Source organism: Desmodus rotundus, chromosome 3 (assembly GCF_022682495.2).
Source record: "Desmodus rotundus isolate HL8 chromosome 3, HLdesRot8A.1, whole genome shotgun sequence".
In the NCBI taxonomy this organism is placed as follows: Eukaryota; Metazoa; Chordata; class Mammalia; order Chiroptera; family Phyllostomidae; genus Desmodus; species Desmodus rotundus.
Window position 1 is genome coordinate 188,841,509 of NC_071389.1, and position 63,670 is coordinate 188,905,178.

The 63,670-nt window shown below is 41.9% G+C and overlaps 2 protein-coding genes across 2 annotated transcripts; one reads left to right on the forward strand and one right to left on the reverse strand.

The window, feature by feature from the left end:
• Nucleotides 1-3,044: 3,044 nt before the first annotated feature.
• NOPCHAP1 (NOP protein chaperone 1) lies at nt 3,045-10,231 on the forward strand. Its single transcript, XM_024579395.3, has 4 exons — nt 3,045-3,221; nt 4,617-4,703; nt 8,166-8,302; nt 9,993-10,231. The coding sequence occupies exons 1-4, from the start codon at nt 3,107-3,109 to the stop codon at nt 10,209-10,211; spliced, it is 558 nt and encodes a 185-aa protein (XP_024435163.1). The 5' UTR covers nt 3,045-3,106; the 3' UTR covers nt 10,212-10,231.
• Nucleotides 10,232-15,972: 5,741 nt separating this feature from the next.
• On the reverse strand, nt 15,973-57,794 carry ALDH1L2 (aldehyde dehydrogenase 1 family member L2). The gene is made up of 23 exons (XM_053919803.2): nt 57,774-57,794; nt 53,382-53,526; nt 51,368-51,602; nt 49,815-49,980; nt 48,002-48,103; nt 47,706-47,795; nt 46,353-46,487; nt 44,839-44,964; nt 43,934-44,025; nt 41,805-41,952; nt 35,709-35,828; nt 35,010-35,137; nt 33,083-33,233; nt 31,174-31,244; nt 30,987-31,092; nt 30,671-30,758; nt 30,098-30,191; nt 28,617-28,716; nt 27,846-27,944; nt 25,927-26,092; nt 22,628-22,733; nt 19,978-20,177; nt 15,973-17,419 (listed from the first exon to the last, which is right to left on the reverse strand). The coding sequence occupies exons 1-23, from the start codon at nt 57,792-57,794 to the stop codon at nt 17,364-17,366; spliced, it is 2,745 nt and encodes a 914-aa protein (XP_053775778.1). The 3' UTR covers nt 15,973-17,363.
• Between the last annotated feature and the right edge of the window lie 5,876 nt (nt 57,795-63,670).

The window sequence follows — 63,670 nt, forward strand, 5'->3', positions numbered from 1 at the left end:
TTAAAAGTGAGAAAAACTATGTTTTACATTTATCCTCATATTTTATGGAGCTTTTTTTCTGGTTAACGACATCATTTGCTAGGAGGGAGACTAAATTTTGCCAGCACATCTTTTACTCTATTTGGGCCAGATATGAATGTCTTCATTTCCAAATTATTGTTATAAACCAGAAACACTCCATTAGTTTTGTACTTGGGGGATGCTTCTGATCTCAGTCAGTCAACAACTCACACACAAAAACATTGAGGACATCTCCAGGGGCTAGAATCCAGGTTTACTGAAGCGACCAATTGATTATTGAAACAATTAACAATCATTCATTTGCTCAGCTTGTCTCTGTTCATTCATTAGTTAAGCATGAATTAATCATTAACTATGTGCCCAACTCCAAGTGAGCTACTGACAATACAAAGGAAAAAAAAAGTCCTGGCTGATGCGGCTCAGTGGATTGAGTACAGGCCTGTGAACCAAAGGGTCACTGGTGTGATTCCCAGTCAGGGCATGTTCCTGGGTTGCGGGCCAGGTCCCCAGTAGGGGGCATGTGAGAGGCAACCACACATTGATGTTTCTTCTCTTTCTCCCTCCCTTCCCCTCTGTCTAAAAATAAATAGATAAAATCTTAATAAAAAAAAAAAAAGGCTTGTCCCCTCCCTGGAGGATCCCCAGATGTAGTAGGTTTTAACTAGAAAGAGTGAAAGTAGCTTTTAAAATGTTTTAATCAGTGTTTTCCTCCTCAGTGCCTATGGTCATTTCTCCCATAATTCTTTGTACTCTAAGTTCTATAACTTGGTAATAATTGGAATAATGTCAAATTGTTATTATGACAATAATCATGCGGTTACCATTTTCCTCATATACATTTTAATCATTTCCTCAGGACAGCCTTTAAACCCTCAGGACAACCCCGTGAAGTATGATTATTCTGATTTTACAGAGGAGAAAAAGAGGCTCTGAGAGTGATTTGCCCAAAGTCACAGCTACTAAGTGAGTGATCTGGACTGGATTTAATCCAGGTCTGGCTGACTTTGGACCACCCATTCTGTCAGAAACAAGGAGAAAAATGTTGGACCAAGATTTCTGCTTCTGCTTTGAATCCCACACCAGAAGAATCTGAGAATACTGTGGGTGGTAGAGACATACTTTTGAAAGGAGGAAGAACAGAAACAATCAACAGAGTAAAAAGGCAACCTATGGAATGGGAAACAATGTTTGCTCATCACACAAGGGGGGACCCAACAAAAACTGGAATTATCTTCTGGAGGGCAGGCCCCTTGTAGTACAGGCTTCCCCCACTAGGTGAGTATTCTAGGAACCCATCCGTATCAGTGTACAGCTGGCGTTGTTGTGAGAGGCTGCATTCAGCTATAGTGAATTTTTTTGGAAGACTCTTTCAACAGTTTACCCATTTCATGAAGGATGATTTACAAGTGCACCTGCCCACACAGCGCTGAGTGTTCAGCAGTTTTTGACCAAAAATGGCCTGACCCCTGTGCCCCACCCTCCCTACTCACCTGATCTTGCCCCAAGTGACTTTTTGGTCTCCCTGGATGAAAAAAAGTCCTCAAAGGGAAACATTTTGTGGACGTGGAAAGGGTGAACCAAAAAAACAGAAGAAGCACTAAAAAGGCATCAAAATTGACAAGTTCAAAAACTGTTTTGAGCGACGGAAAAAACGTCTCCATAGGTATATTGCATCAAACGGAGGATACTTTGAAGGCGACTGAAGTTTAAACATGTAAGAATAAATACACAATTTTTTAATAAATAAATTCAATTTTTCTGGTGGGTCCCCCCTTGTATATCTGATAAGGAGTTAATATACAGAATATATAAATTACTAACTCCTACAACTCAACACCAACAAAACAACTTGATTAAAAAATGGGCAACAAATTCAAATACACATTTCTCCAAAGTAGGTATCAGATGACCAATAAACACACGAAAGGAAATAACAGACAACAACAAGTGTTGGTGGGCTGTGGAGAAACTGAAAACCTTATGCACTGCTGTGGGAATACAAGGTGAAGCGACTGCGATGGAAGCCAGGACAGGGGGTCCTAGCAAATTAAAAATAGAATGACTATATATACTAGATACATAATTACTACATATATAACAGAACTACTATATATATATTATATATTATTATATATTCAGTGAATATGTCTATTCACACTGTGGGTATAAACCCAAAAGAACTGAAAACAGGACCTCGAAGATACGTATGCACACTCCTGTTACTGCAGCATTATCTACAAAGCCGGGAAGAGGAAGGAACCCGAATGTCCATCAAGGGATGAATGGATAAAGAAGATATGGTATGTACATAGAATGGAATATTCTTCAGCCTTAAAATGAAGGGGATCTTGTCACATGCTATAATATGGGTAAATTTTGAGGGCATTACACTAAGTGAAATACGTCAGTGACAAAAAGCGATTCTACTTATATGAAGTAACTGAAGTAGTTAAACTCATAGAAGTAGAAATTTAACGGCCGTTGCCAGGGCTGAAGGCAAGGGGCGTGAGGGCATCTCTCAATAATACAGAGTTTCACTTTTTCTCTTTCTTTCTTTGTCTCTTTATTTTTTTAATTTGTTTTTATTGTATTTTTCCATTACCATCTGTCCCCCTTATATCCCGCTCCCCTCTCAGTTTTTCAAGATGAAAATTGTAAAGATCTGTTACATAGCACTTTGAATTTATTGATAGCTAACGTTTCTGAATGCACACTTAATGGTTAAGATTGTGAAATTTGTTTTTTTACCACAATTACAAATAACTTTTTAAGAACGAAGGAGAGGGCAGTCTCGTGGTGCGCTCTTCACACCCGAATTTATTTAGCTTAAAAAAAAAAAAAAGAAAGAAAGGAAAATCAACAAGCCTTCCAATCACAGGGCCTCAAGGCTTGCAACCTGCCTTTTCCCACACTAGCAATGGACTGGAGGATTAGCCAGGTGTCGCCCTCCCTGCAACGGCTCTCGCTCCGCCCCTTTCCCCGCCCACCGCCCAGGCTCCTCCAATCGAGGCCCTGGCCCCGCCCCTGCCCCGTCTCTTTCCTGCATCCGGGCCTGGGCGACCGACTCTGAAGCGTAGCAAGAGGCATGGAGGTCCATGGCGAAACCCAATGCAGCCCGAGCTCTTCCTCGCCCCCCAAGGATGGCTCTGGGGTCTCGGTGTCCAAGGAGCTGCTGACGGCGGGGAACGGCGGCCATGGAGGTGACGGGCGGGTGGCAGCGGCCTGGGGTGCGCACGTGCGGCGTGGGCACACTGCTGGAGCAGCCGGGCGGACCGCAGGTCTTCTGCCCAGGCCCGGCATCCCCGAGTGGAGCTCCCGGGGTGACCGCAGGGCTCTGGCGTACCCGCCGCCGCGTAGATAGCGGTTGGAGGGCCTGCGACGGGCGGCAGGGCCGGGCTAGGTTTTCACATTCCGCGTGGTATTGAGCGTCCACGCTACCAAGCGCAGCAGCAAGACTCCTCCCCTAAGGGGAGGGCCTTAGGGGTCGGCGTCTGGGTCCGAACAGTTGGCTGCTCCCTTAGTAGATAACTGTTAGGCATTACCCTGCCATCGCCACCTCCACCCGTCCATACTCAAAGAATCAGCCCTTAGGGCCGTCCTCTTGAGAGAGACGTGGGTTCAGGGAGTCCACGCGGGATTTCAGACACCATCATAGAGAAATAAAAATCATGAGTTTGAATCCCATCGCTACGAGTGATTAGCTGTGGGACTTTAGGGAAGTTTCTTACGTTTTCAACGCCCCAGTTTTCGTATTTGGAAAAAGGAAGTAGTAGTACTTAGGAATATTTGTGGGAGAATTTAATCTTCACAACAACCCTGTGCAGAAGGTTCTGTTATCTTCATTTTATAGACGAGGAAACGGAGTTACGGTGTAACATGCAGAGAAGTAATTTGCCGGAGATCATGTGGGTGGGAAGGAAGAAAACTGGGATTCGAGTCCAGTCAGTCTGCCTCTAGAGTCCAAGCTCTTTACGTTAATCCAGTGCTAGGCCTAAAGTAGATGGCCACCAGTGATTGTGGAGCTCTGCTTTTTGGGTGAACAGGAGTTTGTTATCAGAGTGAAGAGATTTTGCAGGTATTAGAAACGGGGTGTAAAGCCTTGAGTTGGACTGATTCAGGGAGTGGTGAAGGACGAGACTAAATAGATGGAGTGGGGGCACAAAATTTCTCCAAAGGGTGTTTGGTTTAGGTTGGGAATTTTAAATGAAGGGGAACTAACCAGGCAGGCGTGTTTTACAGTTGAAGAAATGAATACTCGAAGAGGTTGGGTAATTTGCCCAGTATAACATAGCTAGTAACCGATTGTGGCTTCACTTGGCCATTTTACTTAACCATTGTTGTACCCTGTACCACTTCCTGCATTCTGTCATTGCACCTGCTGTTGTCATGGATGGATTTCTGATCCCAGAAAGGTGCGGTTTGATGTGCACTTACTCAGTCAGCATCAGTGACACAGAGATGTACGAGGCAGGCTTAAGAAAGGGGAGATAGATGTACATAAAGAACTAAAATGTTGTAATGAACCTGGGGTACTCCTCTTTTTAAAAGCATATTGGTAAATTAAGTGTTGTGTGTGTGTGTGTGTGTGTGTTTAGGTATATGGGACAGATTGCTCATCAACTCCAAGCCTAATTCCAGAAAGAATTCCACTCTTCAAACAGTTCGGATAGAGAGGAGTCCCCGTAAGTACCCTTCCCCCCTCTCTTCCTCTCTCTCAAGAACCCTCTCTAAATGTTAAATTGTGCCTAATTAAGAAGTTGTTTGATGGGGCCGTCTCTGCCTTCATGGCCAATGTTAAACCACGCAGCCTGGCGGAGAGAGTCTTACTTGGGATTTACATTGTGAAGTCTGTGCCCCAGGGTGGGATTCCTTATATATTCTCCTGCTCCAAGACTGACTGTTCCAGAAAAACTCCTTGTGGGATGAATTTTTGGAAATCAAAATTAGTTATTGTTAATCTCTGTGGGAAATTGTTTTAGAGGATACTGCCCCAAATTATAGGAAAGTTTTTTAGGGGTTACTGAGCCCAAATTTAATACACTTGTTTGAGAAAACACCACCAAACCTCTGGTCCAGATGGCAGTGCAGGCAGACATGGCTCACCTCTTTGCACAACTTCAACAAAATCACAGCTAAAGTACAGAACCACCATCACTCAGAATGTGGAGAAAACACCACCACATTCCGTTAAATTGGACACAATTACATTGTAAGCAACACATGAGGTTACCATGTCTATAAACTAAGAAATCATGAGTATTCTGCAAGGGGAACTTCACCATAGTATATACTATATCTACAGCAGCTGAAATGACTGCATGCCGGCTCTCCACTCATGCAAGCTTTTGTGTGCACACAGGTTTTGGTTTTGCTGGTGGCGAGTGCAGGGGGGTTACATACCTAGGGGTAGAATTGTGAGGTCATTTTGGAAAGTGTTTTTTTATAAAGAGGAAGTTGCCAAACTATTTTCCAGAGTTGGGTGTACCGTTTTGCATTCCAGCCAGCCCCGTGCGAGAGTTTAGTTGTCCCCATTGTCCCACGTCCTCAGCTGACGCACGGTGTGGTCTCTCTGTAGCGATTCCGGTGTGTACGCAATGGCATCACATTGTGATTTCAGTTTGTTTCTCCCTAATGACTAGTGATGTTGAAGAACCTTTCATGTGCTTTTTCACCACTTACATGTTTTTGGTGAAATGTCTGTTCAAACGTTAGCTCATTTTAACAACCAAGTTCTTTATCTTACTGGTAAACAACGTGTCTTACAGTGCACGCCTGCTGGTGATAAATTCACCTCTTTCGTACATCAGAAAGTACTTATTTTGTCTTCGGTTCGGAAAGATGTTTTCAGTGTATGTAGGATTCTAGGTTGATAGGTCTTCATTTTTTAAAATTTTTCAGTATTTTAAAGATGTTGCTCGGCTGTCTTCTGACTTGTATAGTTTCTGTTGAGAGGGCTGCTATTATTTTTGTCGTGTATAAAATATTTTCTTTTCCCTCTGGCTGTTTTTAAGATTTCTTCTCTATCACTGGTTTTCACAATTTTATTGTGGTGTGTCTTGTAGCTTTCTTTGTGATTCTTGAGGTCGGGGTTTGACGAACTTCTTGGATCTGTGGATTTGTAGTTTTCATCAAATTTGGGAAATTTTCGGTTATTGTTTCTCTTCAGATATTTTGTTGTCCCATCTTCCCTCTCACTTTTCTGCAGGGACTCCAGTTATACATCATTTTGCTTTTTGAAGGTGTCCTACATTTCACTGCTACTTGGTTTGGTTTTTAGTCTCATTTTTGTGCGTTTCATTTTGGGCAGTTTCTGTTGGCGTGTCCTCAAGGTCACCAATCTTTTCCGCTCTGTTGTCTAATCCGCTGTCGAATCCCAGCCGGTGTGTTTGTCAGATACTGCAGTTCATATCTCTAGAAGTGCAGTTTGAGTCTTTTATCTGTGTCTTTCCATATTGTGTTCCTGCTTTTCTGTGCTTGCTCGACTATGTGGAGTGTTTATAATAGCTGTTTTAACGTTCTTATTGCTTAATCTGTCATGTGTCATTTCTGGATCTCTTTCCATTGATTTTTTTTTTCTACTCTTTATAGGTATGTTCCTGCTTGTTTGCATGCTTGGTAATTTTTTTATTGCATGTTGTATATTTTGGATTTTATGTGTTGTATGCTAGATTTTGTTTTATTCTGTTTAGAAGAACTACAACTGGGTTAGCTTCAAGGGTTCAGTTCAGCGTGTATTGGACTAGAGTACCATAGGAATATATATTTGGCTTCTCAGAATTTTGGTTCATACCACACATATAGGTCCTTGTTTTGGTCCACTTGATCCATTAGTTAAAAACCAAAGCAAAACAAAATGTGGCCTCATACTTGATCTGAGGTAATAGACGGGAATCTGCAGACACATAATATCTGTATTTTTATTACTCTGTCTGTGACCTGAAGGGGCATGAGAGATCACGTTTATTCCCTACTTAGTATGTGCCAGACGTGCTGTGGTGCTTGGTATGTATGTGACCTCATTTAATTCTTCCAGCAGCCCCATTTTACAGTTAAAGGCCATTTCTTGGCCTTTAACGCTATTTTATTTTCTTTCATACTCTGGACATTTTAGTCACCTGTTGTGTAGCTGTACCAGCGACTTCATGTTTTGAGAGCTGGTTACGTGCCAAACCTCTTTTGAAAGAGAAAGGAACTATTATCCAGTATTTGTTGACTCCCCTGTTCATAGCACCATGCCTGGCAGATCTGACCCTTGTTTTACAGATGAGTAAACTGAGGTTTCAAGTGGTTAAATTAAATGTGTTAGTTATGAGTCATTTTTTTAAAAGAAGATTTTATATATTTTTAGAGAGGGGAAGGGAGCGAGAAAGAGGGAAAGAAACATCAATGTGTGGTTGCCTCTCACGCACCCGCTGGGAATCGAACTGGCAACCCTTTGATTCCCAGGCCTGCTCTCAATCCACTAAGCCACACTAGCCAGGGTGTTACGAGTCATTTTATTGGGCAAAAACCCCAGTGGTTTCAGGCACATCAGCACCCTGGTGCTCGTTGTCATCAGCGGTCTGCTGCTCTGCATCTCTTAGCTCTTTTCTCCTAGGCGTCCGCTTAATCTAGAGCAGGCTCTTCCCCCACCTCTGGCGAGTTGGCCAGTTTATCAGCAGCTCCAGCCTTAGATTCAGCCTCTCTCGCACTCACTCAGAAAGACTTTCTTTCTCAACAGTTCAGACCATGTCTGAGGGTGATCTCTTAGTGGTCTGAGTAGATCACAGTGTCACTGTGTATGCCACTGAAACAACTCGTGGTGGCCGAGGTTGCGGAGCGTGTAGGCACACCTGGGGTGGGGGACGGGAGTGACTAAGAGTGACAACATGAAAGGAAACTTAGGCCTGGGCTGGGTGGCTCTGTTGGTCGGAGCATCATCCCACGCACCAAAAGGGTACGAGTTTGATCTCTGGTCAGGGCCAGGGCACTTGCAAGAAGCAACCAGTGAATGCATGAATAAGTGCAACAACACATCGATGTCGCCTTCTCTCTCTCAAATCAATAAATAAAATTAAAAAATATATATAATAAAAAATAAAAATAAAATTTGAACATGGGCCAAATACTAACATAAGTCTGGATAAACTGTATTCTCTCCTTAGTATTGGACCAAGTACAGACCTTTCTCCCACAGATGGCTCAGGCGAATGACAAGCTAAGAAAAGAAATGGCAGCTGCACCACCTGGTCGTTTCAATATTGAAAATATTGATGAGACGCTTGGAAAAGTTATACAAATGGTAACTATGCTTCGTTTTCATTTCATATAGTAAAATTACCAGTGTGCCTCATCACCGAAAAAGAGAACTTCTCCACTTTAATTCCACAGTTATTTTTCTTCCTGGAAAGTCAGCTCATGTTTCCAGTACTGCTTAGGCACTTGGTCATTTTATGATTGAGGATCTTATAGGTCAGTAAGCTTCCCTGGATGAAGTTTAGGGGTTGAGTAACGCAGAGTCACAGGGGGGCTTTTCCAAGTCAATGTTACATTTGTTATCTTGAAGCGTTAATTCAGTAAGTGTCCTAACTGGGTTTTGGCTTTTTCCCCACCTAAGGCCCAAAGAGGTAAGATAGTCTGACTTATTGAGACTGCAAAAATTAATGGTATGTTTAACAAAATACATAACATAAGCCACATGTGGAAAGGGTTTCAACTTAGGCTTATGTCTTACTTCTGCACTAGAATTCTCTTTATAACAGTGTGTCTGGACAGAGCTGACACCATTGTTAAAAATAACATCTAATTCACCAGCAAATCTGGTCAGCTCCACCTGCAGAATATCTCCCCAATCCAACCACTTTGCCTGAATTCCACGCCTCCCAGCCTGGTCCTAATAATTACAGTCTCCCCTTTGGACTGTTGCAGTGATTTCCTAACAGGTCCCCTTGCCTTCTCCCTTTCTTCCCTGGAGTCTGTTCTTCACACTGTGTGTGACCCCCAGTTTGGGAGCCAGGGGGCTTCCCAGCCCATTTCTAATAAAGGTCAGAATCTTCCGGGGCCTGTGTGGTCCTGCCTCCAGCTCTTGCTGACCTCGTCCAGTCCTCCCTCTCATGGTCTGCACTCAGTTTCAGCCCCTTACTCCAGCCTTTTCCCTCTTTGTAGAATGCTCCTGCCTGCTTTCTGCTACTCGGCTCGCTTTGTCTCTTAGCAATTGTCACCTACCTAAGAGGCCTTCCCCAGTGGCCTTATTATTACCTCATTGTGCTTTATGTTTCTTTATTTTTCTCTAGCCTACACCATGCTGAATATGCAATTGTTTAGTATGTCTTCCTTTCCCAAGTGGAACGGAGGCCAGCAGACATTTCTGTAAGGGGCCGGATAGTGAATACTGCCGGCCTCATGGGCCGTACCGTCCTGTCCGACGGCCCACCTCTGCCCTTGTAGTGTGAAAGCAGCTGCAGGTGATACTTAATGAATAGACAAGTTGTATTAACTTTCCTCACGGATACTGAAATTTGAATCTCATATAATGTTCATGCTTCATGAAATGTTGTTCTTTTGATTTTTTTTCCTGCCACTTAAAAATGTAAAAACTGTTCTTAGCTCATGATCTAAACCAAGACAGGTAAGCAGGCAGGGTTTGGCCAGTAGGCCACCAACCCCTGCTTAAAAACGTGACTTCCACCAAGGCAAGGATTTTGTTATTGTTGAGTCTCTAGTGCCTAGTTTGGAGCGTGGCCCATGCTAATTTGAATGAAGGATGTATTCGGCACACACACAGCTGGGTGATGGGGTTCTCTTTAGACTTAGAGTAAATGTAAATTATTGTGGTGGACTCTGGCAACTAAAAGAATAAAAGTGCCATATTGTATTAAAAACATGTCCTTTGTGCTTCAATATCGTGCTAAATGTTGGTTGTTCCCAGTGTTTTATTGCGACCTTTTAGGGAACCGCCCTGAAGTAAATTTCCCACATGGTGTGTTTTGCAGGACGTGGCCTTGTTTGAGATGAATCGGTCTGGTTCAGAAGAAGAGGACAGTTCAAGAGAGAACTCACAGGCCAGCTCAGAGGACAGTTCAGAGTCCGAGGATGGAGATGACAGCGCCTCCTCTGAAGTCACCATAGATAACATTAAGCTTCCTCACTCAGAAGATGGGAAAGGCAAGATAGAAGTTTTGGACAGTCCTGCCAGTAAAAGAAAGAAATAGCGAAATAAATGATCTCAGAAACAGGTGATCTGTGCCTTCTAATTCTGAGAAGAAGAATGTGCCTCGCTGGCTATTGTGCATTTCGGGTGTATGGTGCTCTTGTGTCATGTTAGGTGTGCTCTGGTTCTCGGAAAAACTGAAGCTGACTAATGAAGAGCTGGAATGGGTGCATTTGGGGATCTTCTAAGAGCAGGCTGTCTTTGATCTCATGCTGAAGAGATTTAGTTTAGAAAGCTTAACTTTATTTTTGGTGATGAGTGAATCTGTTGGCATCTCGTTTCTTCAGCATAGACTTCAGATGTATCAGACTGACTTATTTTTTAATCTTTACCCAAGGACATTTTTTCTTTGCTTTTTAGAGAGGAGGGAAGAGCAGGGGAGTGGGGCGGGGAAGAAATATCCCTGTGAGAGAGAAACATCAATTGGTTGCCTCTTGTATGTGCCCCAGGTAGGAATCAAACCTGCAACCTATGTATGTGCCCTGACCGGGAATCAAACCCGCAACCTTTCGGTTTACTGGACAATGCTCAAACCAACTGAACCACACCAGCTGGAACTCACACTTATTTTAAAGTAAAAATACAAATCACCTGTTTATTTTTGTTTTAAATTATCATCTCAGATAAAACAACCTATGTGGGGTTTTTTTGTTATAACTTCAGAATTGTTGGTTAGCATCAAAGTGGGTTTAGTGAGAGCAAAATTTTTAAGATCTTTTACCATAAAAAGAATTACTTAGATGTAGCTGCCCTCAGGCACATGTCCTTTCATTTAAAATATATATTCTTTTCCAGTATGAGCTGGAAAACTGGTTCTTCTTGGTTTTAATCACTGTTGGTAACTGTAGCCACTCAGTGGATATAGAATTTACTGGTTAGAAAAATTCATGGTTTTTTTGTTTTCTTTTTTCATGAAGCAAGTTTTTTTTTTTTTCTCAGCTACTAGAACTATTCTACATAGTTGCCCACAGTTTGAAACCTGTCAAATGTAGAAAATAGGGACACCAGAGCAAAAATAGGGCACAGAACACAAAAAGGTAATAGCGGTTTTTCCATTAAAAGGCAAAAATGGTCCTACGCTGGAGTTGACTTTCTGCCTCATTCTCAACCTCATTGAACTGTTTCAGGCCTCATCTGCCATAGGGCTGGCTTGGCTCATGGTGTGGGCCTGAGAATTTAAAAGACTGTCTCCAAGTAAGTTGCTGATGGAATTTTGTCCCCTAATGTTCTAAGGCTTTATTTTAACTATTTTCCCTATTCCTTCTCAATAGTGAAATATTTCAATAGTGAAAATACCATAGGACAGGAACAAGTAACAAAAAAATTGTTCAGCCCCATTTATCAAAGAAATACAAACGAAACCAAGGTTGTACTATATTTTGCCCTGTATAATGCACACTTTTTTGCCCAGATTTTTGAGGGAAAAACAAGGATGCACATTATACATGGGCAGTACTAATTCCGTATCTATATAAATGTTTTTAATTCTTTTATTTATACTTAAGCATTAAAAGTGTAACTCTAGAAGGCAATAATGATATATTCGTATGCAAAATAATACCCTGGAATACAATAATTGGTGTTGTTTCTAAATATAAATAAATTAAAAATTGGATTAACAAGTTAAAACAAAAGACTTCTTTTCTATAAGTCTGGTCCAAAACCATGGGTGTGTGTCCTACACGACAAAACATGAACACGGTGATTTCTTCCTATCAGATCGGCTGAGCCTTCCTGTGCGTCAGCGCCATTCCGAGTGTTTTCTGTCTGGGTTACCGCCATTCGTGCGAACACAGATTCACCGGGTTGTACACTTAACATTGGTGCACTTCATGTATGATGTACGTTAACTTAACAGCCGTTTTGTTTATAAGCAGTTTGCCTTACGGTCTATTGGAGAGCAAATCACCATTGTGCCTTGGTTGGTCCAACCCTGTGCTTTCTCTGCCTGATGCTTAGGTGAGAGAGGATGGCAGCCATTCGGAGAATGGTTCTGTTCCTGCTAAGGCTGATGAAATGTTCTCTTCAGACTTGCGGGTTATTATATCATCTGTGGCTCTGTGATAGTTATAAATCAGAAAATGAGGTGTGATGGTCCTTGAAGCAAAAATTTCATCCTGAAGGAGTCTGCCATCTGTTCTCATAATACTTTTAATTACGTATAAATATGTGTGCGCAGGCAACAGTGCCTTGCAGAGTCGCTTGTGGCTGCACTGCGCCTGTACCCACTACTGTAGGAGGAAAGACGAGAAAAAAGTTGTCTTACTTTCATTTGTATTTCCCTCAGCGCCTGGCGTGTGTGTGTGTGTGTGTGTGTGTGTGTGTGTGTGTATGTATACACGCTATACATATATATATACATATATATATATATATATATAGTGCCTTTCACTTGGTTGAAATGTACAGTAAATAGTCATTAAACTATTTTTTTCTTTTTATGTCAATAAAGTAATTCATTTTAAACATCAGTAGTTTACAGTCTTAAAAAAGGGGGAGGGTGAGTAAATATGATTGGTAATCTTTTCCCAAAAGTTCAGCATTGGAATCTTTGCGGTTGACTCGCCACCATCCATTCATGGAAAACCATTGGCAGTGATTGGTTTGGGAATGGACATGGGACATGAACCTTCCCAATAAGATGTGAGTAAAGTCTTATTAGTGGACTGGGAAGGGGAAGTATTTCTCATCCTTAAAAAGGAGGCACATAAAGAGATGGTTCCTTCTTTTGGAGAAAGGTCTGGATATCATATTACTGCATACGATTCCTGGGACTCCCATCCAGCAGCCATAAATGGAGCCAATTTTTGAAGGTACAGTCAGCACACAAGGATACGGAGAGGAGAAAGCATCATCGAGTCACTGCATGCATAACTGTAGATTGAACTGTTGCTGAATTTCTTGTCCCATTACAACAAATTTCCTCATTAAAAAACAAAAAGACCACCACCTTACGAGATACACCCATTCCACAGATGAGAAAATCAGCATGCAGATACTAAGATTCCTAAGGCTTCACAATAAATAAGGGAGTGCTGGACCCAAGTTCTAGATTCAGTCACCTACCCATTGTGGGCCTGTGAGTCGCTCTGCTGTGGGCTCAGGCTCTGAGGCTGTGTGGGTGAGATCCCAGCCCAGCCAATTCTTTCAGGTTCTCCATCTGCCAGTGGGAATAACAGTATCTTCTCATTTCTTTAAGATTTTATTTATTTATTTTTAGAGAGAGGGAAAGGGAGGGACAAAGAGAAGAAGAGAAGCATTGACGTTGTGCAACAGAAACATCAGTCAGCTGCCTCTCACACAACCCAACCAGGGGCCAGCTGGCAATGCAGGCACACGCCCTGACCAGGAATCGAACAGGCAACCTTCCGGTTTGCAGGCCGGTGCTCCATCCACTGAGCCACACCAGCCAGGACTCCTTTGTGGAGTTTTGGTAAGAAATTGAGTTAATGCATATTACGTGCTAAGAACAGTGTTCAGTAAACATGAAGTACTATGTTGCTATAAGAATAATACACGAAGACTAATACACAATGGTGGCAAAAACTTGTGAGACTCCTACGTCCTTTGACTCAGGAATTCCACTTCTAGGAATTTACCCAATTACGTAGTATGGCTTTGTTCATAAATTTCCATATAAGATTTATTGCAGTGTTTAAAGTAGTAAAAAGGCAAACGTAAATATCCAACTAGAGACAGCAAGTTGAATTAAAGCCACTGAACGTGTGCAGAGGAATGTTTATTGACATAGAAAGATACTTACAGAATGTTAATTTAAAAAGCAGGTAACATAGTCATGTACACTTATACTGACTACATAAAGTATAGGCATAGAAAAAGTCTGGAACATTCTCAAATCAAATAACATCTGTGGTTATTTCTGTGTGGAGAATTGATGGTTGAGTCTTACCTTCTTGTTTTATGTACTTTTACACTATTAGGTGTTATTTAGTCATTTAAACATTCACTTGGGTATTATTTGCAAAGTAGTAATAATAATAATAATAATAATGCACCCTATCCATCATGTCTTATGTCTGATAACCTTCTAGTCCAGCTTTCCCTTAACAGCTGTTATTTTCTTGGAGGAGTGGTGTGGGGGAACCAAACTTGGTTCCTCATCAGCTCTACTCCCCACCCCAAAGCTTTTGCCGATAGTGTTCATTCTGCTTAGTTCTTTAGTTTGACGTACATTTAGTGCATGAGTCTACTGTTTGCTCCCCAGGCCCTGATTTAGGCATTGGCACTAAAAGCTGTGTCAGCTTGGTTCAGAACCCCAGCTCCATCGCTTGAAAGCCTGTCCTGCCACTTACCAGCTCTGTGATGTGGGCGGGTGACTTAACCTCTCTCATTTGAAAGCGAGTATTTGTTGAGCTCCGCCTCCATGTGAGGCACTGGAGGTAGAGCATTGAATGAAAGGAGAAGCTGTTCATGAAGCTTACATTCTAATGGGGAGAGATCGATGATAAATATATGTGTGCCAGGTTGGGATAAATGCTCTGAAAATAATGCAGGGGGAGGAGAATAAAGAAAGACAGGCAGATGAGGCGTGAATGTGGGTACGTAGGTGCTAGAAAGAGTAGTTGGAGAATGGATCTCTACTAATATGCTATTTGAGGAGAGTAAGGCAGCCAGTCTGGAGGAAGCGTTTGGAAAAAGTTTCAGGAAGAAGCAGCAGCGTGCTGGCCTGGCTTGTACACGTTCTGATTGTGCCCGCCTCCTCCCAACTTCGTGTTCAGTGAGATCAAATCGATAAGTTGAAATCAGCCTTGATGAGAGCACTTGTACACAGAAATCAGCAAATACTATGAATTTCCCCCCCAGAGAGCCACTTGTTAAATATTTACCAGCACATCACTGGGAAGCAGAAGCAGTAAGTGCAAAGGCCCTGAGGTAGGAGCATGCCTGCTGGGTTTGAGGGACATTGAGGCAACCTGGGTAGCTAGACAGAATGAGAAGGAAGTGGAAGAGGAGACAAGCGCAGAGGCAGCTGGTAGCAAGACCAATAAGACTTCGCTGGTCATGGCAAGTACACTGGCCTTCATTCTAAGCAGAATGGAGGCCATCGGAAGGTTTAAAGCAAAAGCGTGGCACCCCCTGACTTAAGCTGTGGGCAGAACCACAGGGAGGAATCAGGAAGACTAGTAGGGAGAGCAGCAATAAGATAAGAGAGAATGATGGCTTGGTAGAGGTGGAGGTAGTAAGACGAGCACCTCAGTTTATTCATTTTTTCAGATGCCGTGCTTATTAAATGACACAACATTTAAAAACATTGGTCTAGCACACAGGAGGCCATCAATAAATGATCGCTGTTGTTATTATTGACAGAATGTCGATCCAGGAGTAAGGACAGGGTGATCGTATCTGCTTAGGAAGGCAAATAATTTTAGCACCAAGCGGTAAGTACTATGTTCCAGACGCGTGGGAGCACAGAGGAGAGACACTTGGACCAAGGTGGGAGTAGAAAGGTCAGGGAGGGTGTTTGAACCAAATGGGGCAGCTGTAGCAGAGGTGAAGGGAGATGGACTTAAAAGGAATGTAAAACTGCGGACGTGTCCACACCTCCCCAGTCCAGTGAGGAGCAGATCCCAGCTTTATCCTCAAGCAAAACAACCTGTGATCTGAAGGAACGGTGATAATTAAATTACTCAGTGTGTTAATTAAATCACCTCATAGGCGTGGATCATTAGGTTCCAAATGAAATTCAATGGAATTTCATTTGGATTTCAATGTGAATTTCATTCACAAATGAAATTTTGTGAATTCCATAAAGCATTGGATTCTGATCCATAGTCTGACTCCAAAACTCCAGCTGGTAAGAACTTTAGAAATTACTGTGGAAAAAGGAGTGTTTAATACAAGGCCCAAACATGGGCTTCAGGAGGTCTGTGAACCCCTTGAAGCTATTTGCAGGATTGTGTGTGTGCGATGAATTTGGGGAGTGGCACAGAGGGGTTCCGTTTTCATCAGATTCTCAAAGAGGTTCCTGGCCCAGAGATCAAAAACATTCCTACTGAGATGAACATTAGAAGGTAAAATTAGTCTAGAAGAATGGGCATGCTTTCGTTTGCCAGGTCATCTGTCATTAAAATATTTGGTAAAGTGATATTTTAAATCATATGAAATCAGTTCAAACACCGCATTTAAAAGTGGCCCCTGTATAATAAGGCCTTTGTCATTTTATTCAAATGTGAACCCAGAGAATGTTCATTCCAACTGAGAGCTGCTGTCATGCCAAGCGCTGGTGATACATGAGCGGTGTGCGATGTAACAAAGAATGCTTGCAGACGAAGTTCGCTCTGTTCAACCACACCAGGGTCACCTGGCATTCTTCCTTTTGCATAATTTCTGCCTCTGATTTTGTTGTCGTTGCTTATTGATTTCCTACAGTCCCCTGAGTGTCAGCTGCTGAGCCCTCAAAGTGATAGCTATTCCCAGGCTTATTCAAGGCCAAGGAGATTACAGACATTTTACTTTAAAATGAGGAATAATAGAAGTCAATTGCTCTGACTATAAACTATTTGGGGTCAGAGATCATGTCATTAAATTTCGTGTACTCCTCAGGAGAAAATATACTACCTCGTACCCAGTAGGTATTCAAGGACCATTTGTGGGTTGGTCACCTCTTGCAGTGGGCTGAAAAATAGAACATCAAAGGCACAAAGACTTATCTTATTTCCAAAAATGAAAAAAGGAACTTCTTTCACATTCCTTATAGCAAATGCTATTCCTTAAAGGCAAAATTCTAGAAAATCTTTTAAATAGCCCAAATGTATGGGTTTATAGGTTAAAACCTGTACAAGTTTCTAAAAAGTGTACTCTGTGATTATAACTGCATCATATTGACGTTTTCAAGATGAACAGCCATGACTAGATTAGTTTTGGGAGGGGGGGACCAGCTCAGCCTTGTAGAAATATGTGTGACATGCAACGTAGACAAAAACCAACAAGCGGAAGGTATTTTAAGGCACAGAAGGTGTATGGCTCAGGCACACCTGCAAATGCCTAGACGTGTGGCCTGTCTCATGGTCCTTGGGTGTAATTTCTGGCTCGTGGCTGAGACATCCTTCTTCAGCACACCCGGGCTTCTTATGTGTGTGGAGAATTGAGGTGTCACGCTGTCTGCGAATGGTTTCCTGATCCTGGCTTTGCTCTAATATTCCAGCGTCACTGTCTTGGTTTTGAGGTATTCGTTTAGCGCTTCCTCACCTGGAGAAGAGAAAGACTGTTGATGATATTCATAAGTGGATGTGATGTCGCCAGACTTTCGGACACAGGTGTAGGTGTTAGGTCTCTAAGCCAATAGAATGTGGCTCAGACCAGTGCTTGTCTACCTTGAAAGTTCAAGTGCTCACCTGATGATGCTGTGAAGGTGCAGCTTCTGATGCAATTACATCCGGCCGAGGCCCCGCAATTACGCATCTCCTGTTTACTCTCTCGCTTTTTTTCAAAGTTTTTTTAAAGTTAAAATTTTTTTTCACTTACAGTTTATATTCAGTATCATTTTGTATTAGTTTCAGGTGGACAGCCTAGTGGTTAGGCAATCGTACACTTCACAAAGTGTTCCCCCGACCCCGGTATGTCCAGTACCCACCTGGCACCACCCACAGTTACTACAGTGTGATTGACTACATCCCCTATGCTGCACTTTACGTCCCTGTAATAGTTTGTAACCACCAATCCGCGCTTCTCCATCCCATCACCTTTCTCAGCCAGTCCCCAGTGCTCCTCCCCTCTGGCAGCCATCAGTCTGTTCGCTGCATCTATGAGTCTGTTTCTGTTTTGTGTGTTCATTGATATCATTCTTTAGATTCCACATATAAGGGAGGTCATATGCTATTTGTCTTTCTCTGACTGACTTATCTCACTTAGCATATACTGTGTCTCTTGCTTTCTTTAATTTTTATTGTACTTGCCTTCATCTTGTGTTGTTTTATGAATTTAGCATGGCCTAAGTGCTCAGCGTTTACACAGTGTAGTGTACGGTAATGTCCTGGCCCTTCACATCCACTCACCGCTCACCCACCGACTCACCCAGAGCGACGTCCAGTCCTGCCGGCTCCATTCATGGTAAGTGCCCTACACAGGTGACCATTTTTACCTTCTACAACCACATTTTTACTGTACCTTTTCTATGTTTCTGTATGTTCAGATACACAAATACTTAGCATTGTGTTACAGTTGCCTACAGTCTTCAGTACTAATTATATTTTAAAGATAAGGAAAATGCAGTTTTCCCGATAGTATCTTAAAAACAGAGAAAGCCACATCCAGGCCAAAAAGAAAAACAGGTCCTGCTTTCGGTTTCTATTCTGAGCTAGTACAACCATCCACTTCCGTAGCAGTTACAGCGCATGAACAGCGCATGAACGGCGCATGAACGCCACGGGCCCAGCTAATGAGCATGTGATGCTGACAGCTGAGCTAAACCCAGGGCTGTGACCTTCAATTAGAATCACCTTGGGGAGCTATTAAAGCCCCTGGTCCAGGTCACACCCCAGAGCAATTAAGTCCACGTCTTTGTATTTTTATTTTTTGAAGTTCCCAGGTGATTCTAATCCAATGTGCAACTGGGAACCACTGGGCTAAGGGAGTTTAAAATTGGGAGAGGAAGAAACTATTAGGCAAATTCTACTGTTTTATAATAAAACAGAAACCTGAAGCTGGTCCATTATACTCTATCAAAAGAGAAGTGGAACACAGTTGCGTCACTTTATAACAGTAATTTCTCCAAGAAGATCTCCCACTGTGTTTCGGATGCAGGAATGAGAGCCAGATTAAAGACATGAGAAAAACCCACCTGACTTTACCTTCAACTCAATGGAATTTAAAATGAGAGCTACTTTTATTGCTGCAGATACACTGCTCAAAGACATCAGGAAGGAGAAAATGTAAAAATATCCCAAATTAGCCAAATTTGTATTAGTGGACTATAATTTCAGCAAATCACAAATATTTCAGTTTTTGAAAAGACAGGCTCGACTTGACTGTGGGGAGTTAAGAACATGGGCTCCACACCAGATTGCTTGGTTTGAATTCTCCTAGCCAGTGGCTGGCTGCGTGACTTGGAGCAAGTCACCCAGCCTCTCTGAGCCCTCTTTTCCTCATCCATTAAATAAAGATGATAAACGGCACCTGTCTCCCAGGGCCACTGTGAGAGCGCATGTGCTCGCACAGGTGAAGCAGTGAGAGTGGGGCCTGGTTTAGTGTTCAAAGTGAGCTCGGGCTTGGAGTGGGGTGGCGTCCCTGCCCACAATGCATTGCATTCGGAGCTTTCTATAGACTCGAAATCTGAGTTCCCAAATCCCCAGCAACCCCTGCCAGGTGCAGTGTGGACTCTGAAAGACTGCCAAGCAGCTCAGAGACAGGACTTCTTCTCAGAGCTCGCTGGTTCTTGCCCGGTATCCGCTATTCCCCTCGTGGTTCCACTTAGTCCCACGAATGCTAAGCCAAGTTCATGCTGAATGTCAGGTAAGAAAACCAAATCTATTTGGGCTAAAAGATATTATCAGAGGTTCTTGTTACCTTTCAACATTCACCTTCTTCTTTTAAATAGAAACACTTTTCCACACAATTTGTGTCCTGTTCTGTATAGTCAAAACAACAGTTAACATTTCAAAAAACGTCCTGCCCTGTCAACCCAAGTCCAGCTGCTTTGTAGGGAATGAACGCCCTTCAGCGGAGCTCAGGAGGGCTTCCTGAAACGGGGCGCACACTTCCCTGCCACCGGGAACAAAGGGAACGGGCGGTGGAAAAGCCAAGCGTACCTAAGTCCTTTCCAAAGCCGGACTGCTTCACTCCGCCGAACGGGGCTGCCACGTCTGTCTTGTTGTACGTGTTGATAAACACGGTTCCCGCCTCCAGTTTTTCACTCACGTACAGAGCTTTATTTATGTCTCTTGTAAAAACCCCCGAGGCCAAACCGTACTCTGTGTTATTTGCTCGCTGCAACACTCCATCGACGTCCCTACAAGATGTTTTTAGGAAGATATAAAACTTCATTAAATGTAATGCACCACACTCCCGTTTTATGTTCCAATATTTTCCCCTCCGTGTTAGAAACAGGAAAACATGACTGCCAACCTGCTTACAGTTTTATAAATGAGATTGTCCAGACTTATACCAAAAGAAACTCCCAATGAAATATTACATCTCCACGTCTCATTTTTCATATATATCATACAGCAACACTTAAAATCTGATCTGAAGTCATCTTTTCAATCTTATTTATTGGTTCTCTTTTATGACTTCCTCACTCTCTCTCCTCTCCCTTGAGTCCCACTTCTAGATATATTCTCAGGTTTTACACATCGTTCAAGGCTCATTTGGTGCCTCACCCTGAAGTCTCCTCAGCCCCGCCAGCACCACAGGTGAGGTGCAGAGGGCAGGGGCAAGTGGGAAGGCTCGCAGCCAGACTGCCTGGATGACCTGGGGCAAGTGACTGCCTTTTCCCACGCTTTCGTTTATTCTTGTGAAAATGGAAATAATAGTAGTAGCACCTGCTTTATTGTTGTGAGGATTAAATAAGCTAATAGTGTCTGGTACACAGTAATTGCTCAGTAAAAGTCAGCTATAATCAGGAAGCCCTGTGTTCCTCCAATTTAGAATTTGGATTAACTCTTCTTGTACTTATGGTTCACCTCCTAGCTAGACTGGAAGCTCCCCAAGGGCAGAGATAACATCTTGTTCCTCTTTACACCTGGTGCTGCCTCAGCAAAGGAGAGGAAATTTAGTTAATATGCTAACTCAATAAAAGGAGAGTAAAATAATCGCTTAATTCAGTCTGGTGATTTCCCTGCCTTGTGACTCAGTACACATCCAATTCCTACACGCCTGTCGTAGTGTGAGTATCTCACTTGTCTGGGTGTCTTCCTAATGCTTAGGAATGTACGGATTTCCTACAGTATGGCCAGTAGATGCAAGCCAAGTATCTCATCTCGTGCTCTGGCAAAGAGAACCTTCCCCAAAACTGGAAGGAAAATTAATTGTGCAGAATATTCTAAGAGACAGCACAGGCTTTACCGTGGAGCCTCCCATACTCTGGTTTCTCTTTAGGTCATATAAATCTTTCGCCTTTTCCTGGGGAGCCTCCCAAAGGTATTTTCAGAGGTAATCTTGATTACACACAATTTTCAACTCGCACAAGAGGTTTGGAACCTAAATTGGAGTGAACTGAGGCTCTGCTAAAACTCGCCCACTTCGTGCATTGCACACGGTAGGGACCCAAATGTCTACAGACTGGACTAAGGCTTGATGACATGGCTCATGAGGACTATTGAGATGACACAGTTTCACAGTATCTCTTGCCTACTTCTAGAATAATACCAAGCATAACAAGGGCAACACACCAAGAGCAAACACTTATTTAATCCTTAGAATGATCCAAACAAAGTAGATACTACTACTAACTCAGTTTTACATAAAGAAGCCAAGAGGCAGAGGGAGGCAGGTGTGGGCTCAGAGTGCAGAGGGTCTGCACTGCACAGTCCTGCCTTTGGCCTCCTGTGATTGATTGCCCATATCCTGGTCTTCTCCCCCATTACACGGTAAGCTCCCTGAGGACAGGAATGACTTATCTAGGCTTATATCTTCAAAATGTGGCTCCTAACACCTGCGAGTTTAACACAAAGCCTACCTATCTTGTGGGGGAATTTAGAATAAGGAAGTGAGGGTAACAGGGCATCCTCGAATCGGTTTGTCAAAGTTCACTCACTGTAGCTTCAAGTCCCCCCAAATCTCTTACCATATGCCTATTAAGGGCCAAGAAGATCTTCTGAACTCTCTTTTCTGTTTTTTTCCCACCTTATCATTGGTGGAAGGAAAACTAAAGCTAGAATTCAGAACAATTTTCTGTAGTATACCATAAGTCTATTGCATTAAATATTCTTATATGAGCTTAGTTATTGCATGGCCTCCTTTGATATGACGAATACTTTGGAAAGTTTCCTGTACTATAACAAGTTGGGATATCATTTACAGTTGATTACATGGTGATTGTGGATATTTCTATAAAAAGTTGAGTAGTAGGCTTTGGGGAGCATAATCCCCTAGGAAGGCAGCAAACACTCTTTCTTAGAGAAAATCAGATTTCGCATATGCTGCCTTCCTGGGAATATAAATGTGAAAACTAGTTCTCCTATTCTCAGTTATTGATCTTGTTCCGGAGACATTTCAAATACTGACTGTACCAAAGCTAAAATGTAGTCACCTAAAATCTTATGTCAGCATTAATTTAAGCTAAGAAGCAAAAGTACATTTCAATCTACATTAATTAGCCCTCTTCTAATTATTTAAGTCAGTTATTCTTATGGTAGAGAATGGCACGTTCATGGATGTTATACTCTGTATATAGCTCAATGGCAGAAGGGAAAAAACTTATGTAGTCAAAACTCGTTAAGTTGTGCCTGAAGAACATACCCATTTTGGAATTTAGAAATGACCATAATAGGCCCAAAGGACTCCTCCTTGGCAAGATACATGTGGTCTTCCACATCTGTGAAGACAGTCGGTTCCATAAAAAAGCCTATTTGAAAAACAGAGGAAAAGAACATCAATGATAGGGTAATTTTCAATACAGTTCTCATTCAATTACATTATACTTTTTTTTTTCTCGATCAGAAAAAAAGTAAAACCAAGAAGACTTTCATTTTTCCATTTGGCATTAGCATTCCTAGGTTTTTATTTTTTTAAATGTCTTTATTACAAAATTTTCAAATATATGTAAAAATTGAAAAAATAGTATCATGAATAGTAAAATAAGTATTTGTTCATGTTTTGCTATATTCGATTCATTTTTATATGCTGAACTATTTTTAAAAAAATTCCAGAGATTACAACTTTGACCTCCAAAAGTATTTCAGTACAAATCTGGAAAAATTAGGACATTTTCATACATGCCACAATATATTATCACACCTAACAATTTTATGGTAATTCCTTATTCTTAATTATACTTTGATTTCCGATTGTCTAGAAAGACCTTGTTACAGTTGATCTGTTTGACTCAGGATTTAAATAAGTTCTACACATTATATTTGGTTGTTAGATCTCCTAAATGTTGTCTATCTATCTATCTATTTATTTATTTTTTAAAGAGAGAGAGAAACATCGATTTGCTGTTCCACTCATTTATCTAGTCACTGGTTGCTTCTTGTATGTGCCGTGACTGGAGATTGAGCCCACACCCTTGTCGTATTGGGACGGTGCTCTAACCAGCTGAGCTATCCAGCCAGAGCTTTAAATATCCTTTAATCTAGAACGTTTCCCCCTTATCCCTGCCCTTTATTTTTCATGCCATTGACATGTTAAACAGACTGAGTCACTTGTCCTGTGCAATACAAGGTCTGTCCAGAAAAAGTCCAACCATTGTTAATATAATGAGAATGCGTGACATCGATGTCACCTGGCGGCCAAGGACATTGGACTGGAATGCACATGTGTTAACAATGATGACTTCACTGTACTAGTCAGTGGGGGTGGTAGATGCCATTGAGTGAGCATGTGTCCTGTGTGATCATCGCATTCAAAATGACTGAGTGAGTAGAGCAATGAATCTGCATCAAATTTTGAGTTAAGCTTGAACATTCCTCTGAGGAAACTATTCAGATGATTCAGAAGGCCACAGCTATGGACAACTGATGATTGGCAGCTTCAACACGACAATGTGCCCATTGCCTCCTGGAGAGTTTTTTGGCGAAACATCAAATCACCTACATGACCGAGCCCCTCTGTAACCCAGATTTGGGGCCCTGCGACTTCTGGCTTTTCAAAAAACTAACATCACCTTTGAAAGGGAAGAGATTTCAGATCATCACTGAGATTCAGGAAAATACGACAGGGCAGCTGATGGCCATTGGGAGAACTTGGTGAGGCCCCAAGGTGCCTGCTTTGAAGAGGACTGAGGTATCATTGTCCTGTGTATGTGTTTCTTGTGTCTTGTATCTTTTCCAATAAATGTCTCCATTTTTCATAGTACATGGCTGGATACCTTCTGGACAGACCTTGTATCTTGCATTTTAGATTTGTCATTGCTTCTTTGGCATGATATTCAATGTGTTCTTCTATCTCCTGTATTTCCTGTAAATGGAAAATTTGACCTGAAGGCATGATTAGGGTTAGGTTAAACATTTTTTGGCAGGGATACTGTACAGATGATGCTGTGTGTCACCCATTGCATCCCATTGGAGACACGTTATATCTAGTTGTCCTGCTCTCGCTGACGCGAAGTGGTACTAAGTGGTTCTAAGGGGTTCTGAGTGGTGACAGCCTGACCCTCCATTGTAACATTGTGCTTCTCGCCTTGCGATTGGCAAGCGATTTTGAGGGTGATACTGGGGCACCTTACAAATACTCAGGCCCCCATCAACTTTTTACCTCTTCACTTTAGTCTCCCCGATGATCGCTGCTTAAATCAATTCTTTCATTGAATTAGGGATTGCAAATTGGTGATTTTTCTATTCTATCATTTTTTTTTCTAGATTAATTAGCAGGGATTCCTCTGTGAAAGGAAGGAAGGAAGGAAGGAAGGAAGGAAGGAAGGAAGGAAGGAAGGAAGGTAGGAAGGAAGGAAGGAAGGAAGGAAGGAAGTCTCCTTTATCAGCTACTCAGTTATCCAGAAATTCAGTTCATACAGAAACACAGAGTAAGTGCTGATTTTTTTTTTGTCATAATTACCAAATTTCAGAGTAGGGTGTTGGTGCACAATCTATGCACAGGAGTCAAAAATGAGTTTTTGCTGTTGTTTGTCTTTTTCTCCTTGTTGGTATCATGACAGCGGGCCACTCACTATTTCAGGAACAGGTACTGCTTCAGATGCTGGCTAAGATGAAATCTCACAGTGCCAGAAGAAAGATCAGCAGCTCCTGAGCCACACAGTTATCGGTACACTTGTTTACTGTACAGCTAAGGGCCTGTCTTATCTATTCTGCAATTGGATTTTCACAGCCTAGTAAAGCAGTGTAAACACATTTCATCCCATTTTACATGGACACTCAGAAAAATTGTGTTGTCCAAGGTGCCACAGCTTCTTAGTGGCCAAGCAGGATCTAGAAATTGATTCTTCTACTTTTGAGGCAAGCTGGTGTTGCTATAAAAATTGTTACCATTTACTCCAGTTTAAGAAGCCAGGCACCCCTTTTATTGGGTTGGTCAGAAAACCTGTCACATTTTTTCTGTACGATGGCTCTAGTGGTGCTTCGCTGTCTTTAACTTCATTGGGAACATTTTTTTTAGATTGGATTGTGACAGCTGTCATATCAGCATGCATTTAAAAAAACTTATCAAAATTGGTGAATTTCTGTGCAGCCATTTTCCTGTTGAAGATGGAAGAAAATGCACAACATTTTTGGTGTATTATGCTTTATTATTTTAAGAAAGGTACAAATGCAACTGAAATGCAAAAAAAAAGGTTTGTTCAGTGAAGGTGCAGAGAAAGTTTTGTGACTGATGGAACGTGTCAAAAGTGGTTTGCAAAGTTTCTTAGTACTGTTGACATTTGGGCCAAATAATTCTTTGCTGTGGGGCTGTCTTATGCACTGGAAGAGGTTTAGCAGCATCCCTGGCCTCTACCCACTGGAAGCCAATAGCGGGAGATAGCCAACGTATTGAAAATATCTGAATCAGTAAAGTTATTGGTGAAAATGAAAGTGTGTCTTTTATTTTATGGAAGAACCCACAGGGACTGTTTGGCCAGCCCAACACCCCAGAGGTGGTCTTACCTGGCCTCGGAACTTGTCGTCCCCCGTACACCAGGGTGGCGCCCTCCTTCACCCCGGCTTCACAGTACTGCAGAAGCTTCTCCAGGTGGGCCTTATGGTTTTGGGGCCCGTGATCAGTAGATCTATCAAGCGGATCACCAATTTTCATCTTTTTAATTTCTTCCACCTGTTCGTTCCCCAGTTCACAAAACACAATAGATTGTTAATAAGAATAATGGACACCCTTGCCTGAGCTTCTACCACGTGGTAGATGTTATACTAAGCTGTTAAGAGACGTGTGGTCATTTTGTCTTCAAAGCAGCACTAGAGGTGGGTTTTATTATTTCCATCTTACAGATGAAGAAACTGAGGCTTAGCGAGGCGACTTGCCCAAGGGCACACAGCCACCCAACACTGCAGTTTTCCTGACGTGAGAGCCTCCGCTCTGAACCACTGATTCCAACAGAACACAAGCTACATGCACTATTTGAAAATTATCCTGCATGTTAATCCATTAAAATAGCAAAATCTGATGTTCTGGGATTTTTGTTAATGCAGCTTGCTTTCCCTCTTCATAACAAAAGAGTTTCCCAAATGGCCACATTGTTATCTTTTTTCCTGTCCCCGATGTGGCAGACTGCCCTGGGGAAATTCTCATGGCACGGCCATGCCAGAGAAATTGCTAGAATGTTCTGATGAAAAGCCATCTTTATTGGACAATGTTCATCACTGACGTGTCTTTGTAATCACTTCTTGTGCACCTCAGTTATCTTAATCTAACTCTGCTTTTTCAAACGGGAAGTCCCAATCTAGTAAGAAGAAAGAATGGGAGTAACCCTGACCCCACAGGCCCTTGAATTTGAACTTAGGCCTGGCAATAATCCCTCAGAAAAGAACCTGTTGAACAACTGAATGAATATAAATCGCATGAGTACAACACTGATACAATAAATCCTCAACATTCTTGGTCTCAGAATTTGAAATTCAACAGGTTAGAGTGGTGAGAACCCACGACACGTGGTACTACAACTGTTTCACTGAGGCACAAAATTGAATTACACGGATATTTAGGAGGCAGCCGCGGCCCACCACCTGCCTCTCCCTCTGACTTCCTTGTTTTCTACTCTCATAAAGAAAGAATGTTTGCCTGTTGGGGGTGGCTGGGGAGGTGGGGGTGTTGAGGGAATTGGCTCTGCAAAAAATGCTGGGCGTTTGTTTTTCAAATATAAACAATTCATAATTACTATTACCCTCGTAATGATATAATGTAGCATAGTTTAGAGTTTATTTTAGTCCTGGAATTCATCTTAATAGTTCTGTAAATAGCTTTTAGTCCCATATTTATAGACTCATGACCAATCTATAGTAGGTATCTAATTGTCTGTCTGTCTGTCTGTCTCTCATCTATCTCGGTGGAAGAAATGATATCTGCCCTGTTAACTACGAACTGAGGATTTGTAAGGATCTAGCAGTGTACGGTCAATTTCAATGTAGGGGCTTAGAAAAACCTGCGGTGTCAGGGTCTAACGTACTATAAATGCAAGGTATAGCCACACAGCTCTTAAGGGTTTGTTTACACAGACCTGTAACTTTTTACTATGAAAAATTATAAACACATATAAAAGTAGGCAAATAATATAGTAAAACTCCATATACCCATCACCCAACTTCAACAATTACCAATTCATGGCCAATTTACTCCACCACTCAATTCCTCCCCTCCCGGGGAGCAGGAGGGAAGCCAAGTCTAGACGTTATATAATTGAACCTATAAACATGTCAAAAAGTAGCTCTCAAAGATAAGCACTGTGTTGTTGTTGTTTTAAAAAATGTAACCACAGTACTATTATCACACCTAAAAATTCACCAGGTCTCAGAAGTACTTTTCAAGTTGAAGCAATGCCTGTTCGACGGAGGGAGCCAGTTTAGAGGAGCCTTACCACTGTGGTCACAAATTCGTCATGGATGGATTCTTCCACAAACAGCCGCCCCGCTGCAATACAGTTCTCTCCTTTGTTGAAAAACACAGCTCCCATGCCCTTGGGCAGCAGAGAAGAGATTGTTAACATCCCTTGGGAAGTTTGTCAGAAAAGTGCAGGCACGGAGAATTAGATGCTATTGGAAGGCAGCAGGCAGCACGACGGGTCCCCAAAACAAGGTCCCCTGGCCTGCTTAGCGATGAGAGCTGCTGGAACTACTCCTTTTTGATCTAGCGTGCTTTTAGGGGTTTTGATTCTCCTTTCCCCATTTTGGTCCATGAGCACTTAAAACAAAGTGTGTAAAAATAAAGACATGCCACTGAACACAAATTTTGTGTTTCAAGAAAACCTAGATTTTTCTGTAAGTGTAAAGACAAGTTTTGTGTTGCAAGAAAGTCTAGATTATTCTATAAATTCAAATTTTGCTTTTGAGATCTCTATATCAGTTTGCATAAATCATAAATGTTCAGAAAGACTCCTCGACTCCCAAGATTTAAAAACACCTTAATGACACAAATTATAAAGACATTATTTTAGAAAATGAAGTGTTCTGAGTATTCCCAAATCTCAGCATAAAGAGGACAATTTCTATATATGACAAGACAAGACTGAATCTCACTTTAAGATTTCTAACGAGCAAGGAGGTGAAATGTGTTTTGTTTTGCTTTGTTTTATTTTATTCAAATGTGTGTTAGAAGTAGGCACCTATTTAGTTGGATGTGACACTCTTACCAGTCGCACGGCTTTGTCAAGTTCACAGTCACTGAATATTATGAGTGGGGATTTGCCACCAAGTTCAAGAGAAACTTTCTTCAAGTTGCTCACAGCACAACTGGAGAAAAATAAATGGGAAATGAACATTTAATTTCTCCCTCTGCCTTTCTGTCTGTCTGTCTGTCTGTCTCCCTACCATAAATTACCACTTGATACGGAAAACATAATTGAGCCCTGGCTGGTGTGGCTCAGTGGATTGAGTGCCCGCCTACAAACCAAAGGGTCGCTGGTTCGATTCCTGGTCAGGGCACATGCCTGGGTTGCGGGCCAGGTCCCCAGTGAGGGGCACAGGAGAGGCAACCACACATTGTTGTTACTCCCTTTCTTTCTCCCTCCCCTCTCCTCTCTCTAAAAAATAAATAAATTTTTTTTTTTTTAAAGAAAACAATTGAGCCTTAGAAATACTCAGAAACTTACACAAAAACAAAGTACGAGTGGTAGAATGGCGAAAATGTTGAAACTGGGTAGTGAGCCCATGGGAGCTTGTCAGGCTGTTCTGTGTGCTGTGTATATATTAGAAATTTTCCATAAAAAAAAGTTTTGTTTTCAATTCTGTGGGAAATGACTAAAGATCCTCATAGGTAAATTCAGACTTTTTAGGTATAAGAAGTTTGGTCACATAAAGGCCTGGCAAAGAATTTAGCCTCAAACCAGATTACTGGAACATGGGGGTGAAAATATTGATTTTTGCAAGTATATTGTTTATTTCCCCTTTCTGACAAAAGTAGTATTTAAAACATTTTTAAAATTTAAAGAAATGCACAAAGGGGGAAAAAATCACAATTCTATGGCTCACTAACCATTGTTTTTATCATTTTCATATAGTTATTTCTGGTCTGTGTCCAACCACAGCCTTTGCCGTATTTAACATAGTTGGGAATCACCCAATATATACAGTTTTATACCTTATTTTCTTTTCCACTTACCACTTTAACAACACTTTTCAATGTTATTAAAATGCCCCGTGGACACGACTACACAGTATTCCATTATGTTGACGTACTTTAACCACTGCCTGCTTTTGGACATTTAAAGTGTCTGCAACTTTCTAAAAACTAATGTTCCTGCTTTTTAGAAATTAATTTTATTAATAAGCCACATTTGTCATTGATATATCTTTTTGGGTTCTTCCTTATGTTCCCCAAACAACTCTGGTCACAGATCTAGCACAGCAAATGTTTTCTGCTGGGTTGTTGAAACTACCAGCGGGGTGTAGAATTTCAATATGGCTCTAGTTTTATTGACTGTGGGCTTTACACTTTGGAAAGTATTTTATTATTATACTCAAACATTCCAATACCCTGCAGTGATAAGTAGATTTCTCTTCTAAATCTGATGTGATTTTTCTCTCTCCAAAGCCCCTATTCAAAGAAGCAAAAGCTAAACCCAAAACCTGGCTTGACAGGATCTGCGGCGAATTGACATATGCAGATGAATACCTCTTCATGATCTGTTTGCCGATAGGAGTGGAACCAGTGAAGCCGAGTTTGCGGATATCAGGGTGTTCAGAAAGGCGCTGTCCTGCCACGCCTCCTGTAGAATTAGGGAGTCAAACATAATTTCAAACACGAGTCAAGTTCTGATGCCCGGGGTGGCTTTGAATTCATGGAAGGAGATTGCTAAGCTCGCATTTAAATCTTGGTTTTACATTTTCTGTATTAACTATAAACTGACAAAATTCTAAATAATATCCTTTATGCAACTCCCATCTTCCCCAAAAGATGGATAAGCTTGGGTTTTTTTGATCTTCCAAAATAGGTTTTAAAAATTGAAATGGGCCACCTTAGGATAGTTTTATAACACTACAATTTCGGTCCCTCCTGCCCTACTCGTACACCATTACATTTCCATTTTAAGACTTTAGTGCACAGGAAGCATAGCCTTAAGTTAACTGTTTGGTAAACTGTCTTTAGTTTTAATGTGTAGTTATAAGTCAGGACTGTCTCGAGTGGGAAAACAGCCCCTCAGCTACCCCTGTACCATTCATTAACCCTAGTGAAGCGGGTCCATACCTGAGCCTGGGACGATGTTGATTACCCCCTTCGGAAAACCTGCTTTAACAGAGACCTCTGCAAACTTCAAAGCAGTCAAGGGTGTGACCTGAGCAGAAGCAGACAGCAATGATCTTGAGACTTCGTCCTGTCCTTGAGATCAAATACCCAGCTTTCCCGCTATGGATGCACTCTAGTTAATTTTATTTTTTCTTTTATTTTTCCACATAATTGCAGACTTACAGCAAAGTTGCAAAATAGTACAAGGCATGTATGTCTCCGATTTTCAGTAAACAGGAGAGGGTTAAGTAAACCCAGCGCCTCCCTCGCAGCTTACCTGCGCTGGCTTGAGCACTAAGGTATTGCCTGCTGCCAGACAGGCGGCGCTCTTCCACGCCAGCATCATCAGCGGGTAATTCCAGGGGATGATAATGGCACAGACACTGCGAGGAAGAAAGACGACAGACATCCTTAGTTGTCTCAGGATGCTCACAAGTCGCTCACAGATGCTTTCCTTGTCTTACCCAAGTGGCTCCTTCTTGGTGAAGGTCAGATTGCGATTTGGACGGGCCTGGTTGATGGGAATTGTAGAACCCTAAAAAACAGAAAGGTTGGCCCTGACCGGTGTGGCTCAGTGGGCTGGGCATCGTTCCACAAAGCACAAGGTTGCCGATTTGATTCCCAGTCAGGGTACATGCCTGGGTTGTGGGGTCGGGTCCCGGTCAGGGCACCAAGGAGAGGCAATGGGAGTGTACAAGAGGAAACGGATCCATCTTTGAGATGAGTAAATTTAGTCAGCTCAAAATAGGTTAGAGATTTGAAGATATTGTAAGTGGTTTAAATTTTTTTCTTTAATCTCAAAGAATTTTCTGACTCTTGTTTTTCCTACCTGATATGAAAAGGTGGTGTTCAATTGATAAGAAATATATCCACACCAAGAAAGGAACTATTTCGTTATTGAAAGAACTGAGTCACTGGAGAATAAACATAACTTTAATTTATTCACCTCCATTCCAATTTCTTAGCATGGCAGAGAATGTTAATTGCCTGCTCAATATTCATTCTCTCCTCTGTCCTTAATAACAGAAACTCTACATTAATGATGGGCTGGCAATATGCCCAGATAAAAAACTGTTTCCCAGTTTTCATAGTAGACAGGAAAGGTCAGTGGAAGACGTAAGCACAAGGCATTGGGAGGGGGATGCTCTTTAAAGTAGGCTGACTCAGTTCAAACAAGTGCTCTTTTACCCTCCCCCCCACTCCCACTTCTTCCTTCTCCCTGCTCAGAATGTTGCTGAAATGGCTGGCATTGCAGTGATTATCATGAGACCATGAGACAGCCTCCAGAATGGAGATCACATGGTACTAAGCATGGCCTGGCAGAGAGAGAGAGGAAAACTTCATCTCACATACTAGACCTGATGGCCTGCCTTGGACTCCTTGAAAGTGAGATAAAAACAAACTTCTTAAGTTGGCTACTCTATTATATGTAGCCAAATAAAATCACAACTGAATCATGACAGTAATCCTTAATGAAGCTACATATTTGTTTGCCACGTAAAATATTATTGTTGTTACTCACACAAGTAAGTGTACAATCTCTTATCTGAAATCCTTGGGGCAGGTGTGCTTGGGATTAGAAATATAATATAATGCATATACCTTCTATGATATTATCTGTAACCTCCAGTAGGGCCTGGGCAGCCTCCCAATTTGGAAGGGTGGGGTGGGAATGCTTTTCAAATTCCTTTTACGTTTCTCCCCTTCTGCATTTCCTTTTTACTCATGCTGGAAATGTGGCCGTGATGGCTGGTGCTGCAGTGATTATCGTGAGTCTATGAGTGGCATGCATTCTGCTGTTTGATGTAAGCCTGACCTTTCCCTTTTGTAGCCCCAATGCCAAGGGCAAGTATGGTTGCCATTTGTCATCCTACATGTGCCATTTATTTTTTATAGTAAAAGGAAAAGAAATATTTATTGTACCCACGTCTTAACTTTTTTCCTTATACCCAGCCTGCTTAGCCCATCTATGTTCACTCTCTGACCTCTGTAGGCATTTGAGTTTGCAATTCCTCCATGGTGCCAGGCTTCTCCCTGTATGTCCAGCAGGTGAGATGCCCTCAGGAGAAATTACAGCAAAGTACAAAGAACATCATTAGACTTAAGCTCAGAAAAACTGAGTTCAATCCTAGCTCTGTGGTTTACTTACTCTGTTACCATTGTAAGTCATTCACTGTCCTCAAACCTCCATTTCCTTACCTGTAATAAGAGATAATAGGTATGCACCCACCTCAGATGACTACTATAAGGATTAGGTGAGAAACCCTGCTACACAAGGGGCGGCTCTGACACAGTGACTTTAAAAACTAATAAAAGTTCGTCCCTTTTCCTTTCGGAATGATCTGCATGGAGCCAAACAGCATTTGCACCTACCTGAATTTTGTCACACCAGCCAGCAAAATATCTGAATGTTTGCACAGACATTCCAACATGGGTCTTCAGAGCCAAGGTGTAGACGGCGCCTGAATCGAGGGCTTCAATGGTTGCCAGCTCTTCCTGGTTCTCTTCCAGTAGGTCTGCAAGTCTGTATGGTCCGTGAAAGAAATCCACCCGACAAATATTAATTGAGCCCCTATGCTGTATAAGGCACCATCCTAAGGGCAGAGAATTCAGAGGTGAACACAAAGGGACTGGGTCTCTGTCCTCATGGAGAATATGGGAAGACAGACATTAAACAAATAATGTTGTAAATAATTTCTTTCAAGAGTTACAAGAGAAGCGGAGGGTGTTGGAAGCCTGCATGATTCCCCTCATAAGTGGGTGAGAAGTAGAAGAGTGATTGAGCCGTGGCAGTCCACAGAGATCTATGTTAGAAAACTGTGCGCGTGGATAGCTCGCAAATATGCGGGGAGATGCTAGAGTGCAGCCCCCAGCCTGGGAGAATCTGCGAACACATGAGGATCTCTGGTTGGTGCAGAAATATTTCCGTACCAATCGCTAACTGAAGAGGACATGATAGAAACAGACGGGATAAACTACAGACACCATGACAGATTTCTGTTTGGGGTCCAGTTTCTGTGGGAAGGTAAGTGTAGGACTACCTAATGACTATGAAATAGCCCAAATTCATCTTTTTGTTTTCACCTTTGCTCTACGTTTTCCTTCAGTAGTTCTCTGAGCTGTCCTCTTTGGTCCATGCCAAAGGCAGGCATGAAATCCCCCTACCCCAGTGTTTCCTCCAGGTCCTGCTCTAAGAGATCTTTGCCCAAGGTCAGCTATTTGGCTGCAGTAAGGAGAAAAGTTGATTTATGATAGAATTGAATTTTTCTTCTGAATAGAAGAAAATTTTTCTATGATAGAATTCAATTTTTCAAATTGATACTCAGTTATCAATTTGTAATACCCTTTCCAGGCCTTAGTATTTCCCTTCCTTGTTTCTGTTTCCTCCACATAAAGGAGATTTAAAATTTGTCTTTGAAAACAACAGGGTGCTGGATGTTCTCTATTTGTTGCCGTTTTTCACTCTCCACCCTGCTCTGTCACCTGGGAAAGTGACCTCCATAGGCTTCGTCCCCTGGCTTCTTTACCCGTTCACTGGGCTCAGCCACTGACCGTCCAGTGGGTGGCACCCCCCGGGAGACTGATGACCTAGAAGCAAAAGTGGTTGGGGATCTGAAACCCCTGGCTGCCTCACAGATGGGCTGGGCTTCAGCAGCTGTTGTGTCCCCCAACCAAAAGCCACCACAGTGTACGTGGTCTTCCCCTATAGCTTTAGATCTTGCCAGATGTTATAACAGCCCCTTCCTTTGTCCCTTTGGGCCTTTGAGTAGTGGTAGCTGCTCCCTGTTGCTAACCCTGGGAACTTCATTATCCCTTGACCTTGCCCACATCTTGGTAAAGAGTTCTTTATTGAACTTCATTTCCACCCTGGCTGGTGTGGCTCAGTGGATTGAGTGCCAGCCTACAAACCAAAAAGTCACTGGTTCAATTCCCAGTCAGGGTACATCCCTGGGTTGCGGACCAGGTCCCCAGTTCAGGGTGTGAGAGAGGTAACTGATCGCTGTATCTCTCACACATTGATGTTCCTCTCCCTCTCTTTCTCCCTCCCTTCCCCTCCCTCTAAAAACAAATAAATAAAATCTTTTTAAAAAACCCACTTCATTTCTTACTGGGACTTTGGCTGATATAAACAATAATACAAAAGTCAGGAACTCATATATATGAAATTTTATATGATGTAAGTAACAGAAGACATGTTATATAATAGGTACATATTAGAATGTTTTGAAGAAGTATTTTAAATCTTGGCAATGTTAGTCAATATGAAAATTCACAGACTTGTATTTTTAAGAAAACATACCTGTACATCAATCTTCCTCTCTCTCTTGCATTCATTCGTCCCCATTCACCATTTTCAAAGGCTTCCTTGGCTGCTGCTACTGCTTTATCAACATCCACCAAAGAAGCATAGGATACTTTGCAAATTGTCTATTTCAAGGTGAGTAGAAATAGGTTAAAGTTTATTTTATAGCAAGATATATGAATATGCTCCTTGGAATTAGCATTCCATTATGAAATCCAGAGAATTTTTATGACAGAAAACCAATATCTCTGGTAATGAACAAAGAGACGTGATTTTAACGTGAAAATTATAAGCCTGAAATTTGGTGCTTCTTGTCTCGCACTGCGTTATGGAAAGACACATTTAGGAAAACTGGAACAATTTCCTCTAGTGTCTAGGGAAGCCGAATTTCTTTCCACGGGCTTGCAAAGTCTGAAATTTCCCCCCACATACAGCTTTATGTGTAGGTGTGCCTCTGATGTGTACACATATCTGTCTAAGTTTGTCATAACTATGCATTCTCTAAAATAGGTTACTACAGTTACCAGCCAGTACCAGAATTGAGTAGCTGAAAGGAATGCATGAAGTACATTTATATTACGTGTTCGGAGGCAGAGTGAGAGAATAAAGTAATTCTTGAGACTGTCTGTTTTCCAACTGTGTTATAAACCAAAACTCCACGACCTCGGGTCACTGCGCTCACTGGCTTTTACTCACAGAGCCGTCTGTTGGGTTGACAGTGTCGTACGTCTTTCCATCCTCAGCATCTGTGAACTGTCCATTTATGAAACACTGATAGGGCATTTTTACTGTCATTTCATTGACCTCCTTTGAAACCTGAGAGAGAGAGAATTATGTTAATAGATTCAGTGGATTTCTGTGCCTATCCATTTGATGCTGAATAGCAATAAAGAAGCTTGTTCACTTTTTTTCATGTAGCTGTCCAGATCTCCCAATACCATTTGTTGAAGAGGCTGTTTTTACTCCATTTTATGCTTCTGCCCCCTTTGTCGAATATTAATTGACCATAGAGGCTTGTGTTTATTTCTGAGCTCTCTGTTCTGTTCCATCAGTCTGTGTGTCTGTTCTTACACCAGTAAGTGCCCATCAATCAATGAGTGGATCAAAAAACTATGGTACATTTACCCAATGGAATACTAAGCAGCAGAAAGAAAGAAGGAACTCCTACCCTTCTCAACAGCATGGATGGAACTGGAGAGCATTATGCTAAGTGAAATAAGCCAGGTGGTGAAAGACAAATACCATATGATCTCACCCATAAGTGGAACCTAATCAACAAAACAAACAAGCAGGCAAAATACAACCAGAGACATTGCAATAAAGAATAAACTGACAGTAACCAGAGAGGAGGGGGGAGAAGGATAATAGGGGATAATACGGCCAACAAGGACCATGTATAAAGGACATATGGACAAAGCCAAAGGGGGCTCAAGGGAGGGAGGCAGGGATGGGTGGGACTTGAGGGGTGTGGTGGGGTGAAAATGGAGACAACTGTACTTGAACAACAACAAAAATAAAAGTAAAAAAAAAAAAAAAAAGGAGCTTGTCACTAATGCAGAGAGAGAAGTGAAGTCAGTGGGATTTGAATTCCTGCTGTCCAGAAGCAGCTGTAAGATCTGGGCTTCACGATGCACAGATTGGCTACTGAGGCAGGAGGTTGGCATCTGTGATGACTGAAGCACTGGAGGCTGGGCCTTTATAAAAATCTGATTCTCTCCCAAGCGGAATGAAACTAAGGCAAAAGACCCTCAGATAATGGAAACACCACCATCTAGTGGCAACATCTGTGGAGTGCAGCCATTGCTTCCATTTACAGCCAAGAAATTGTCTTTATCAATAGGTTTCCTTTTACGTGGCTGCCATTTTGAGTTTTCTTTTCTTGTGTTCCTCCCCATTTTCACTTCCTCTCTCTTACATATGTGTTGCCTAAATTGTGTTTATGTAGGATGTAATGAAGGAAACTTCATCTGAACCAATGTCTTCAGTCCTTGCATGTAGTCCAATTTTCTAAAGTGATCATTCAGGGACTATGCTAAGTGTTTTTAACATGCATTACGTACAGTTGCATTCTCTCACCAATCCATCAGGTGGGTATTATCAGTGTCCCATTTCACATCTGAGGAAACTAAAGCTTAGAGAAGTAACTTGCCAAAGGTCACACGGCTAGTACTTGGATTCAAACCTAGGTTAGTCTGAGTCCAAAACTGATGTCCTTAAGCAGATGATGCTAAACTGTTTTCCAAATTTACCTAACTTTTATGTATTTATTTTTAACATATAGGGAGTATCCTTTTAAAGGATTTTATTTATTTATTTTTAGAGAGAGGGAAACGGAGAGAGAAAGAAAGAGAATCAGTGATGTGTGAGAGAAACATTGATCAGTTAGTTGACTCTTGCACGCCCCCATCTGGGTACCTGGCCCACAGCCCAGGCTTATGCCCTGACTGGGAATCGAACTGATGACCCTTTGGTTCACAGGCCGACACTCAATCCACTGAGCCACACCAGCCAGGGCAACCTAACTTTTATTTTTTTTTAAATGATGAGAAGTACTTTTGGAATAGTAGATTAAAGACCTCTGAAAATCTGCTCCTTTATAAAATGAATGAGAACATTAGAAAATATGGTCAAACTTATTTTTCTCAGAACTCTGGAAAGAAATCAAAGGCTTGTAAGAATCTATTTACTCAACAAAAACAGCTGAATTTTTCTAAAAACAGTGATCTGTGTAGCATATCAAGTTTCCCCCTAGTCCATCTCTTTCTTGATAGCTCTGCAGTAACTTGAAAACCAATATCCTTGCAACTATGGTAGCATGATCATCAGCAGCCTATTAGCCACTGGAGGGGAAAATGGGTCTGGAGCTCTCCAAAAGCCTCATCCCTAGAGAATTACTACTATTTAGCCTGGAAGTTCCCTAAAAAGCTTCATTCTCAGGGCCTGTCTTTATTTGACTTGACTTAGAGCTTGCTGTACACAAACAGCCTTGTGCCCAGGGCATCTGTCCAAAATAATCAGTGGCAATTGTTTAACATGGCAGCTGCCCGAGGCAGTAACACCAAATGGAGCTAACAGATGGGTGGTCAAAGGACTTAAAAGGAAAAACAGGCATGAGATATCCATAGTAAGCTTTAAGATGCTCTGACACATTCCTGGAAGGCCAGTATATGTGCGGGACTTGTGCATGTGCCTAGGAAAGACCTGAGAAAGCCCTAATCTTTTACCTATAGCTGACCTGATCTCCTGTGCAAGCAGCAAGTATGTAACGACTAAGGCAGAGTTGCAAACCTCCTGCTGGAGCTTTAAAGCTCTACTCCTACACACAGAGTCCCTCAGTTGAGGCTTGAAGACATACATGACAGAGGTGTTGGGGGGGAGCAGTCAATGGAAACCAGCCTCGTAGAAAATGAAATATTGAATTTAGTACACAAAATTTTAAATAAGCTTTTAGAAATATGTTCGAAGTACTAAAGGAAACTATATTTTAAAAAATTAAAGGAAGGTTAGAGAACAGGGTCTTACCAAATAAAGACTATCAATAAAGAGCTAAGTGTTTTTTTTTTTAAGACCCAAATAGAAATTCTGGAGTTGGAAATTGCAATAACTGAAATTTAAAAATTCATTAGAGGGGCTCAACAGTAGAGTCAAGCCAGCAGAAGAAAGAGTAAGAAAACTAGATAATAGGCCCTGGCTGGGCAACCCAGCTGGTTAGAACGTTGCCCCAATAAACCAAGGCTGCAGGTTTGATCCCTGGTCAGGACACATAGAGGAAGCAACCAATGAATGCATATATAAGTGGAACTACAAATTGATCTCAATCTCTCTCTCTCAAATCAATAAATAAAAATTTCAAAAACAGAAAATAAAACTAGACAATAGGTCAATAGAGATATCCAGACTGAGAAACAGAAAGGTAAGAGAATACAGAAAAATGAACAGAGCCTCAGAGGCCCATGGGACACCTTAAAAATGTCCCAACACATGCATAATGGGAGTCCCAGAAGGAGAGGAGAGGGTAGAAGGGACAGAAAGAATATTTGAAGAAATAATGGCTGAAAACATCCTGAATTTGATGGAAAACAATAATATGCACATTTAAGAAACTCAACAACTCCAAGTAGTATAAACTCAAAGAGATCTATTCTTGATGCATCATAATGGTTAAAACATAAAGAATCTTGAAAACGGAAAGAGAGAAGCAACTCATCACATAAAAGAAATCCTCAATAAAATTAACAGATGACTTAGTTCCACAAACCATGGAGGTCAGAAGGCAATTAGATGACATATTCAAAGAGCTGAAAGAAAAAGACTGGCAACCAAAAATGTAATTTACAGCAAAAATATCCTCCCAAAACAAAGAAATAAGTCATTCCCAAATTAATAAAAACTGAGAGAATTTATTGCTAGCACATTGCCCTTTGAAAAGTACTAAAAGGGGTCATTCAGGCTGAAATGATAGGACACTAGACAGTAACTTAAATCTACATGAAGAAAAAATGAACATTAATGAAGGTAAACACAAAAGTCAGTACAAATGTAAAAGACAACTGCATAAAGCAATAATTATAAAACTATGTTGGTGAGCTTATAATGCATAAAGATGTAATTTGTGTGGCAATAATAGCAGAGATGGGGTAGGGAGCAGGGCTATATTACAGCAAAGCTTTTCTATACCATTGGTATTAAATCAGTATTAATCTGAATTAAAATGTTTTCAGCAAAAATGCTCATTGTAGTCCTCAAGGCAGCCACTAAGAAAATAACCAAAAATATACAGTAAAAGTAACGATAAGGGATTAAACTGGTGTACTAGACAATATCCACTTAACACAAAAGAAATCAGTAAAGGCATAAGACAAGACATATAGAAGCAGATAAATTAGACTTAATTACATTGTAAAACTTTTGTGTATCAAAGGGCACTATCAAAAACGTAAAAAGAATGCCCACGGAATGGGAAAAATTGTTTACAAGTCATGTATCTGATAGGGTTATTATCTAAAATATACAAAGGTCTCTTCAACTCAAAAATTAAAGACAAATATCTCAATTTAAAAATGGGCAAAATATTTGAACAGCCATTTCTTCAAAGAAGATATACAAATGGCCAATAAGCACTTGAAAATACGCCCGTCATGCGTCCGCAGGGAAATGGAAGTGAGAAACGTAATGAAATACCAGCTCACAGCCATAGTGGCGGCTGTAATAGAAAAGACAGACAGTAGCACATATTGGTGAGGACCTGGAGAACTGAATCTTCCTGCACTGCTAGTGGGTTTGTAAAATGATGTAGCTTCTTTGGAAGAGAGTTTGGTAGTTCCTTCAAAAGTCAAACATAGAGTTACCAATAACTCATTAATTCTACTTCTAAATATATACCCATGAGAATTGGGGGAATAGGGTCGCACAAAAACCTGATGCATAAATTTTCATAGCCATATTATTTTAATAGCTAAAAAGTGGAAACAACCCAAATGTACATGAACTGGGGAATGGATAAACAAAATATAGTGTATTCACACAATGGAGTATTATTTGGCCAGACAAAGGAATGAAGTGAGAGTATATTGTACAACACAGATGAACTTTGAATGCATTATGCTAAGTGAAAGAAGCCAGAGGCAAAAGGCCACATATTGTATAATTCCATTCATATGAAATATCTAGATAGGCAAACATAGACACAGGGAGTGAATTACTAGTTTTCAGGGGCCAGAGGCCAGGGGAGGAGAGCAGACAATAATCGCCAATAGATGCAAGATTTTGTTTGGGGGTGATGAAAAGTTTCCATAATCAGATAGTGGTGATGGTTACATAACTCTGAACATACTAAAAAACACTGAAATCTACATTGCGAAAAGATGAATTTTATGCTATCTGAATTATACCTTAACACAACTTATTTTTTTTAAAGATTTATTTTTTTTTTAAGATTTTATTCATTTATTTTTAGAGAGAGGGTAAGGGAAAGAGAGAGGGAAACATCAATGTATGGTTGTCGCTCATGTGCCCCCTACAGGGGACCTGGCCTGCAACGCAGGCATGTGCCCTGACTGGGAATCGAACAGGCAACCCTTTGGTTCACAGGCCTGAGCTCAATCCACTGAGCCACATCAGCCAGGGCTACACAACTGTTATTTTTTAAAAAGTTATAAGTGTAAAAACAAGTGGATAAAAGACATAGCATTCATTTATAGTATAGGGATTTAAGTCAGTGGTCCCCAGCCTTTTTGGCACCAGGGACTGGTTTCATGGAAGACGATTTTTCCACAGACCAGGGGGATAGGGGGAGGGTAGGGATGATTTCAGGATGACTAAAGTGCATTGCATTTATTGTACACTTTATTTCTATTATTATTACATTGTAATATATAATTAAATAGTTATACAACTCATCATAATTCAGAATCAGTGGGAGCCCTGAGCTTGTGTTTCTGCAACCGGATGGTCCCATCCGGGGGTGATAATCTGTATTTGCAGCCGCTCCCCAGCACTAGCATCACCGCCTCAGCTCCACCGTAGATCATCATGCAGCAGATTCTCATAAGGAGCATGCAACCTAGATCCCTCACATGCACAGGCCACAGCAGGGTCTGTGGTCCTGTGAGAATCTAGTGCCCCCACTGATCTGACAGGAGGCGGAGCTCAGGCGACAATGCCAGAGACAGGGAGCAGCTGTAAACACAGCTGAAGCTTCACTCGCTCACCGCCACTTACCTCCTGCTGTGCAGCCTAGGGGGTGGGGATCCCTGATTTAAATGATTTAGATTTTAAACACCATAGACTTACATAATCCACTACTAGTTCTGCTTCCTGATCTTCTCCTCTCAGTTTCCTCACGACTTTTTGGATGAAGTCTGCAAACTTGGTGGCCATATAAACATCTTCGTTCTGTAACTGAAGCCCACTGCATTTCTGTCTGATCTCTTCAACCAGCCTGAAAATGAGAATGAGCTCATGTTACTTACATTTCTTAAAGGAGTATTATATTTGTCAAGTTGCCTTGAAGTAAGACTTATGTCACCTGCTTATTTATATTCTATGAGATCTTCTATGATTACCAGAGAAATTGATAAGACTGGGAGAAAAGATTAAAAAGCTGTCTTGAAGGATAGTGGCATTTTTTGTTTAACTTTATACCTGCCTAAAAAGAAAAGATATCAAGGCAAAAACATTTTAATTATTTATAATGGAAGCAAGATAATAGGATCTAATAAAATCAGTTCAAATGAAAAAAAAAAAAGGAAATTTCCAAACTGTAAAGATTATGAGAAATACAAGTCATATTTTAGAATATTTTCTCTACATTATGAGGAAGACACACAAACATTTGTTTGTGTTACATGGTTAATGCAGATGCTAACTAGAACCATCGGTCAATATAACTTTTGGAGTCTTTTCTAATCCTTCCATTTTTTTCACTGCTAACATTTCAAATTAAAGCTCTTATTTGACATTTCTTGAATAGTATCGGTGTACCAGATGCAATACAGAAAGCCTGTCACAGTTGTTCGGTCATTTGTTCCCTAAAAGGGACTAGGTACCTTGGTAGTTTAAGATAGTATCAGATGATTATGGTAAGTCAGACGCTCAAACGGGAAATGGGTGATTCCTGCATGAGTAGGAATGGATGAGTAGCTTGCTGGCAAAATATAGTCCTGAAAGTACAATACTGAAATCTTTAGCTGAGCAAGTTAGAGGTTTCTGGGAAGTCGTGAGTCATAGGTGAGAAATCTGTAATTTGAGGAACCAAAACTCTTCTAAAATTTATTTTACTTATTTGTTTTAGAGGAACCCAAACTCTTGACTTTTGGTAATGATATTTGCTGTTGAGATGGTTGTTTTTGATTCTCGAAATAAAAAAGCTTCATAAATGAAAGGACCTTGCTGCTGCTGACCGTATCCCCAGTGCAAAACGCTGTTCCTGATGCGCAGTAAGTGTCCAATAAATGTTGTTAAATAAATGAGAGAATAAATAGAATATTTGTCAAGAACACTCACTTTGTGGAATGAAGGATTATATCAAGAGTAGTAACATCCTTTTTTTTAATTTTAAAAAAGATTTTATTTATTTATTTTTAGAGAGAGGGGATGGGAGGGAGAAAGAGAGGGAGAGAAACATCAACGTGTGGTTGCCTCTTATGCACCCCCCTTTGGGGACCTGGCCAGCAACCCAGGCATGTGCCCAGACTGGGAATCAAACTGGCAACCCTTTGGTTCGCAGGTTGGCACTCGGTCTACTGAGCCACACCAGCCAGGGATAAGAGGAGCAACATTCTTTACTTTGTTTACTTAGTGAATGGCCAGAGTGTCAAAGAAAAAAGTCACCTGCGCAACACTGTCCACAGTTAGGATCCTGGTTCACTCTTCATGCCATAGAGGGGCTTTCTAGGATTCTAGCTCTTTCTACTTCCTGTTAACCTCTGTAGAGAAGTTCTGACGACAGGATTGATTCTTATTCTCACAAGTAGCCTGACACTCCTCAGTCTACATATACCTTACTGGGTACTTTGGGGAAACAAGAAAAAAAGATTTTAGTGGGAAGTGTAATCAAGGTCAGGTATCCTTCTGGATCAGACTATGTAGGAAATTCCTGATTGGAACATCCCAATTCCAATGTCATATTGGAGGAAAGTCAGCTAAGAAATATGGAGGCAAATTTTTAAGGGAAACAATTAGAAGGGTTGCTTTTCTGAGTATATAGGAGATATGAAAACAACTCTTGGTAAGCAACAAAGAGGAGGGAACAAATATGTGTTTGACCATGGAAACAAACAAAGCAGAAAAGATGAACAGAAAGAGAGTAGACAGGCAGGATAAAGTAATAACATTCAGAATAAAGGGTTTAGATTTAATTGTCAAAGTTACAGTCAGAATCCCTAGTGGAGGGGTATGAGTGAATGCAGTGGTGGTTCTACCTGACAACATCCATCGAGCTTGCTCCAGATTTAAAGAAGTCTGTTGAGTCTTCAATAACAGGGACGTTGCTTAAAATTCCAGCCCAGATGACCTGCAGAAAACGGGTAACTTTTATGAGGGATATACGATGTAGAACACCGGCAGAGACTGGCTCCTCACCAAACCTATTTCTTCTTTGTTTTGGACATATGGCTTGACTACATTCCTCAGCATCCCCTCAAGTTAGATGCAGCCATAAGACCGTTATCTAGCCTCGACCCGTGTGGATCAGTTGGTTGGTCATCATCCCACAAAGCGAAACGTTGCCGGTTCAATTCCTGGTCAAGGCACCTGCCTGGGCTGTGGGTTCAGTTCCGGGTCAGGAAGTGTATGAGAGGCAACTGATCGATGTTTCTTTCTCATATCGATGTTTCTTTCCCTCTCTTTCTCTCTCCCCCTCTCTCTAAAAATAAATAAATAAATTCTAAATTTTTTTTTAAAAAATCCTTGTCATCTAGCCAATGAATATGAGTGGAAGTGACCTGCTTTCCAGTCTTGGACCTTAGAAAACTTCCCTGACACAGTTCTCTGTGCTCTTTTGCCCTTCTTGGCTGTCTGGAATGGAGATGACCCCCAGAGTGACCCTGAAGATATCAGAGCCCAAGTCCCTGAATGACTCCACCCCTAATCCTCATGTTCTAGTTTTACCCCAAATCCTGACGCTGACCTAAAACCATCTTGGATTATTTATGTGAGTAAAAAATATTATCTACATATAAATATTGGGAATGATTTCTTATTGTAGCTAATACAAGAAAAAGGAAATAAAATTCCATCTCCACTACTTTGAGTACTGATGGTACTGGGTACAAAAATGCTTCAGCTTTTCAAGGTAAGAGAAATAGCAAGGACATCATATGCTCACCTTGATGGTCTCCGCCACCTTCACCTCTTCGGCTGTAAGTTCTACCACTGATGTTTCACCTGCTGAAAAGTACTGAGAGGCAGGAATCATTCTTCCATCTTCGAACTGCAGATTTCTCACCATCAACTACAAGATAGCAACAAATTAAGGAGAAGAATTGAGGATTTGGACAATTCAAAAGTGAGGTGGGTGGGACAAGTCATGTGTGTATGGTGTATAAGGAGTAGCTTATTTGGCAAATGCAAACACATGGACGAGGAGCACTTACCATTATGTGTAAAAGACTGAAACAGTATTTTAGTAATGGCAGCAGAGCCCTGGCTGGCGTGGCTCAGTGGACTGAGGCCTGGCCTGTGAACCAAAAGGTTGCTGGTTTGATTCCCAGTCAGGGCACGTGCCTGGTTTGCGGGCCAGGTCCCCAGTTGGGGGAATGTGAGAGGCAACTGACTGATGTATATCTCACCCACTGATGTCTCTCTCCCTCTCTCCCTCCCTTTCCCTCTCTTGAAAAGTAAATAAATAAAATCTTAAAAAAAAAACTTAAAAAAATAATGGCAGCAGAAGGAAGACAGACAGTTAAGTCTATGTGTAGATACATCTTAAAACGGATAGTAAGCTCCTGAAGAATTGACCTTTGATGTAGGTATTTGGACTAAAACCTACCGTCACTCCCACTGCTGCCATCCTCTGAACAGTGACGCTAGCTTGCACAGTGCTAAATATGTGCTGAACCACCTAATATAATCCCATAAATCCTGATGGAGGCAAGTGCCACTATTGCACCCATTTTACTGAAGGGGAAATGAGGTTAATGAGGTTAAGTAATTTGCCCAATGCCACACAGCTAATAAGTAACAGAGCTGGGGTTACAAACCCAGAACTAGCTGGACTCTGGAGCCTATCAGCTTAATAACTGACCTATCCTGCAAGCTGGCAGAGAGTGTCTTTAATTTGGCAAATTCCCTTTTGCTTTCTCCATAGGGAAGCTGCCCAAGAGCCCACTGAGACCAGAGCCTGCCAGAGCCCACACTCCTAAGCACAGGGTGTGTGGGTGGGCCCCTGCCTGAGAGGCAAAGACACAGAGCATCTAACGAGGACCATGCCCATCTCTCTGGATCCTCGCAGACTCTGCAGGGGGAAGGCAGACAGATGGGATTACTCTCTCTGCTTTATAAATGGGGAAACTGAGACCCAAAGGGGAGAAGCATCCCGCCCACGGCCAGTACGTGGCAGAGCAGGGATTCACATCCCGTTTCCTGATTAAATCCCAAGCTCTTTCTACTGTATCGCAAAGCAGACTGTGCAGGTCCTTGGGGCCCATTCCGGGGAGCCTTGTTCTGATGCAGGCACATGAAGCCAGCTCATCCCCAGAGAAAAATGGGGCACAGATATCTTGAGCTTCCCACATCCCACTGCAAAGCCAGGTTACCTTGTGGAAGATAGTCCCTCAATAGCTTGCATTATGAAGGAAACCCAAACGAGGTATTTTATAGGGGGCCATATTGAATACTCACTGCTTTTCCATCATTACCAAAAAGAACAAGTCCGTTTCTGGTAACAAGACCAGGCTTCTTGGCACCTTTAATTTCCAGCGGTTTGCCAGGAGGCACGAAGCTATTCAGTAGTGATGAGCCATAGAAGGTGACCATCTAGTAAAGAGATCAAATCCAAGTGTGAAGCGAGGAAGTTACACCTCTGAATGGGGTATGTACAAACTGTACTCTCTCCAAAAAAGCTGGAATTAACATTTGTGATAAAAATGAGACACCCCAATGTGAGAGACATCTCACACCTGTATCAAACATCTGCAGAAGGGACACAAAGCAAGAGCTAGTCTGCAATTATATGGTTGAAGAACCCCCAAGATGCCCCACATCCAGACAACATGAGTATACATTTCTAATTTATTCACATTGATACAAAGGTGAATAAGAAGCTCTCACAGAAGCTGCAGGCTGCAGGTGAGGTTTTGAGGGGAGTGGAGGTGTTGGGGGGGTGGTCAGTGAGGACAGGTGCAGAGTAGGAAACAGAATATTCCAATACAGCGGCAGTACAGATGGGAAGTGCGGGGTGATTTGTGGGTCAGTTCATGGAAACAGGACTGGATCTAGACTAACGGAGAGGACGTGACACCAACTGATTTGTTATTATACTTCTATGACTCCCAGCTGTCATTTCTTGAGTGCTGTAATAGTTGACATTTACTGAACACTTACGGCAGGGACCGAGCACTTACATGAATTAACACATGCTAACTCATTAAATATCCACATAACCCATAACCTATAAAGGAGGCACTATCATTAGTTCCATTTTACAGTGAGGACACAAGGCACCCAATAGTTAAGTAACCAGGTTACACAGCAAATAGCGGCAGAGTCAGAATTTTAACTGAAACATTCTGGCTTCAGACCCCACACTCTTCCCACTACACTAAAACGTCCTCCCTTGGTCCTCACTGATCCCACATATTCTTATTGGCACCTCATATGGGCACCTCATGGGCACTTCAGCACTAAGAACCCTGCTGAAGTGCTGAGATCATCAGGACAACAATTTGAAGCCCTTACCCCTAAAAATTTGGTGGTCTAGTGGGGGAGGAGAGATAGATAAATAAAGAGACACAACATATAATGTGCTATGTCAGAGGTAGGCAGGGCATCTTCGGAACAGAGAAGAGGGACACTCAACCCCACCAAATGCTCTCTATGGCTGGGTAAAGAAGGGGGTGGTTCCTTGTAGCAGGTCACATATACCTAGAATCACAGACCCTCCTCATGACCAAGGGAAGACCAGAGAAAACCTAGACTTATAAGTAATACCTCTTACAGTGGTAACATGGGAAAGAAAAGGTCTTTACAACACACCTGTCCATTTATCTCTGTCCAAGCTCCAGGGACTTTATCATGGCCTCGGATCCAGTTATGTAAAACTTCAGCAGACTGATCCCAAGAAATCTAGGAAAGCACAAAGCACACGCTGAACCTCCTAATGTTGACAGCATCAAAGGCAATGGAAACGTTTCTCTCCATCAGTAGAAGTGGGTGGGGTGGAGCCTGCCGGCTTGCAGATCTACCTTTGGGCCAAAATATGGTACACTGGGAACCACTTGAAATTTGAGGGCCACGAATTTTGAACTGTGTTATTGAGTTTGTATAAATACCTCAGCATTTTCCTTTTTCTGGATACCTTCATATGTTGCCCCTTCTTCTGGCTGGGGAATACGAGGAGCTTTTCCATCGGCTATGAGTTGAACAGCTTCCACCTAGAAGCAGAAATGTTACCTGTGTTACAGCCCAATGGGCAAGAATGGCACAATCCATTTAACTAGAGTTTCTGCTCTATAGAATCACTACATATAAATCTGTCCGGAGAGGCAGACTCTGATAACAACTACCATTTCTTCAGATCCCTCTAGGTACCTGGCAGTGCGGTAGCTACTTCACGTGAAATACCCCTTGCAACATCACACCAATCCTGCAAGGTGGATGTTATTACTTCTGCCTCACAGATGAGGAAATCGAGGACTAGAAAAGGTAAGCCATTAGCTCAAGGTCGCAGAGATAGCTTATGGGCGTCAGAAGAAAGATCTGCACCCGAGTCTGTCTACTTCCGACATCAAGCCTCTATGTACTTCCTTGCTGAAACAAATTTCAACCTCCCCTTGGGGAGTCCATGGAAATTTCAAGAATATATTTGTAAAATAAGTCATCAGGGGTTATGTCTGCTCATCACGATGAGTGCAGTCAAGCATACATTGTTATAGGTAAGTAATTCAACTTGCTTTCTAGTTTAGGACACCTGACATTTTAAAAATTAGTGTCTACCCACAAGTCTGGTTGCCTTTGGGATGTGTGCTGCATTCTCTTCTGCGCCATAGTTATGTTTGCCTTGAGTCGAGGGCCTCTCTCCTTCACTGGGAGGCCTATGTGGGCTCAGCTTCTCAGATTTCTCTCTGAGCTCCACAGCTGCTGACCAGCCTTCCCAAGAGCATGTGGACGGGGCCACCTGGGAGCAAGGACAGGCTTACAGCTCATCCATTCTACTCACTTCTTGCTATAATATCATCTGGGCTTAGGTACAGGAACCAGGTTTGAGCAAATGCCACTGAACACACACAATACTATTTTGATCATAACTATCATTTTTGAGTGCCTACTATGTGCCAGGTGCTTTACACAAATGCCATTGAATTTTCACAACAACTGTCAGTCAGGTGGTCTTATCTGTATTTTATAGATAAGGAAACCAAGGCTAAAGAGGCTAAGGTGACCTGCCTATCGCCACACAATAAAAAAGTGGTAGAATGAGAACTTTGGTGTCATTGAATCATTGCAGGAAACAACCAAAACACTGCTCTCCTCCCTCTGAAATCAAAGGCTGCTGCTTTACATGCTGCTCCTGCCCATCTCTCTGTTGCCACTTGTACCATATCAAACTCTGGAAAGCACTAAATGCCAGTAAAATTGTCTTTCAATACTTTTACAGGCTGATAATATAGTTTCACTTTGTGGTGTGCATGCTTGGAGCTTTCTACCCAGAGCACCTCTGAACAAACAGAGTCAACGCCAGATTTCACCTTGTTACACAGACTGATTTCAAACACTTCTGAAGGAAGTCCAAATTATTGACACACAGCAAAGTTTCTTAAGATTCTCTATACTTCTTTACAATTAGTCACTATAAACAGGGCTGGAGATTCAAGTGTTTGGGAAAATAATTGAAGCAGTTTGATCGCTAATTTATCCATTTGACCATTGCTCTAGAAGATCCAATCGGCTTCGTAGACTAGACATTTCAAAGTTCAGATTTCCACCCTAAGTCTACCATCCTACTGGTAAATATAAAGTCTAATTTTGTTTGTCAGATTTGTATTTTTAGTAAAAATTCCGATGAGCAAATTTTCAATAAGAGAAAAATATCTTCAAAACTTTGAAGGTTTACTAAATCCTTCTCGATGGCATAAATATACTGACCATGGCCTTGATTCCCTCAGGAAAAAGAAACCGATTATAAAGTGCATCCACTGTATCATTGGGTTCAACATCACACGACCTCTGAAGAAGGATGGGTCCTGTGTCTAAACCGTCATCAGCCCAGAATACAGAAAACCCAGCTTTCTTATCTCCCATAATCAGAGTCCTGTAAAGAAAAAAAGAGTTTCACCTTAAAATGTTGGTTAACTATATCATAAAATGATGAACTAGTGATCAAGTACAAGGTAGTTACGACGGAGAGTTGATGGTGAATGAAGCTACTGTGAGAAATTACTAGTAGAGCCAGGAGATGTCAGCACTCATAAAAGCCGTATTTAATGGTACTGCTATTCTATGCATCCATGTGTCTGCAGTCTTGTTAACACACACTAATGATGTATAGTCTACCCAAAAGGGCATTAAAGTCCACCATCCCTACCACTCACTGACTGCCTGATGGCGACTTTCAAGTAATTTCGCCCACCTGAGTCCAAATTCTTACATTGTACTTGACCCTCTATTAGGCAGAATAAGGTATTGGAAGATAAAACTGAGGGTGCTCACTGCAATGTGAAGAGGAGAACTGATTATTAATTTAAGGTATGTAATCCAGGTACAAGCATCATTTAGAGTTAGAAGTAGCTCCAGATTGGTTGCATAAATTGTAGTAAAAGATGGTTGGCATTGTTATCAAGACCTTTGAAAAAATCCATACACTTTGACCCAATGATTCTGCATGTAGAAGCAATGTAAAACAAAAGAAACACAAGTTTCAGTACAAAGATATGCCCTACAGTACTATTTAAAGAGAAGAAAATGAAATCAATTTATGTAATCAGATTTTAAATACCATGAAATGTTCTTCACGCTTAAACTAAGCGTAGATTTTCGGCCTAGGCAGTAACCTGACACTGAGCACCATCTGGGAGATGTGCAGGTAAAGGAGAGAAGGCAAAGAAGGTGGGAAAGGCCCATCTCAACCCACAACATAGCATACCTATGCTGTTGGGCGCCTAAAGTGTCTCGGGCATCGTTCTTGATACCGGGAAATACAGAAGTTTAAAGTTGAATGGGGGAAGACAGACAACAAAGAAGATAATTTCAGGTAATTCAGCATTTCCTGAAATGTACTTGAGATGTTCTATGCAAAAAAAAAAAAAAAAAGTTCTATGGTCAAATAAGTTTGGGAACACTGTGTACTCATTCCCTCCTGCAGATTATGATGCTACATTATAGCACATATTAAAAGATGTAACAAGTCCTGTAGTAAAGAAATCCAGCATAAACCAAGGTTATCTGACCATAGAACCTTTGTTTGCTGAATACCTAGTTACAATCAATTCTTATAACCTATTACAGACTATTCTTGGGAAATGCTGTTTTGTCTTATTGAGAACCTCTAGCTCTCAGGGGAGTTCATGCAACAGCAATCATGCAGGGCCTTACAACTGCTCACGCACACCTAGTTTCTTGATCACCTAGGTACAAAACAGAAAGATTGTGGGCAAGAGAAATAGGCCCATGTTCTCTGTTATTAAAAAAAAACCCCTCACCAGTTGATAGCAGAGGCCCCTCTGTGCCTGGGAAGAATGGACGGGTGATAGATGATGGAACCGTGCTTTGGGCGGTCAATGACATCCATGGGGATGAACTGCGTGCAGAAAGGAAGCACGTTGAGCTCGGCGCCCACGGATCTGTAGGCCTCTGCCACCTCCTTTATGGTCTTGCCCTTGACTCTCCATCTAGGGAACTTGAACACAGGAGTCCCATTTTTCTCTGCAGCCAAAGCTGAGCATGAAAGAGAAGATGGTTTTCATTAAAAAGAATTTTAGCCATAATTTTATATTGCTATGGATTTACACATTGTAATTTTATAGCTCTATGAAACATTTACAAATAAAACAAGTTAGATTCCGACCAGGATTTGATCTGCTATAATTTTACCAGGAATCATTCATTTTTCTAATATGACTTTTATCTATATATTTAAGGTATAACATTTGAACTCAAACATTTGTGGCTAGATGACATTTTGAGATTTTAACTGAAGTTTTTTTTTCATTGCTCAAAATTTGTACCCCTATTACTGACTGATTCAGCCATTTAAAGAATATTTTCATGTTTTTTAGATTTGAAGCCAGGTGCCAATACAGCACCACCCAAATTAAGCATATTCAGCCTTTGGCACAGTTGGAAAACCTCAAGTTTCTTCTCATTCCTATTTCCTGAGGGGAGTTCCTTTAATCACAGGGCAAACTGTAAATCAGAACACACTCTCCCTGCCAAACAGGCAGATCCACCCTAAGGATAAAGGGAGAAAGGAGCTGAGCTGATCCTGTCTAGTTCCTTCTCCCAAGTTCAACCATCAGAGATGTTTCAGGAGGAGAGAGACCAAGAATGAAGAACATGTGGCCCCTGTAAGGGTTTGGCCAAATGGGAGCAGATCTGAGCCTCTCCCCTGGAGGAAAATGTCCCTTCTAAATGGAATGACTCCGTCCTACCTCTGTGTGACATGGAATCACCCTCCGAAGTGCACACAGCACAAGCACGTTTTTCCATAATAAAATATCATTTTTCCTAACTCCATACCCTAAAATATGGACTATATTTATTTTCCATCAGTAAGCATTTTAGGCTTTTTACCTACATTTTTTTGTTTCCCTTTCCTTCTCTTCTTCCAATCATCACTATTCATTGACTCCATGAGCATATGGGCTCTTGGCCCAACTTTTTCTTAGCTTGACTCTCGAAAAATAATATTAAAATATAATATTTTTAAAGGCAGTAATAAGAATTAGGATAAACTCCAGAGCTGCTTCTCCCCCACAAAAAAGTAAGGTTTTAGGGTTACAGTTACATTGCTTTCCAACCAATGTGTTGCATCATACCAGTGATTCATGGAGATCCAAGTCATACGCCAAGATTTTTAGACTCTAATCCTATTCCCAGCCTGTATTATTTGTGGAGTGTTTTTATCTCTGTGTCTTGCACCCTTTCTTGCCATAACCATACAGCATGCGAATCAGAATCACATTGCAGGGTTGCTCTAAAGACGGCTGTCTTCTCTACCTGCCTTAACTACCGAGCAGCCCCGGCTATAATTTGTTCTGAGATAAATGCATTCTTTTACGACCCCACACCAATATCTATGATTGGGTGTGGCCTCCCCTTTATTCCTATTGGCACCTCTGCCTTAGATATTACTCTTTGAAAAGTCACGAGCGTAACTAAGGAAGAACACGTGCCTGGAAATTCCTCTGATGGGCCTGATGAGTACCATGGAGATAAGTGGAGCAACTCTTTTGCCTTGGAGCCCACAGAGAATGAGAATTTTTGACTCTATATCCACCAGGCCAATAGACTTGGCCTGGCCAGGCCTTCAATAGGCCCGGTGGATGGAACAGAGCCTGGAAGGGAGGCATGCAATCTGGGTCTTCTGGGCCAGTGGCAAGTAAGTGGAAGGACAGAAATGCTAATGAGGAGTAAGGGGTCTGAACTGGGCCCCAGGCTGAAGAGTTGAAAGGCTAGTTCGGAGTCTTTGATCTAGTTGTTCCAAGATACACTCACCCAGGGGGTCAGCCTTTCCATCCTTGTCTGGAACTGTGAACACCCCCACCACTCGATGGCCCTCTTTGCAGAGGTGGCTGTAGACTTCTTGTCCAAAGAGGCTCTGACCAATTAGGGCCAACTTCAGCTTGTTTTTGAAATAAACCTGTGAGATAATTTAATGATGTCAGATGTTAGCATGGATAGAAGACACGTGGATAATAAGCATTTTTTGGTCAATCACTCAAGATGACTTGAGATTGACAAAAAGCTCAAAGATCTAAAATAAATTTTTACTGACATACATTGAACCCAGGCTACACTGAGCCCAGAGTTCCAAAATGCTTGGTAAGTGGATCCAACTCATTTGGCCTCAAGATGTGGATGGATTTAATGAAACATTCTTTATAGTCCTTATAAGTTTCTTGTAAGTTTGCACAAACTAATTTGGCTTTAAATGTGACTTGAGCTGACATAATACTATAGGTAGTCTTTACAACATTTATAAAGATTATATGAATACTCATATGTTTTGCTGCAGAAAAATTAATGTATTTGGTTACAGATAATGTCCCAGACCCTGCTGTGAAGTGTATGCAATGGACTATCTATGTACCATTTTAACTAAATGTGAATATTTCTGAACCCTAAAACACATTGGGCTCCACACACTTCAGATAAGGAATTAAGGCATGCACTTCATTTCATTTCATTTAATCCACACAACTTTCCTGTCATCATCCCCCCATTTTGTAGTATTTTATTAATGAAGAAGCCAAGGCTTAGAAATGTCAAGTATAGCCCCAAGGTCGTGCTGGCAGAAAGGAGGACAGCTGGGATTTGAATCCAGGTCTGTCTGACTCCAAAGCTCATGTACATCCTTAAATATAAAATAATGAAAATGAGCTCTCATCACCCATCTCTTCCACCTCCTTTTTACAAGATTAATGCTGATGCACAAAATTACAGTGATTATCAAGAAATATAAACACCACAGAGATCAGAGTAATACTAAAGGGGTTATGGTTTTTAAGGACTGTCTTTAAGCAATTACACCTTCTGTAAATTCCCCCCAAATGGGGCCTTTTCACAGAGTTTACTGGCAGGCGGTGAGCAGGCGAGAAGCAGGATTGTGAGTGGAGAGAAGGTACTCATCAGAGGGTCATGACTTCCCAGGCTCTCCCCCTGTTGCCAACAGACCAACCCCAGCTCCCAGAACTCTTTTCACCTTTTACTCCTCTGGTTAGAATGTGTTTCCACAGGGTTCAGATGCAGAATTTTTTCCTCCTCAATAATGGGATTCTAAATTAGTAAACCCTCACTGTGAACATCTGATTATGAAGAAACGTAATTTTTTCTTATTTCCCACTTTATTAAGGGCATGGATAGCATCCCTTTTTAGGCATGAACTTAAAAGCATATGGCTCACACTTTCCCTGTAATTGAGCTGATAATTATACAATTAAGGTTTTAGTTTAAAAATCCTTTCCCAGGGCGAGCAGGAGTTTCCATCCCAAAAGAGCCTAGAGAGCTTCAACCTATAACAGATACTCATAAGCAAACCAATTAACTTTGTAACAACAGTACCATTCGCCTACAGAAACACATGTGACTATTTCATTTCCTGTCATCAAAAAATACGAATATTCTGTCAACATTCGGTCTTCAAATCCTATAATTAATGCTGTGGTTTGAAATAGAATTTACATGTTGGCTATCTTACAAAATTTGGCTTTACCTTATACCAATACCAATGCCAGATATTTTGAGACAGCTAAAATACTTGTTAAACACAGGAGCCAAGAGGCTGAGCTGACTCAAATGTCAGCTGTCATCCAATTAGTTGGAGTTCAAATGCAGATTCAGCACCCTCCAGAAAGTCAGCATTTCAGGAAACGGTGTCAAGTGTCTTTGGAAACGCTACCTTCTTTTATTGTGTGTGTGTGGTAACATATTTAATAACATAAATAACATAATATTTCACCAATGTCAATGTAAGCTACATTCGGACTATAAGACACACCCCCATTTCCTCCCCAATTTGGGGGTAAATTGCGTCTTATAGTCCGAAAAATACAATACATCTCTCCCCAGCTTAGCTCTTTTCTTTTTTTTTTTTTTCATTTTTTAAATTGTTATTCAATTACAGTTGTGTGCCTTTTCTCCCCATCCCTCCACCCCACCCCAGCCGAATCCCCCTCCCTCCCCCACCTTCACCCTCCCCCTCGATTTGGTCCATGTGTCCTTTATAGTAGTTCCTGTAATCCCCTCTCCTCACTGTCCCCTCCCCACTCCCCCCTGCCCATTGTTAGATTGTTCTTGATGGAACTGGAGAGCATTATGTTAAGTCAAATAAGCCAGATGGTGAGGGACAAATACCATATGATCTCACCTTTAACTGGAACATAATAAATAGAAGAAAAAAGGAAACAAAATATAACCAGAGACATTGAAGTCAAGAAACGCTACATTCTTGAAAACACTTTCTGAGTTTCGTGCTAAAGCTGAAGTTACAACGGTAAGTTTCTAACAGGAGAAATTTTCAGATTTTAAGTGTGTTAATGATGAGTTAGCCTGACTGGGGTATTTCACCTTAGTCTTTTTTCTCCAGGTATTATCTGAAGACTGCCAGTGTTGGAGGATCTGCTGGAGGGGTATGTTAAAAATATGGATTCCTGGCCTGGCCGGTGTGGCTCAATTGGTTGGGCATCTTCCTGCAAACCAAAAGGTTGCAGGTTTGATTCCCGGACAGGGCACATGCCTGGGTTGTGGGTTTCATCCCAGGTCGGAGTGTTTGAGAGCTAGGAAAGAGGGCTAGCCAATTATAAGCATTGCTAAGCAGAAAACCTCTTGAAGGTCACCAGAATAGATAGGGGAGAGAAACAACATTGTCGGCCAAAGTAAGGGTAAACAATACGTGATTTGCAGAGGGCTTATTCTGAGTTACAGCCAATTAGAGGGCCATAAAACTTTGGGTGCCAGACTCATCTCGGGTCTGGACCCTTATCTTTAAACTGAGGGTACAAATTAAGTGGGACAGACAGATGGTTCTTATCAACAGGAGACAGACAGATAGTTCCTCCTGACCCCAGAGCTATGCAGAGATAACCGCAACTCCCACTTTTGTAACTTGCTTGCTTGCTTCTCACCGTATAAAAGAGCTAGCCTGTGAGCGTTCGGCCTGACTCCCCTTTGCAGCCTTAATGGGCACCCTGGGAGTTCGTCCCTGCGCAGGTAAAAATAAAGTACCATCTAAGTGCACTCCACACGTCTCCATTTGATTTTCTGCTCGCGTTCGGGATACAACAGGAGCACATATGGAAGGCAACCAGCTGATGTTTCTTTCTCACATTGATGTTTCTCTCCTTCTCTTTCTCTACCCCTTTCCCTCTCTGTAAAATCAGTAAGCATATCCAGGGGTTAGGATAAAAAAAATTGTTCAAAAATGTGGATTCCTGGGCCCCAGCCCTGATCTACTGAGTCAGATGTTCAGGCCCAGGAAGCTGCATTTAAACAAGCTCTTGGTTGACTCACAGGCACACAGAATCTGAGGGTCTCTGCTTTATGGAGGGTGTGCGTCAGCCCACTACAAAAAAAGATTCTGCCCTTGGCAGCTATAAGGGGTGGAAATATTAGGTGACAGGTTAGTATCTCAGGATTCTCAGGAGATAACCTCCTGCATTAGAAGAGCCTTTTGCAGGGAACAGAGCTTTTGCTTTTAAATAAGCAATTATATTCCCCGGTTATGCATACCCTGGTGGAATTCTTCAAGAAGCAAGTTAATAGAGACTCTGATTATGCTCCAAGGATAAAAAATAATAATTAAAAAACCCGTAGTGTTCTGTAGCAGATTCAAGGCACCATGTTATGAGTTTGCCCCGATCGAAACCCCTTTTGTGGAGCACACGCTCCCCTTCCACAGCCATGTGAGCAGGGTGTAAACAGTGAGGCCAAAGCTGCCCACATTAGGAACTGTGAAAACTGAGTATCACGTGAAGGATCTTGCCACAAAACAATAAAACGAAGCAAGTTTTCCTGAGACAGAGCCATGCCTGACACTTCACGGAACAGTCAGCACGTGGGAGCCCAGGCCATGCCCGACACTGCGTGAGATTTGTTCAACGGGTGTGTTTTGAGCATTTGCTGTGTTTGGGGCATTTGCTGTGTATGGTGGACGTTGCATTTCAGGTGAGTGTGTGTTTTTGTTTTTGTTTTGGCCCCACAGAGCATATGTAAGAGAATTAGGAGAATTCACATTAGCAGATTGAATTTCTGCTTCCTCTTTAAAAGGAGATTTGTCAACCCTGGTCTACGTTCCACATAACCATAGTCAGCTGGAGCTGAGCAGTGGGTGCCCTTTACTCAGGGCATGGTCTTTCACTCCACCCAGCTCAAATCCTTCACTTGCCTTACCTGTTTGGCCTCTGTTGGCATTTTTCTCTGGGACCCTTGCACTGAAGGTACAAACAAAGAGGTGATCCCTATCCCCAGAAGTTTACTAGTTCATAGGGAAGACACACAAGTAAAAGACATATTGATATCACAGTTCCGGGTCCAAAACAGGGAAGGCACCCAAAGAAAACTCCTTAACTGAGTCATAGATGACTCATCTTGGGAGTTGGCCGAGAGAAGGGTGGGATTTGGGGAGGTGCTTGGGAAACTCCAGGCAGAAGGAACAGCATTTACAAAGGAATGAGTGAACAAAGCGGATCCAATATTGGAAGTCAGGGAATGACACCAATTTACACTCTAGGGAGAGGCAGGAGACCTATTATGAGGGGCTTTGTCTATGTCAAATTATTTGGACCTTATTGTGAAGACAATGATATCCACTGAACTACTTTAAGCATGAGAGTTATACAGTGTTATTTCTACGTTAACAGACCACTCACACAAGGCAGGAACTAGCTTCCAGTGGGCACCCACCTTGTGTTTGAGAATTGAGCAGATAAACAATGAATATAAAAGTTGACCTAATAACTCACCTTCACAGGATGTAGTTTGGAATAGTGTTGAAGCCCTCGTTACCTTATTATAACAAACTTTTATACTAATAGTCAGAAGCAACAAATTACACTTGACATAGAGGTGAATCTGCAAGATTCAAACAAGATTGAAGATATCACCATAAATGCCAAACTTGTGCAACTTGATTTTCCTACTGCATAATCACATACTGAACACACTAATGAGGATCTTCCTGGCTATCTGGTCCATGTTTTTTCCTTTTTGCATCCTAAAAAGGGTAAAAGATTTTTCTAAGAGGGATAGCAACACAGGGACCATTAGCAAGCAAGGCCCGGCGGGGATGGCCAACACCTGGAGAATGGCGAGAGCATGAGGGTGGGACTGGTGACAGAGACCATCTTAAAGACTTCAAGTGCAGAGAGAGACAGACTCCAGTCCAGAGATGGACTCTAGTCCCTGCTAGAGGCAAGACTTCAGTCATGGCAGTTACCTGTAGTATTCTAATTGCACAGAATTTGAAAATTAAGTTAATTATACACATAACACATACATGTAATTTTCTTTAACACAAAGAAATGATCACAGATAAGACTGGAATCCCCCGTATGCACCACTCCCAGTCCAGGTCCCCTCACCCCACCACAGAGGAAACAACTATTGTACAGTTTGGTGTACACCCTACAGACTTTCCTTAGCATCTACATCCGTGGAAATATACACACAAAATACCATTTTGTGTTTTCCAAGTTAACACAAATGAAATCGTATTATATGTAATGTCCCTTCACTTTCCCTGTCACTACACATAATTCATTCTTTAAAACTGCTGCACGGTACTCCATCGTGTAGCTGTGTCTCCATTTATTTGCTCATTTCTCCATTGAGGGACATTTTGGCTTTTAATATGTCATTGTTACAGATACACGGCAATGGATACATGTGTACATACTTCCTGTGCCCATGTGGGACAGTTTTCTCAGTTAGATATCTACAAGTGAAATTGCACCTCATTTTAAAACTTAAATTTTAATGGATAGTATTTAATTGGCTTCTAGAGTATTTGCAGAACTGTTTTCTTATCCCTGTCAACACACAATATTGTCAAACTCTGATTTTTGCCAACCTGATGAGTGAAAAATTATATCTTGTTCTAATTTGCATTTCCTTGATTATCAGTTTGGTTGAGTGTCTTTTCATATCTTATTTCCCATCTGTATTGCCTTATTGGTGCATTGCGTTATCATTCTTTATCTAAACACAAGTTTAACCATTTGCCCCACTAATCTGTGAACTCACTGAAAGTAAGGACTATTTATTTCCTGTTTTATTCTTTTTGGCTGTGAGACTCTGAAAAAGTTATGTCTCGGTGCCTCAGTTTCCTTAACTGTAAGGTGGACATAATAATAGTACCTAGCTCATTGAAATGTTATAAAGATTAAATGAGTATATATGTAAAGCATTTATAACACATGCCTGGCATATACTAAATGCTATTATTGTTATTTCCTCAATATTAGACAGAGTGCTCAGTATATAATACATCATTTGATATGGTTCAAGTTTAAATTTAGAGGTTCTAAAGAAAGAATAGAAACCAAAGTAGTGGTCAGGCAATAAGGAAATAAGTTAAGGAAGTGGTTGCTAGAACTAGAGTATAAAGCCAGTATTTTGTTCCAAAAGGTGGAGAAGGGTACAACCTCTTGAATTGATTCATAGGGTAACTTCTAGCCCTGGAACTAGGCTATGACCCCATGGCCACCAGCCAAACTTACCCCAGACAATGGCAGAGGAAGCAAGGTAACAGACTGCCAATTAAATACAAGGGTTAAATAACCCCAACCATGGGGAGACATTAAGAAGCAGTGAGCCAGGCAAGGTAGTGAATAATAGTAACTGACAAAGCGTTTTATTTCTATATAGTTGCACTAGTTTAAAAGAGCCAGCCATATCACTAAGCTGAAATCATTAACTATTTCTAAGTCCATTTCTTTAAAACAGAGAATGGAAAAAACAGTTGTATCAGGAAATGTTATACATTAATTTTTCTCTTGGATTTTGTTCCATTCTGAGAGATTTTTTTTCATTCTGCTTTAATACCAAAAAAAAAGCACTGTATGACTTCTTCTTTTTTCAAGATGACAGTATAATTTATATCCAGTATATGCCCTTTTTAGTGTACAGTTCTGTCAGTTTAGACAAACACACTGTTACGTAACCATCACAATCAAGGTAAAAAACTGGTGCATCACCCCCAAAAGCCCTCTATGCCTCTTTGTAGTCAAATCTCCCCCTGTCTCCAGCCCCTGACAACCACTGATCTTTTGCCTATCATTAAGCTTTACTTGTTCCAAAACGTCAGATAAATGGAATCCTACAATGTGCAGCCCCTTGAGTCTGTCTTCTCGCTTAGCATACGTAGTGGAGTTCCATCCATGTTGTGTGTGTCAGTAGTCCGTTTTTCTTTTCTCCCCAGTAGGACTGCACTGGCGGATGGAAGCACCACAGCTTGTTTATCCTGCTGCCACCTGAGGGACACTGAAGGTATTTCGAGGTTTTGGTGACTATGGACAAATCCTCTTAAACATGCATAAGTAGTTTTTTGTGTGAACAAAAGTTTTCAAGGGTAAACACCTAAAAGTGCAATTCCTGGGTCATAAAATAGGTTTATGTTTAAATTTATTAGAAAAACTGCCAGTTTTCCAAAATGGCTGTAACATTTTACATTCTCACCAGCCATGTTTGATTTTGAACAATTCTTATAGAATACAGTCCAAAAGATGGATCCTCGTTTTCTATGGAGCAAAAAACACCAAATTTTTTACTTATTCCATGTCTTCCTTTTGGCCATCGAAGAACCTGCCTTCTTCCCAGCCACGTGCCACAGTTCTTCCACGTGCATTCCTGGGTACAGTCAGACTCAGGCCCCTGACCCTTCACCGTGCCTGGTGTACACATGGTTTTGTTTGTACTATTTGCCACCTGGGATGTTCACCTTTTACTAGTCAATCTTATGTAAACCCCACTATTGTAATCTTTTCATTCTTCAAGACTCTCATGTGCTGTACAAAAGAAGACAATTCAGGGAAAGGTGTTGACAGAGGAGGTCAACAGAACAGGCTGGCACAAGCCCCTTGCTCTCTTTACATCCAACCCAGATTCCCACATGCCGCGTGGCAGGAGAAAGCTAAGGAGTCCAGGGCTCTGCTTAGGAGATTGAGGAAAAGCTCTACCAGAGCAGGTCTCTTTTTCCTTATTTTTAAAAAGACGAATATTCCCCAAATAACAACTGACTACGCGAGGTAAAGCCAATTCTCATTATTTGAGGTTTCCTGGGGGGCGAAAGCTTTTCCATTTATGCCACTTTGGATCAGTTCTTGGTGCAACTGAAGAATTCTCTCAGCCTCCAAGTTGTGTTTGGGTTTTTTTTTTTTTCCATTTAAATGTATACATATGCAACTGTGGTTATGGCAGAAAAGACGAATATACAGCAAATTCTTTCATAACACAGCAAACATGCACTTCCCATAAAGAGATACTGTAAATGGGGTGGGTGTTTTTTTCTTCCTTAAACTGCTTCGAGTCTGCTTAGATACAGGGAGGCATCCCCCTCCCCTGCCCCGAGGCCCCCCAAATGCTGAAGGCAGCGCTCATGCAACGTGTCCACTCTTGGTTCTATTTCTGGAGGAGCTGATGCAATTTCAAGGCCCCAGGCAGGGCCAAGGCTCGGGTCTTGCGCTACAGTTTAAGAATGTTCCAGAGTGACTGCTTCTGGCAGCACCTAGGAATCCTAGAAATCTTGCCGCCAGCAGTTCAGGAATCACAATGAGCTTGCAGCTACTAGCTCTAAATGGCACTATCTGAATGGGTCCTGCAAGCCAGTGGGGAGCGCTCACATCTCTCAGGCGCTGAGGAGGACCCGGCTGACCTGATTGTACCCTCCTCCAGGAGATGGTCTCCGTCCTGTACCGTGGCTCCAGCTTGTAGCTAGGTCTCACTATTGAAACGAAAGAAAAAGGAAGCCCTCTCTACCCCCTTGCCAAGTAACTGATCCCACCCGTCAATCCCAGCCAGACCTTAGATGTTCAAAAGACGCATCCTTGGTCCCTTCCCCATAGAAGACAATGGCACGCTGGCCAAGCCCCATCCAGGACCCTCCCCAGACCATCTTCTGCAGTCTCCCAGTTTTAAAAACTTTGTCTTGGCTTTTAGCTGTCTGAGTATCCATCGCTGCTCACACCCAGCCTCGCCGCCCGGAGCTCCAGCCCCGGGGTCTGGTAACTCCCGGGGTGAGAGCTGGGATGCTGGCCAGAGCAGAACTCACCCGGCCAGTGGAGAAACGCCGGAGCGCGGGGCTGCCCCACCGCAACATTCTGGAAAGGAGCACTTGCCCGGGCGCAGTGGCCGCACGGAGGCGTGGGAGGCAGGCGAACGGCTCAGCTCGGGCGCAGCCTGCAGCTTCCGAGCCTCGGGTGGTCGCGCTTGCTGTGGACAGTCCAGGCGAGCCGCCGGCCCCGCCCTCTCCAGCTGGCAGGGCTCCGCGGCCAATCCGGTGCGATGGGGCGGGGCGTGCGCCGGCTGCCGGGTGCTGCTGGGCCTCAGACCAGTTGCTGCTCTGGTTCCCAGAGGTGGTGAGGGCGGTGGGAGTGGGGGCTTGGGTGGGGACACAGGGGTGAGTAATACTCCATGTGGCTAGCTCGGTCAGTCGTGTTCCAGGTACTTACCGGCTGTGGGACCTTCTACCAGTTACAAATCTGAGCTGCCTTCACGGTCAATCTGACAGTTCAAGTCCTGTCTGTAACACCCTCCCGAGAAGGCAACAGGCATGCCAGTGTGCTTGGACCTACGAAATTGAAGGGGCACCTTCACTATCCAGGGATCCTGATATCTATCTCACAGGCTGACTGCAGGATTTAATGAGAGAAATGTGTATAAAGCACTTGGCAAAGGGCCCGGCACAGAGCCGGTCCCCAGCATCCATAGATAGATACATGATAGATATCTTTTTCCTTCACCTTCTGGAACAAACGTTCAGACATGCTGTAGCTGAGCTCTTGCCTCAAACAGGGTTCCTTAGCCTGGCTTGCAAGGCCACGTGCAATCTAGCGTTACTCTTATGTCTCACTGCTGTTGCGCACTAACCACAGTACTTGCCAATTCCTTCCTGGATAACACTTCCTAGAAAAGCTTGTCATCTGTCACTTGTCACCAGCTCTGCAAGACCAAATTCCTTTTCTTCTTAAAGGTTTAAGTCAAATACTGCCCCCCCCCCCCCGCTGGAGGCAGTATTCTTGATTCCATTTTCCCTAATCTTATTCCCCCAAAGTACCATATTTTGCCATGTA

Coding starts and splice junctions, on each gene's coding strand:
- NOPCHAP1 (XM_024579395.3), top strand. CDS start 3,107: ATGGAGGTCCATGGCGAAACCCAATGCAGCCCGAGCTCTTCCTCGCCC. Junction 4,704..8,165: donor TCGGATAGAGAGGAGTCCCC/GTAAGTACCCTT, acceptor TTCTCTCCTTAG/TATTGGACCAAGTACAGACC. Junction 8,303..9,992: donor TTGGAAAAGTTATACAAATG/GTAACTATGCTT, acceptor TGTGTTTTGCAG/GACGTGGCCTTGTTTGAGAT.
- ALDH1L2 (XM_053919803.2), bottom strand. CDS start 57,794: ATGCCAACAGAGGCCAAACAG. Junction 51,603..53,381: donor TGGAAAGGCTGACCCCCTGG/GTGAGTGTATCT, acceptor TTTCATGCTCAG/CTTTGGCTGCAGAGAAAAAT. Junction 49,981..51,367: donor GGGGCCTCTGCTATCAACTG/GTGAGGGGTTTT, acceptor TTTTCTTTACAG/GACTCTGATTATGGGAGATA.